Genomic DNA, 71,068 nt, shown 5'->3' with positions numbered 1-71,068 from the left:
ACTCAGACTTTCAACTAGTCATAAATTAATGCCAAGGAAACTTTCAAATTAAAGACCAAAATTTGGCAAAGTATGAAACCCAAATTAAGAAGTTATTGCAGAAATTCAATTGGCAAATGGGGAAGTAACAGTTCTTCAAATCCCTCGGCAGGAGAATAATAAGGCTGATGTCTTAGCCAAATTGGTAGCAGTAGGAGAACAACACCTGAACTGCCCAATTTCTTTGAGGAAATCAAAAGCCCAACAATTGATAAGGAAGAAAGCCTCCCCATTGAAATTGGAGACACCTGGATGAGCCCAATTTTTTATTACTTGGGTGATGGAATATTACCGGAAGGTCTATTGTGTAATACCCTGAATTTTTAAATAATTATTTTATATGTAAATATTAATATTTTATTTTATTAAATATTTTGGAAATTTATTTGAAATTTTCTGAATTTTTAATAACGGGTTTGATGTTTAAAAAATAATAAATTTGTCAATTTTTAAAAATTAATTTAAAAACTATGTGGCAAAATCAAAAATATATTTGAACTCCAAAAACTTTTTTGAGTTTTTTTGGAATTTCGGTCCTCATTTTGAGTCTCAGAGTAGAGTAAAAATTCAATTTCGGATACTCTAAATCGAATCGATCAAATTGAATCAGATCGAATTGGACTGATTGAATCGGATTGGTCCTCTTTTTTCTTTCCTTCCTTTCTTCCCCGTGCTTGACCCTCTTCCCTTCCCTCTCCATTTTCTCTCTCCTCTCTCCTCCCCTTGCTGGCTGACTGCCAACCCTCCCTTCCCCAGTCACCGGCACACCACTAGCAGCCTTCCCTACCGTCGACTGACGCCCCAGCTAGCAGGAAAATTGTGCCAAATCTCTTCCCTCGTGTAGCCCGACTCTTGAGCTTCTTTGCCAAAATCTGGCCTATTTGGCCACCAATTTGACTGAGTCTTGTCCCAAATATCATCTACAACTCGAGAGCTTTCCATAGACACCAAGATCACAAATTTTCATTGAGCGGTTTGTTCAATTTTAGCCTGGGAAGTTTTAGCCTATTCAATTTTTGAGCTAAATTTCTCTCAAATCCAGAACCCCACAGAGATTCAAAACGTATTGGTGTGCTCTACTCGACGAGAGCTTCGGGCAATATAAATTTCAAAATTTTTTGACACTGGAAATTTGGTGGGTCCTACGGACTTCGTAGTGATTTTTCGAGCATTAAATGAGCTTATTTAATTTCATAAATATTTTATTCTAACTTCTAGTATTGTGGGCTTCACGTGGGTATCTTCATTTTACGAAAATTTAACTAGTGCCCAAATCTACATTTTCAGGCCGAGCAGACAGGCTGCCAAAGTAGTTTCAGAATTGGGTCAAAATTGCAGTTCTCCCCACCATTTTCAGATGCTCGAGAAGTATTCCAAGCGTCAGAATCTACATAGGTCAACTCAAACTCTAAGTTTCCTTATTTACTTAGTACTGGGATTAAAATAAAAATCCGTAAAATATTTATGGGTGCTTAGAAAATTATAATTCCTTTTGTAATAACCTTAAGGACCGCAGGGTAAAATTTTAGAATTTTTAGAGCTAGTTTGAATGACTTTTGCAAAATATCTATTTTAAGCCTTGTAATTGAGTTGTTTGTCTGTGTGAGACTTGCCTGGTTTGAAGGGCCCAGGAGGGGCCATGTGTTGTTGTTGAGTTGTGGATGTGAGATTATGACCTTTAGAAGTGTTATTTGAATCACTTGGCGTGTTGGGTATATCCTAGGTACAAGGGAGACTCTACCAGATTTTCAGCATAAATTAGGGCATCTTTTATCTCTTTAAAGTTTTGTTATGAATTAGTACTGATAAAATTTATAATATAAATGTTTAGGTGATCAGAGTCAGCCATCCTCCTTCACCCAACTGCCACAATAGTCTTCGGTGATCAGTGAGCAGATATTGATTTTATTTATAATTTCAATATTATTATATATTCAAGGCATGCTCATGCATCACATATAAATATATGTATGTAGCTAAATATTAGGCACGCCTTGTATTGCATTTTAAATTGATGAAATTGCTGTGGGTGTCACCTTAGGGTAATTTAGAACTGTGTGCGTGTGTCAGCATGTGTGTGGTATGGTGTAACGGATATGGGTAGGACGGGTAATTCAGCTTGAGCTAGTCTCGCTTGGGGACCAATCCTTTTCATGAAAGTCGAGGTGAGTACGGCTTTGAGTTGATCTTGCTGACCCCCGCATTTGGATTATTAAGCGAAAGTCTGACTCGAATTGATCTCGCTGGCAGGCATTGGATTAAGAGGGTTGTATAAGGGATCAGCTCCCATATATATATATATATATATATATATATATATATATATATATATATATATATATGATATATGATATAAGGGTGTGTGAGTACTCCAAATTATTCTTGGTATGAGGGTTGTTTAAATTTGGCTGAATATGATGATCTGTGTTGCATTTCATCCTTAGGGATGTATTAGTACTAGATAGTTATAGAAATTATACTTAAAATCAATATCTTACTCTAAGAGTCGAATGTTCACTCCTGTTCACCTTATTTTTTCAGGCTACAAGAGGAATTCTTTTTCAGAATAACCTGCTTCCTTCCTCACAAGTTTATTAGTAGTTATTTATTTGAATTATTATTTTCTAAAATTATAATCTAGAACTCTGCATGTATTAGTAGTAGTATAATTTTGTCAGGTACTATATAAATTTAAGTTTTGGTGTTTTAATAAATGCAGAATTTTTGTGATATTTAAAATGTTTGCAAATGGTGGTATCAAGGTTGAGCTGAGCTCCCCTGACTTTGGTTTTTTTATGGTTATCGGGTTGGGTTGACCCGAATAAAAATGTAATATTCTAGTTTATTTTATTCATATGTTGGGCCTCAGTTTTTGGCCCTAGTTATGATGGATTTGGGAACAGTAAACTACAGGCCTCGGGACCTTTATGCTGGCCCAGGTCCTAGTGCCAGTTTTGCTCGGGAGATCGGGTCATGACAAAGTTGGTATTAGAGCTTAGGCTCTAGATTCATAGGAAGTACGTGTCTAAGGCTTAAGAAGAGTCTTGTTAGGGGTTCACACGTGAAGTATAGGATCTTGTTTTGTCTTATTCTGTAATGCTTTATTTCTAGATTATGCGTTATTCCTTGGGTAATTAAGAGTGCTTCAGTTTAGTGTCGTAGTTTTTATGGAGTACATGGTGATGTGAACTAGAGTTAGTAGATGTGTTAAGGTCTGTTATAGGGATACGTACTTCAAGAAATGTTATGTTTCAGTCACTATGGGTTTAAGTGGTGTTCCTATCTAGTTCAAGACACGAGGACATAAAGGTGACTTTTGGCAGTATAGCTACTCTAGATAGGAGTGAGGGTATCACTGCTTATAGTCGTCAGTGGATAGCCCAATCAGAGAAAGTTATAGTATTAGTAAATCTAAAAGAGATAAAAGATTGAGAAACTAGTCTTTTGGGATGTACCGTAGTAACTATGCAATATTCTTGATATTTGTGTTGTGAGCTACAGATTATAGTATCGACATGAAATTATTATGCAGAGCTATGTCCTTCCCCGTGGTGCACCATGATGAAGGTATTTGCAAATAGCCTCTGTTTTAGTACAGTTATGTCAAGACAAAGTTCTATTTCTGCAGAGGAGTTAGAAAAACTCCTAGTTAGGGTTTAAGACCCTAGAGATAGAACATCAAAAGTCACAGTTGGGTGATAACTAAAGTCAGTGACTCAATTATCCTAACTTGAGCGTAGAGTTATAGCATAAGTGGCATGAGACTAGAGGTTTTTAGTACGATTGCAGTATAATGATGACCCCTAATTAATGGGATCATCTGGTCTCCAGTATAAGATCGTTGGTAGTGTTGGCATTACGGTGGACGTATTGCCTAAAGTCTAATGAAGATAACATCTCCTTTGTGTGACAGTGGAGCATAAGTATGGTTTTACTCCTTAAAGGAGACTGGAGATTATGAAAAATATTCATAACCTGGGAAATGGCATTCTAGGAAAGTTTACAATATAAAAAGAGAGCATATAGTCTTTTATAGTTGTGGTAATGCAGTAGAAGTAGTACCTCTCTTGCAGTTAGTTATGCTACAGAGTATAATAATGTCTTCTTGAGAGAGACAAAAAGCACCACTAATATAACGATCTGTGGAATGATATCCTAATGGGACTGCAGTGTGATAGGAAATAGTGGCTCAGATAACCCCTTAGGGAGAGTACAATTTTCATTGTAAGGATTATAAGAGATCAATTCATGATGGATGCAGAGCTTTGGAGTAGCAAGGGAAAAAGGGGATCCTGTAGATTCCCTCCTTGAGGTATTAGAGGGTTCTTTATAGTTAAGTAGAGGAAAGGATAATGACTGCAAGTTAGCATAAATAAGTCATAGAATATCAGTAGATGAAAGGAAATATAGAAATGAAAATTTGGATAGTTGGTTTCAGATGTAACAGAAGAGAAATTTGAAATGGCAGTGGAAGTGTTAATCAGAGTGGTTGAAAGACTAATTCTGAGTAGTATAAAGGTGAAGATGACCTAGTAGAGATACTAAAAATTACAGTTATCTAGCATAGCTATCAGGTCAAGAAGAAGCATAGAGTTAAGGAATAAAGTAATCAAGGTTCTATTTTGGGTAAGATAAAAGAGATGAATTAAAGAGCAAACCGAAAAGCTAAGAATAGAACAAGATTAGGAAGATCAAAGTGAGATATAAAGTACATAAAGTGCTATCTTAGGCAAGGTAAATAGGATGAACTGAAAAGAAATATTAGAAAGCTTAGAACGAAATTACATGAGTGAGGATAGTTGTCAAGATATAGATCTAGAAGTGTAGGACTTAGAACAGGTCATAGTTCAGGCAGTGTTCAGAGCCAAAATATGGAGTTTAGAGCTGCATGATATGGATCAAACTCTATCTATTCTTGTTCCCAAGATGGAGTAGGTAGCACTAGGATAAGATCCATTTAAACTTCTAATAATGAGAGGAAAGTTAGTTGAGGAATGCAATCTGAGCAAGCAAAGGTTATAGGATGTGCAATGGTGTCTTAAACTATCCTATTAGGCAAAGGAGTGAATTAATAAGTAGTAACTTAAATAAAAGTAATCCTAATGGGTCAAATAGGCATGACGAACAAAAGGATGGTGGAAAATGGTATGTAGGCTTAGGTTCTGAGTAGAGAAGTTAAGATAATAGTTATGGGGTCTGCAATCAAGGGTTAAGTAAGCATTTTTAGTATGACTAATAGGGCCACTTTATAAGAAAATATGAATGAAAATAAGTAACATAAAGAGTGAGGGTAGGCATAAAAGGTAAAAATAGAGCATAAGTAAAGATAGTAAATCTTAAGATGATATGTCAAGCGAATCAGTAGTACAACAGAATGATTGTCACAGCTGATATCTTATAGAAAGGGATGATGAAATTTCAAGCAGAAGACCAAGAGACATGGGTTAAACATTATTTTATAGACAATAGTGTGCTGATGATTGTAGGAGGAGATTTCTCTTTCTCTTCAAGTTTAGCTCGTGCTTTTGGCTGTAGAAGACTACATAAGTAAGGGAAATTGTGTTGACCCAATATTTAAGAATTTGATAGGCACCAGTCCTTATACATTCTCCTTAAAAGGAAATGATGGCAAGTGTATACCTAATGTTAAGTATGAAAGGATGATCAAAGTCGTGATAGGAGTTAAATTGAGTTAGTTAACAGGGCTTGCAACCCTCTTGAACTATAAGTTGGAGGAAGTACGATTTATGGATGAGTTTCAGTGGATGAAATTATTACTGATGGGTAAATTTTAGGCTAAAGTTTGGAGAGTCGTGGGCAGTATATGTGATTATATTAAGGAGAATGAACACGTGAAATATCTTGTCTGCAATTATAGCATAGCACACATTTCCCATAGCCATGTTAGTTCAGGTGGAACTTATAGTTTCAAGGGCTCCTATCTAACCATGATGAGCGATTTCCTACAAAGGGTAGTAGGGAATGATAATGTTCTAATGGTCAAGTTGGAAAAGGTGATACAAGAAGAATTTTCTATGGTCAATTACAAGTGTTACATAATGTGAAGGATGTGCTGGTAGGAGCCAATCGTAAGGTTAGAAGTCCAAAAGTAATGAAACTAGTAATCAAGATAGGACTAAGAAATAAAAAGAAGATTAAAGTTGATCATGGGATGGACATCCTTGAAGGAAAAAGGTATAAGGGTGAGAAAGGACAAAGGTTAAAGAATAAGTACAGTAGGTTGAAAAGATATCAACAATAGCAAAACCAGGAAAAGGAAATGGATAAGATCCAATGGACAGGAAGAAAGCTCGGTAGATTTGGTTACAATGATGAGAATAAAGTGGAATAAGTATGCTAGGGACACACTAAGGGATGTTTAAAAGAAGTTATGGTAAAATGATATATTAAAGAAGTAGTGGAGCCTCGATCTAAGTGCTAATGTGTCAAAAAGTATGTCACATAATAAGAAGCTTTAGGAAGAAGTCAAGATACTTCCATTCTAGAAAAGGAGCGGGAAATGATAAGGTCACGTTAACTGGGTTGTCAGTGAATACAAACACTTTTGTCATATAGGAGAAAAGACCTAATTCACTTTCTAATGTTGATAGATGGTGTAGGGTACACTTGACACTTGAATGGAACTCTACATGACTAGTTACATAAGATTGATAGGAGTTGGTCTAAAGACCTTAGTAATGACACAAAGTAGATTGGAAATTCGAAGTATCATGGGGGATGAGAAGATACATAGGTGCTAACAATTGAGGTCATAGGACAAGTAAAGATTTCAAACGAGATGCATATGATGGGTGCTACTGGAAAGCATCTCATAGGATACTATAAGATAAGGAACATAAGTCATGTCTTTGGGGGGCAGAGATTATTGAAATTGAGGAATGAGGATTGAAATCACTAAGAGACATGTTAGGGCATAATGAAAGTGAGGTAAGTGCCAAAGTTGATTAAAGTTATGAGATATCAAGTCAAGCGCAATGGAGTTATAGTGAGTACTAGAGATGTCAGAAAAAAAGTAAACGAGTCATCAGATGTAATGGTTTAGTCTCAGAAGGAGGATGATAGCTGGCATACTATAACAGGGGTAGTTAGATGTAAGACGTTTTTAACCATCCATGCAGATCTCTATGGTTAAGATTTTGTGGAAGAGCCGGTCAGTGGAAGAATGTACCTCGGAGTCAGAGCGGGATATACACAGCAAGTACCCATACTTATTCAATATGTAATCCTATATTTTTATTTTGCCTTGTATAAAATTTGAGGATGAATTTTCTATAAGTGAAAAAGAATACAACACCCCGAATTTTTAAATAATTATTTTATATGTAAATATTAATATTTTATTTTATCAAATATTTTGGGAATTTATTTGAAATTTTCTGAATTTTAATATTGGATTTATTTTTCAAAAATAATAAAATTTGTCAATTTTTAAAAATTAATTTAAAGACCATGAGGCAAAACCAAAAATATATTTGAATTCCAAAAATTTTTTTAAGTTTTTTAGAATTTTTTTGAAATTTTCGGGCCTCGTTTTGGGTCCCAGGGTAGAGTAAAAATTTAATTTTGGGTACTCCAAATAGAACCGATCTAATCAAACTAGACCGAATAGGACTGATTAGACCAGTCCTCTTTTTTCTTCCTTTCCTTTCCTCCCTTCGCGTGACCCACTTCCCTTCCCTCTTCATTTTCTCTCTCATCGCCTTCCCTTCCCTTCCCTTCCCTCCCCTTGCTAGTTGACCGCCGCCTCTCCCTTCCCTAGTCGCTGGCCGATGCCCTAGCTAGCTGGAAAACCGTGCCAAATCTCCTCCCTTATGCAGCGTGACTCTTAAGCTTTCCAGCCAAAATCTAGCTGATTCGACCACTAATCAGATAGGGTCTCATCCCAAATATTATCTACACATTGAGAGCTTTCCATAGACACCAAGATCATAAATTTTCATGGAGCAATTTGTTAAATTTTAGCCCTAGAAATTTTAGCCCATTTATACTTTTGGACTAAATTTCTCCCAAACCGGGAACCCCACAGAGATTCAAAGAGTACTGGTATGCTCCACTCGACGAGAGTTTTACGGCAATATAAATTTCAAAATTTTTCAACACTGGAAATTCAATGGGTCCCATGGACTTTGCAGTGATTTTTTTAACTTTAAATGAGCTTATTCAATTTCATAAATATTTTATTCTAACTCCTAGTGTTGTGGGCTTCACATAGGTATCTTCATTTAGCAAAAATTTCACAAGTGACTAGATTTGCATTTTCGGGCTAGACAGACAGGCTGCTAAAACCATTTCCAAATCGGGTGGAAATTGCGGTCCTCCCCACCATTTTCAGATGCTCTAGACGTGTTCCAACCGTCAAAATTGGCATAGGTAAACCCAAACCCTAGGTTTCCTTATTTACTTAGTACCAGGATTAGAATAAAAATCCGTAAAATATTCATAGGTGCTTAGAAAATTATCATTCCTTTTGCAACAGCCTTAAGGACCGCAGGGCAAAATTTTAAAATTTTTAGAACTAGTTTGAATGACTTTTGCAAAATATCCATTTTAAGCCCTATAATTGAGTTATCGGTCTGTGTGAGACTTGCATGGTTTGGAGGGGCCATGTGTTGTTGTTGAGTTGTGGATGTGAGATTATGACCTTTAGAAGTGTTATTTGAATCACTTGGAAGGTTGGCTAGGTCCTAGGTACAAAGGAGACTCTGCCAAATTTTTAACATAAATTAAGGCATCTTTTGCCTCTTTAAAGTTTTGTTTTGAATTAGTATTGATAAAATTTATAATATAAATATTTAGGTGATCAAGGTTAGCCATCCTTCTTCATCCAGCCGCTACAGTAGTCTCCGATGATTAGTGAGTAGATATTGATTTTATTTATAATTTCAATATTATTATATATTCAAGGCATGCTCATGCATCACATATAAATATATGTATGTAGCTAAATATTAGGCACGCATTGTGTTGCATTTTAAATTGATGAAATTGCTGTGGGTGTCACCTTAGGGTAATTTAGAGCTGTGTGTGTGTGTCGGCGTGTGTGTGGTGTGGTGTAATGGATATGGGTAGGATGGTCAAATTAGCTTGAGCTAGTCTCACTTGGGGCCCAGTCCTTTTTATGAATGTCGAGGTGAGTACGGCTTTAAGTTGATTTCACTGACCCCGTATTTGGATTATTAAGCAAAAGTCCAATTTGAGTTGATCTTGCTGGCAGGCATTGGATTAAGAGAGCTGTATAAGGGATCAGCTCGCATATGTACATATATCTGATCTGATGTATGAGTGTGTGAGTGCTCTAAATTATTCTTTATGCGAGTGTTGTTTGAATTTGACTGAATATGATGATCTGTATTGCATTTCATCCTTAGGATACATTAGTGCTAGATAGTTATAGAAATTATACTTAAAATCAATATCTTACTCTATGAGTGGAACGCTCACTCCTATTTACCCTATTTTTTTAGGCTACAAAAGGATTTCTTTTTCAGAATAACCTGCTTCCTTCCTCATAGGTTTATTAGTAGTTATTTATTTGTAGTATTATTTTTAAAAATTATAATATAGAGCTACACATGTGTTAGCAGTAGTGATAATTTTGTTAGGTGCTATGTAAATTTAAGTTTTGGGGTTTTAATAAATGCAAAATTTTTATGATATTTAAAATGTTTGCAAATGATGGTATCAGAGTTAAGCTGGGCTACCCTAACTTTAGTTTTTTATGGTTACTAGGTTGGGTTGACCCGAATAAAAATTTAATATTCTATGTTATTTTATTTACATGTTAGGCCTCAGTTTTTAGCCTGGTTATGGATTTGGGAACAGTAAGGCTTGCTACGGGCCTTGGGGGCTTTATGCTGGCTCAGGACCTAATACTAGTTCAACCCATGGAATCGGGTCATGACACATTAGAGGCAACCAAATTGGTTCGCAAAGTGTTAGGGTACAGACTCATTGATGGATGGCTCTATAGAAGATCATACTTACAACCTTGGCTAAAGTGTATTACCCAACAAGAGGGGGTAAGCATCCTAATGGACATTCACACAAGTATATGTGGAAGCCATTAAGGAGCAAGAACAATTACCAATAAAGCATTCCACTAAGGGTATTTCTAGCCCAATGCGTTGAAAGATGCACGGGGAATAGTAAAAGCTTACATCAAGTGCTAGGAGCATGATTTCATTCCCTATGTCCCAACTAAAAAACAAGTAGCCATTGGGAGCCCTTGGTGTTAGTAATATGCCCTAAAGTATATCATATAGTATGTATTTTCTACATGTTTTTATTAATAAAAGGCATTTTCACTTTTCCATTTACATAATATATTTATGTGTAATAGAAAAGGTTCATTGATATTTTGTTAGAAATTCTATTCTTAAATTGTTAAGAATATAAGTGATAGTATTTCTAGCATAAAGTATCATAAATTGGTTTATAATCGAGGATACTTCACAATAAGAACATGACTTATCTAGAAAGATTATAATCATGTTTATTCCTAAGTTATTTATATGAGATGTAAATAAGATGGAATGGTGAGTCTCATGCCATATGACAAACATGATAGGCACTTATGCATGATAAGTAGGCCAAACCAGTGACATTTATGACAAGCACATGGAGTTTACTCTTGTCAATATATTGTCATAAATCATATCAGTGCATATAATCTTTAGATCTAAGATAGCACAATTATCTTGTATATAGGTGGTTTGAGTTTGATACTGCTTTTATACTAGTACTATGTATGGGCATATGGGCATGTGTTGGCTCCTACTAGTTATATATGGAGGTAGGTATTGATCAAGATGGAATCTGTTCCTCTAAGTAAATAGGGATAAAATCCTATGTTCATTTAATTGTTCTTAATATTTCAAGTTCCTGGCCAGGACAGATAGATTTAATCAGAAAAGAGCTTCTGATGAGAAAATCTTTTTAATCAAGAACTGGAATTAAAAGAGAACATAATATTCATAGCAAATAGGGTTTGACATAAACCATGACTCCAGCTCGAATTGAGATTTTGTAACAGAGAGATTCTAGTGCATGGTAACATATGATTATAGGTTCATTTAAGTAAACCTTATTACTAATTGGGTGGCCATGGCATGCTATGCTAGGTGTTAACCATGGTCTATGAGGTACATAAAATGATTTAGAGAAATCATTTATGGTAAGAAAGAATTCTGATGATATTAAGAGTTGATATCATGTCTTATTGCCAATTAGTGATGAGCCTAGTAAGTCATACACATACACAAGTAATCACCAAATTAAATATGATTTAATTAATCAATTAAAGAGTTTAATTGATTAATTAAATATGTTTGGTTTGCAATTAGATTGCAAAGTCCCTAGCATGGCTTGAAACCAAATCTAGGTTATTGGATGTATAGTATAAGTTAAATTTATATTTAAAGTGTTTAAATATGAATTTAATTAATGAGAAATTAATTAATAGAGATTAATTAATTAATTTATATCTGATATAAATTGATTAGAAGAGAAATAATTATTTTGGGTTGAGAACCCAAAATTAAGACACAGGGGTATTTTGGTCATTTCACCATGAGATGGTGACACAGGGCACTACACATAAGCTTACCATATGTCTTTTAATCATGTAAGATGATCAAAGTAAAAATTAAATATAGGTTTGACACTTGGCACAATGTGATTGGGTCAATTAAACCTAGAGCTAATCAAAAGGTGACATGTGACAAGGGTTTTAAGTGGTGACCTAGCTATATAATGTGTTGTTATGAAAAGAAAAAATAACAAGCTGCTCACTCTCTTTGGTGCCACCACCCTTGGCTGCCTCTTCCTTCTCTTATTCTTCATCTCTCATCAATTCAAAGAGATTAGCAAATAATCTCTTGAATTAAAAATACTAGAAATCGTTTCTAGTGTCCTGTTTACATCTGTAATCTCTCAAAAGGAAAAATTTGATTTTCTAATTCATAGAAAAAGCTTTAGAAGTTATTCAAGGGCTGCCATTGGTGATCTTGGTGTGGACAAGCTAGAGGGACAACATCTGGTATCCTAGACGCATCCCAAAGGTGCCAAACACACTGCAGTGCAACAAAATGTTAGTGCACTTGTTCTTGATCTAATCTAGGGTTCTAATAATTAATCTGTTAATTGTAAAATCTTAAATGGAAAATGTAGATCCAAAAATATGTTAAAAGAGTTTTAATATGCTGCTTATCATTGAAATCAAAAAAATAAAAATAAATCTTGCATGATGCATGTGACCCTAGATGAAAAATTTTGAATTTGAATGATCTAAACTTATGTTTTTCATGCTTTCGCTCCTTCAATTGGTATCAGAGCTACTATATTTTCCATTTAGATTGTTGATTATATGATTTAATTGTGTGATTTGATCATGAGATGATTAAATCATTGCTGGTTGCAATGAATAAAGGTGGCGGCATGCTTGGAAGCACCATGGTGCGCATGGTAAGTGATGGGTATTATGTGTGCAAGCGTTATATGATCTGCCCATTTTATGTCCAATTAAATTATTTAATTAGAGTTTTAATCACACAATTAAATTTTGATTCAAATCTGAAAATTTTAAATTTGTTTGAATGTGATTCAAATTTGAATTTTTGAAATTGTTTGAATGAGATTCAAATCTGATTTTTTAAATTTGTTTGAATCATATTCAAATCTGGATTTTTAAGTTAAATATGAGATATTCAATTTAATTTAAGTATGTATGTTTTATTTAAATTGTTAAATAGTGATATGCATGATGGAAGATCATGGACTAAAAAAGACCAATGTGATTAGATTTATTTCTTTTATATTTCTTTGGGATTGAAAATTAATTAATTTATTTTAATTTATTTTGGACATGTATTATAAAGGTTATAATAATTTTGGGTTGTAATTTTATTTATTTAGTTCTTGTAAATTAACCTCGGTATGCCAAGGATTACTATATAATTGGATTGCAAGAAGATTAAGCAGGTCAAAAGCATTGGTGGGACCGGTGGGAGGAATTCAAGATCAAGTGTTGATTATGTACTCTTTCAGTAACTCTTATAAAATGAATGAATAAAATGCACCTATGAATGCCCTGATTCAATTCTTGGTGGCTCAGAATTGAATCCCTTAGAAAGTCCATGATCATACCACATTTACTGTTTATCCATGAATGCATGAGATGTATGGGAATGTATGCAAGTATATGATATATGCATGCTAAATGGATAATGTGCAAAGTGAGACCTTAATAGTAATTAGGACAACCACAAAATCTTCCAAACAAATGATTTAGTTGGAAATTGTATAATTAAAGTAATTATAACATGGGCCCTCCATTAAGGCAATTATTTTAAGAAATTTTAAATACTTGTATAAGATGCAATAATTTAAGAGATTTTCCTAAGAATAATTGTTAAGCATTAGATGTTGTAAATATGTAGATGGTTTGATGGCCAATATTGGATGTACCTGAGGACATTAAAATTATTTACATAATTACTGGCTCAATAGGATCAACTTAACTAATGCATGATAAGTCAATAATGGATGTACCTGAGACTTTGAGCATTAGGGGCTAGGTAAAGGATTGAACCTCACATGAAATGTGATGGGCAAGAAGTTGCTCACTTATAGTTTATTGTAATTCCAATAATGGATGTACCTGAGGATGATCAATAGAATTATAAGAATTCAATTACCCACTAGAAATCCATCCAACTAGGATTTCCGTTTTCTACTTTGGAAGTGTAGGATTCGCTAAGTTAGTAGGAGGACCAATTTGATTAAAAGACCATAATCATTTTGGTTAATTATATGATACATTTACTAATTAATCTGGTTATTTTCTACAGTTAATTTTCTGATAATAATGAGCGCAGAACAACCACCACCATTCAATATCCTTGCAAGCATACTTGATCGCAATAGGTTGACAGGACCTAATCTATCTGATTGGCTAAGAAATTTGAAACTTGTCCTAAACCTTGAACATATTAGATATGTTCTAGACTCACAGGTTCCTGGTCGCTTACCTCCAGAAGCCACACAAGAGGGACATAAAACTTTGGACAAGTAGAAAGAGCATGATATGAGAGCCAAGTGTTACATGCTTGCTTCTATGAGTAATGAGTTACCGAAGCAGCATGAGAACATGCAGAGTGCGAGTGAGATCATCCTTCACCTACAAGAGTTGTTTGGTGAGCACAGCAGGAATGCTAAGTATGAGATATCTAGGCAGCTGTTCTATATGAGGATGTCTGAGGGACAGAATATTGGGGATCATGTTCACAAAATGATTCGACTGATTGAGCAGTTGGAACATCTTGACTTTAACATGGATTTCCAACTGCAAACGGATTTGATCCTTCAGTCCCTTCCTAAGTCTTTTGGGAATTTTGAAACAAATTTTCATATGACTAAATAGGAATGCACCTTAGCTAGTTTACTCAACATGCTGGTTATTGCCCAAAAGAATATACCGGGCAATAAAGGAAAAGAGATAGCTTTGATTGCATCTTCTTCTGCTAGAAAGTCCAACAAGAAGAAGGGCAATAAGAAAAAGAAACCTCAGATTCCTGGTCCTTCCAAGAAAATGGCTAAACAGAAAGGGAAGACTAAAGCTAATGGAGGCAAAGGAAAGTGTTTTCACTGCCAGCAGGATGGGCACTGGAAAAGAAACTGCCATACTATCTTGCTTCTCTGAAGGGCAAGAAGGATACGGCTTCTGAAGGTATGTCCATATCTTATTATTTAGATTCTGATGATACTCATAGTTCATCTACAGCTTGGGTTTTAGATACTGGTGCCAGCTCTCACATTTCTTATGATATGCAGGAACTAGCAAATAGTAGCAGCTTGCGTTCTCGAGATGTTAGAGTCTGGATTGGCAATGGCTCAACTATTGAAGCTTTAGCCATAGGATCTAAATCTTTTTACATGTTTGGACATGTTATGTGTTTGGATAATATTTTATATGTAACTGATGCTTTTAAGAACATCATTTCTATATCTAGTTTAACTAGAAATGGCTATGAATTTCAGTTCACAGATGATGTTTGCAATATTTATTTTCGAAATAAATATGTTGGTTCGGGTTATATGAATGGTGGTCTTTATTATTTGGATAATAATGACAAACACAAAATGAATGCAAGTGATCTAAATGAATGTAATGCCATGGTGGAAATCAACTCTAGTTCAAAATATATTTGTCACTTAAGGTTAGGTCATGTTGCAGAAGATAGAATTGCAAAACTGGAGAAAATGGAGATTTTATCCTCATTGCGTTCTAAACCTACTCTAACCTGTGAATCCTGCCTTGAGGGCAAAATGACTAGATCACCCTTTGTTGGATAAGGACTAAGAGCTGGAAATATTTTGGAGCTAATACATAGTGAGGTATGTGGTCCATTTAAAGAAATGGGTATTTGTATTTGATGAAATACAAACATGAGTCCTTTGAAAAGTTAAAAGAATTTAAATCTGAAGTAGAAAATCAAACAGGAAAAAGTATTAAAGCTCTTCGATCAGATCGTGGAGGTGAATACTTTAATACTAAATTTGATGAATACTTGAGAGAGCATGGCATTGTTTCCCAGCTGACTCCTCCAGGAACACCACAGTTGAATGGTGTATCTAAAAGGAGAAATCATACCCTATTGGATATGGTACGTAGTATAATGAGCTATACTGATATGACAATCTCTTTTTGGGGATTTGCATTAGAATCAGCTTTGTATATTCTGAATAGGATTCCATCAAAATCAGTATCTTCCACACCTTATGAGATATGGCATGGAAGAAAACCAAGTCTTATGCATGTTAAGATTTGGGATTGTCCAGCTCATGTCAAAAAGCTGAACACTGATAAATTGGAAACCAGATCAGAAAAGGGTCGATTTGTTGGATATCCAAAAGATAGTTTTGGATATTATTTTTATTTGCCTACATCACAAAAGGTTGTGATAAATAGAGATGCCACATTTCTTGAACAACATTTTGTTCAAGAAGGAGGCAAAGGAAGGCAAATAGAGTTGAAATTGGAGAATTCTGACCAACCAACAGATCAGATGGATATAGATCCATCTAGTCAACCTACACCTATTGATGAAACATCTACAGCTATGCCTCATAGAACAACCAGGGTATCTCACCCACCAGTGAGATATGGTTTCCTTCATGAAGAAGAACAAGAGTTGTCTACTCATGAAGAAGTAGATCATGGAGATGATCCACTTACCTATGAAGAAGCTATATCAGATATAGCCTCTTCAAAATGGATTGATGCTATGAAATCCAAGATTGATTCCATGTATAAGAATCAAGTTTGGGATCTTGTTGACCCACCTGAAGGTATTGTACCTATAGGGAACAAATGGGTTTTCAAGAAGAAAATTGGGTCTGATGGAAAGGTAGAGACCTATAAGGCAAGGCTAGTAGCAAAAGGGTTTTGCCAAAGGCAAGGAAATGACTATGAGGAGACTTTCTCACTTGTAGCCATGCTTAAATCAATTAGGATTCTATTAGCAATAGCTACATACTATGATTATGAGATTTGGCAGATGGATGTCAAAACAGCTTTTCTCAATTGATACATTGAAGAAAATATTTTCATGGAACAACCTAGGGGTTTTGAATCCCAAGATGGTTCCAAGGTATGCAAGCTAAAGCGATCCATTTATGGGTTGAAACAAGCTTCGAGGAGTTGGAACATCCGTTTTGATGAAGCCATTAAGTCATTTGGTTTTATCAAAAACAAGGATGAGCCATGTGTATATAAGAAGGTTAGTGATAGTATTATCACTTTCCTTGTCTTATATGTGAATGACATTTTGTTGATGGGTAATGACACAGGTATGTTGACAACTGTAAAGGTATGGTTGTCAAATACATTCTCCATGAAAGACTTAGGGGAGGCAACCTATATTCTTGAGATTCGCATCTATAGAGATAGAGTGAAAAGAATAATTGGTTTATCCCAAAGTCTATACTTGGAAAAGGTGTTAAAGAGGTTTAACATGCTTGATTCCAAGAGAGGACTTTTACTAGTGAGACATGGTATCCACCTTTCTAAAGAGATGTCTCCAAAGACACCTAAAGAAAGAGATAAAATGGCCAGGATTCCATATGCTTCGGCCATTGGAAGTTTGATATATGCAATATTGTGTACTAGGCCGGATATCGCATATATTGTTAGTTTGACTAGCAGGTATCAATCTAATCCAGGTTTGGAACACTGGATAGCTATCAAGAATATCCTTAAGTACTTGAGAAGAACTAAGGATTTATTCTTGATATATGGAGTTGGAGACTTGAAATTGGATAGTTATACTGATTCTGATTTCCAATTAGATATCGATGATAGAAAGTATACCTCTGGGTATGCATTCATTTGTAATGGAGGTGCAGTCAGTTGGAAGAGTTCCAAACAGAGCATGACTGTAGATTCCACTACCGAGGCTGAGTATATTGTTGCATCAGATGCTGCAAAGGAAGCTGTTTAGATAAGGAAGTTTGTGACAGAACTTGCAATAGTTCTTTCCATTGAGTCAGTAGTTCCACTTCACTGTGACAACAATGGAGCAGTCATACAGGCTAAGGAACCCCAGTCTCACCAGAAATCCAAACACATAGAAAGGTGCTACCACATTATCAGAGAAATAGTTAGGCGAGGTGATGTAGCCATGCAGAAAATAGCATCAGCTGAAAATCCAGCTTATGCACTTACTAAGCCTATGTCACAAACTTAGCTAGATCGACATCTTGAGAAGATGGGTTTAAGATATTGTAATGAATGGCTCTAGTGCTAGTGGGAGATTATTAGTAGTATGCCCTATAACATATCATTTAGTATGTATTTTGTACATGTTTTTATTAATAAAAGGCATTTTCACTTTTCCGTTTACATAATATATTTATGTGTAATAGAAAAGGTCCATTAATATTTTGTTAGAAATTCTATTCTTAAGTTATTAAGAATATGAGTGACAGTATTTCTAGCATAAAGTATCATAAATTGGTTCACAATCGAGGATACTTCACAATAAGGACATGACTTATCTAGAAAGATTGTAATCATGTTTGTTCCCAAGTTATTTATATGAGATGTAAATAAGATGGAATGGTGAGTCTCATGCCATATGACAAACATGATAGGCACTTATACATTATAAGTAGGTCGAACTAGTGACATTTATGACAAACACATAGAGTTTACTCTTGTCAATGTATTGTCATAAATCATATCAGTGCATATAATCTTTAGACTTGAGATAGCACAGTTATCTTGTATATAGGTGGTTTGAGTTTGATACTGCTTTCATACTTGTACTGTGTATGGGTATATGGGCATGTGTTGGCTCCTACTAGTTATATATGGAGGTAAGTGTTGATCAAGATGGAATCTATTCCTCTAAGTAAATAGGGACAAAATCCTATGTTCATTTAATTGTTCTTGATGTTTCAAGTTTCTAGCCAGGACAGATAGATTTAATCAGAAAAGAGCTTCTGATGAGAAAATCTTTTTAATCAAGAACTGGAATTAAAAGAGAACATAATATTCATAGCAAATAGGGTTTGACATAAACCATGACTCCAGCTCGAATTGAGATTTTGTAACAGAGAGATTCTAGTGCATGGTAACATATGATTATAGGTTCATTTAAGTAAACCTTATTACTAATTGGGTGGCCATGGCATGCTATGCTAGGTGTTAACCATGGTCTATGAGGTGCATAAAATGATTTAGAGAAATCATTTATGGTAAGAAAGAGTTCTGATGATATTAAGAGTTGATATCATGTCTCATTGCCAATTAGTGATGAGTCTAATAAGTCACACACATACACAAGTAATCACCAAATTAAATATGATTTAATTAATTAATTAAAGAGTTTAATTGATTAATTAAATAGGTTTGGTTTGCAATTAGATTGCAAATGTAACACCCCAAAATTTCAAATTTTATTATTTTACGATCATTATTGGTATTTTAATTTTATTTAAATTTTAGGAATTTTTTTTTGAGATTATTCGGATTTTAAAAATCGGGTTTGATTTTTCGAAAATATAAACTTTAATGATTTTTAAAAATTTATTTAAAGACCACGTGGCAAAACTAAAAATATATTTGGAGTCTACGTATTTTTCTAAGTTTTCTGAAATTTTTTCAGAATTTTTGGACCTCGTTTTCGGTTCCGAGGCAGAGTAAAAATTCAAAATTTTGTATCCTGAAGCGGACAGGCCGAATCAAACCGGATCGGATCGGACCAGTCGAATCGGACCGGCCTTTTCTTTTTCTCCCTTCTTCCTCCCGCGCGCGTCTGACCCCTCTCCCTTCTCTCTCTCTTTTCTCTCTCCTCCCTCCTCCCCTTGCCGCGCCGCCGCCTCCCCTGCCTTCCCACCTCGCCGGCGCCCCACCTCGGTCCTCCCCCACGGCCGGCCGCCGCCTGGAACGCCAGAAAACGGCCTCAGAAAGGACGCGCAGCGCGCGCGCGACGCCTGGACTTCCCGGCCAAAATCCGGCCGATCCGGCCACCAATTGGACCGGGTCTTGTGTCTAAAATCATCTACTCGGCGAGAGCTTTCCATAGACACCAAGAACGCCGAAATCCATCGAGCGGTTTGTCCAATTTTTGCCCGGGAAGTTTTAGCCCATTTTGACTTTCGGGCTAGATTTCTCACAAACCGTGAATCCCACGAGAAAACCGAGAGTACCAGAGCGCTCCACTCGTCGAGAGCTTCGCGGCGACATAAATTTCGAATTTTTTCGACACCGTTTTTCGGTGGGTCCCATGGAACTTCGCAGTGTTTTTCTGAGCATTAAATGAGCTTAGAAAATTCTGAAAAATTTATGTACTAACCCCCGTGTTGTGGGCTTCGTGTAGGTATCCTCAATTCGCGGAAATTCGACAGTTGACCGGGTCTGTGAATTTCCGGCCAGACAGACCTGTTACCGGAAAAGTCTCCGAATTGGACCGAAGTTTTGGCTACCCCCCCATTGTCAGACGTCCCGAGCGCGTTCCCGAAGTCGGAATCGGCAAAGGTAAACCCGAACCTTGCTTTTTCGTAATTTTCTAGTGCTTAAATAGGATTAAAAATCCATAAAATATTCCTGGTAGTTCAGAAAATTATGATTCTTTTTGCAATAGCCTAGTAATATTGCTAAGGACCGCGGGGCAAAGTTTTAGAATTTTTAGAGCTTGTTTGGGTAGTTTTTGCAAAAATGATCAATTATAAGGACTAAATTGAAATTTTACATATTGTGATGGATGACTGATTTGATGGGCCCAGGAGGGGCTGTGTGATATGATTGAGCTGTGGATATATGAATTGTGAATATAGAAGTGTGTTTTGAGCCATTTTGCAGGTTGGGTAGGTCCTAGGTATAGGGGAGACTCTGCCGGATTTTCGGCACGACTTAGGACGTATTTGGTCTTTTCTTGATTGTATTGAGTCATTTGTATTAAATAATTGTAATGTAATTGTCAGGTGAGCCGGGACAGCCTTCTTCCTCCGCTCAGCTGCCACAGTAACCGTTGTTAAGTCTGTGAGTAAAATATTAATTTTAATTGTAATTTCACTATTATTATATGTTCAAGCATGCCCATGCATCACTTATATGCATATATTTATTTAGTTAAACCCTAGGCACGATTTATGTTGCATTGATAACTGTTAAAGTGCCATGGATGTTGTTGTGGTAATTTGGAGCAGTGTGCGTGCGTTGGCGTGCGTGTGATGTGGTGTGGATTATGGATAGGACGGGTAGTCACGGCAGAGTTCTTCGGGACCCGATCCTTCGCGGGTAGTCACGGCTTGAGTTCTTCATTGGGACCCCGATTTGGTTTATTAAGCGAAAGTCCGCTTGAGTTCTTCACCGCACGAGTTGGATTTAAGAGAGCTGTATAGGGGATCAGCTCCCATATATTATGATTGATACTACAGGGTGTGTGAGTGCTCCAAATTACCTTTTTGATGTTATGATGTGAAAATGTTGTTGATGTTGCATTTCACTCTACAGGGTGCATTAGTTTTAGATAGTTATAGAGATTATGGTTAAAATTGATATTTTACTCTCTGAGTCGAACGCTCACTCCTGTTCAATATTTTTCCAGGCCACAGGAGAATATTTTTGAGGTTAACCTGCTTCCTTTCCTCGCAGGTTGTTTATCAATGTATGCGAACCTGGCCATGATGTCTGATCAGTCTTTTGATGTGGTGGTTGATCGAACCAGACAGATTGAGATTAGCTATGCTGTGGATGACAGCGGAAGAGCAAAGAAAAACATAGCAGAGGGTTCTACCGGTGTTCCCCAAATGGGTACTCCAGACAGTGGTGGCCAGAGTAATTACAAAGGAAAAAGTAGGAACAAGAAGAGTGGTTTTAGACACAAACCTCGAGGGTTCAGACCTGGATACGGATCCAGCAGTGGTCACAGTTCAGGGTACAGCAGTTCTGGGTCTGGTTCAGGATCTTCCTTAGCACCTTGTGCACAGTGTGGAAGAGGACATTCAGGACCTTGTTTGATGGGTTCAGGAGTATGCTTCAGGTGTAGCCAACCAGGTCACTTTGCTAGAGAATGCCCCGTGTTCAGTGAGCCACAGATGGGGTCACAGGGTTCTGTTGCAAATGTTCCTCGCCGATGTATCCGGTGCTTCGGCATGGCGGCAATCGATTCGGTGGACAACAGGGCCGAGGACAAGGGGGAAGTGGATTTGGAGGCGGTCGCAGGTAGAAGTCGATCGTGGTTCGCCACTCAGGGTAGGGGTCAAGCTTGGGTTTTCACCCTGACCCACCAGGATGCTCAAGCTTCAAATGCAGTTGTTGCAGGTATTCTTTTGGTCTGTTCCTATGAGGCTCGTGTTTTGATAGATCTGGGTGCTACGCACTCATTTGTCTCCCCTGTGTTTGCCATATGGGTAGAAACCCTACAACCCTAGAATGCCCTTAGTTGGTAGCTACCCCACTTAGTGACAACATAGATGTAGATATGGTTTTTCCGGGTAGCCCAGTAGTGGTGGATGGAAAGATCCTCCCAGCAGACTTGGTTCCTCTACCAGTGATTGATTTTGATGTAATTTTGGGAATGGACTGGTTGGCAACTCATTATGCCACCTTAGACTGCAGGAACAAAAAGGTGTATTTCCACATACCTGGTGTGGAAGAGTTTAGCTTTGATGGTGACAGGAGCGTGGCTCCATATAATTTGGTGTCAGCGATTAGCGCTAGAAAAATGTTGAGGCGTGGATGCCAAGGGTATTTGGCATTGGTGAGAGATACATCTGTAGAAGGTGTCAGCATAGAAAATGTTCATGTTGTCAGGGAATTTATGGATGTCTTCCCTGAAGAGCTTCCAGGGCTGCCACCAGAAAGGGAAATAGAGTTCTGCATTGATGTTGTTCCGGGTACAAATCCCATATCAATGCCACCTTATAGGATGGCCCCAGCAGAATTGAAAGAGTTAAAGGAGCAACTACAGGAGCTGTTGGACAAAGGTTTCATACGTCCGAGCACTTCACCCTGGGGCGCTCCTGTGCTATTTGTAAGAAAGAAAGATGGGTCATTGAGGTTGTGTATTGACTACAGACAGCTGAACAAGGTGACTGTGAAGAACAAGTATCCACTTCCTCGGATCGATGATCTGTTTGATCAGCTCCAAGGGGCTAGATTCTTTTCCAAGATAGACCTGCGATCAGGCTACCATCAGTTGAGAATCAGGAATGAGGATGTGTCCAAAACGGCATTCAGGACAAGGTATGGTCATTATGAGTTCTTGGTGATGTCTTTTGGACTCACTAATGCACCAGCAGCCTTCATGGACTTGATGAACAGGGTGTTCAAGCCATTTTTGGACCGTTTTGTCATCGTATTCATAGATGACATTTTGGTATACTCTCAGACCGAGGAAGAACACGTGTGGCACTTGAGGATGGTGTTGCAGACTTTGAGGGAGCACCAGCTATATGCCAAATTTTCAAAATGTGAATTTTGGCTAGAAAGCATCTCATTCTTGGGACTCGTGGTTTCAAGAGAAGGTATTCAAGTGGATCCCAAGAAAATTGAAGCTGTAACTGATTGGCTTAGGCTTACAACAGTCACTGAGGTGCGAAGTTTTCTGGGTCTAGCTGGCTACTATAGGCTTTTTGTACAGGATTTTTCCAGGATAGCAGCTCCCCTAACTAAGTTAACCCGGAAGAATGTTCCATTCATTTGGATAGATGATTGTGAGAAGAGCTTCCAGAAGCTTAAGGAGTGTCTAACCACCACCCCTGTGTTGACACTACCTATGAGTGGTGAAGGATACACCGTGTACTGTGACGCCTCCAGAGTTGGCCTAGGATGTGTTTTGATGCAGAATGGAAAAGTAGTGGCTTATGCTTCAAGACAGCTGAAGAGGCATGAGCAGAACTACCCCACCCATGATTTGGAAATAGCGGCTGTAATCTTTGCACTAAAAATCTGGAGACACTACCTGTATAGTGAAGTGTGCGAGATATACACCGACCACAAGAGCTTAAAGTACATCTTCCAACAGAGGGACTTAAACTTGAGACAGAGGAGATGGATGAAGCTTCTGAAAGACTATGATTGCACCATCCAGTACCACCCTGAGAAAGGCAATGTAGTAGCAGATGCTTTGAGCAGAAAATCTTCTGGCAGTTTGGTGCACATTTCAGCAGAGAAGAGACCATTGATTCAGGAATTACATGAGTTGATGGATCAAGATTTAATACTAGATCTTTCAGATGATGGGGTATTGCTGGCTCATTTTTCAGTGAGGCCAGACTTAAGAGACAGAGTTAGAGTTTCCCAGCACAGAGACCAACAATTGATGAAAATCATAGAAAGAGTACAGCAAGGTGAAGGTGGTGAGTTTGGATTTGCCAATGATGGCGCCTTAGTGCAAGGTTCTAGGATATGTGTGCCCGATGTGGACAATCTCAGAAATGAAATCATGCAAGAGGCACACTATACACTGTACAGTATCCACCCAGGTTCCACCAAGATGTACCATGATGTGAAAGATAGCTATTAGTGGAATGGCATGAAGAGAGACATAGCAGACTTTGTGTCCAAGTGCTTGACTTGTCAGAAGGTGAAGTTTGAATACCAGAGACCGTCAGGGAAGCTGCAAGAGCTCCCTATCCCAGAATGGAAGTGGGAGATGATCACTATGGATTTTGTGACTGGGTTGCCTCGTACCACGCGAGGATATGATTCGATATGGGTAATTGTGGACCGTCTAACCAAATCAGCTCACTTTTTGCCTGTGAAGACTACATATTCTGTGGCACAGTACGCCCGACTCTACATTCAAGAAATAGTTAGATTGCGTGGAGTTTCGGCTTCCATAATATCTGACAGAGGGCCCCAGTTCACTTCTCGATTTTGGAGAAAGTTGCAGGAGGCACTTGGCACACAGTTGAACTTTAGTACGGCTTTCCACCCTCAGACAGACGGACAGTCCGAAAGGACAATCCAAACACTGGAAGACATGCTTCGCATGAGTGTTTTGGATTTTGGAGGTCAATGGGATGATCAGCTAGCTTTGGTGGAGTTTGCCTACAACAACAGTTACCATTCCAGATAGGAATGGCACCCTATGAGGCACTATATGGAAGAAAGTGTAGGTCTCCTCTGTGTTGGACAGAAATGGGGGAAGCGAAGGTGCATGATGTAGACCTAGTGCAGTACACATCAGAGATGGTTCCCTTAATCAGGGAACGATTGAAAACAGCTTTCAGTAGGCAGAAGAGTTATGCAGACCCCAGACGGAGGGATGTGGAGTTTGCAGTAGGCGACTATGTATTTTTGAAGGTTTCTCCAATGAAGGGAGTCATGAGATTTGGAAAGAAGGGCAAGTTGGCACCTCGGTATATTGGACCTTTTGAGGTTACGGATAGAGTTGGAGCAGTTGCCTACCGGTTGGAGCTACCACCCAACCTTTCTCACGTTCATCCCGTATTTCACATCTCCATGCTCAGGAAATACATTCCAGATCCTTCTCATGTACTACAGCCGGAGGTAATAGAGCTAAAGGAGAATTTGACATTTGAGGAGCAACCTGTAGCCATAGTGGACTACCAAGTGAGACAGCTAAGATCAAAACAGATCCCTATGGTTAAGGTCTTGTGGAGGAGTCAGTCAGTGGAAGAGTGCACCTGGGAGTCAGAACGGGACATGCGTAGCAAGTACCCTTATCTGTTCAATGTGTAATCATGTGCTTTATTCTGCCTTGTGTAAAATTCGAGGTCGAATTTTTTGTAAGGGGGGAAGAATGTAACACCCCAAAATTTCAAATTTTATTATTTTACGATCATTATTGGTATTTTAATTTTATTTAAATTTTAGGAATTTTTTTTTTGAGATTATTCGGATTTTAAAAATCGGGTTCGATTTTCTGAAAATATAAACTTTAATGATTTTTAAAATTTTATTTAAAGACCACGTGGCAAAACTAAAAATATATTTGGAGTCTATGTATTTTTCTGAGTTTTCTGAAATTTTTTCGGAATTTTTGGACCTCGTTTTTGGTCCCGAGGCAGAGTAAAAATTCAAAATTTTGTATCCTGAATCGGACCAGCCGAATTGAACCGGACCGGATCGGATCAGTCGAATCGGACGGGCCTTTTCTTTTTCTCCCTTCTTCCTCCTGCGCGCGTCTGACCCCTCTCCCTTCTCTCTCTCTTTTCTCTCTCCTCCCTCCTCCCCTTGCATCGCAGCCGCCTCCCCTGCCTTCCCACCTCGCCGGCGCCCCACCTCGGTCCTCCCCCACGGCCGGCCGCCGCCTGGAATGTCGAAAAACGGCCTCAGAAAGGACGCGCAGTGCGCGAACGATGCCTGGACTTCCTGGCCAAAATCCGGCCGATCCGGCCACCAATTGGACCGGGTCTTGTGTCTAAAATCATCTACTCGGCAAGAGCTTTCCATAGACACCAAGAACGCCAAAATCCATCGAGCGGTTTGTCCAATTTTTGCCTGGGAAGTTTTAGTCCATTTTGACTTTCGGGCTAGATTTCTCGCAAACCGTGAATCCCACGAGAAAACCGAGAGTACCAGAGCGCTCCACTCGTCGAAAGCTTCGTGGCGACATAAATTTCGAATTTTTCCGACACCGTTTTTCGGTGGGTCCCACGAAACTTCGCAGTGTTTTTCCGAGCATTAAATGAGCTTAGAAAATTCTGAAAAATTTATGTACTATCCCCCGTGTTGTGGGCTTCCTGTAGGTATCCTCAATTCGCGGAAATTCGACAGTTGACCGTTCGTGAATTTTCGCCGATGCACTGCACGGAAAAGTCTCCGAATTGGACCAAGTTTTGGTTGCCCCCATTGTCGACGTCCCAGCGTTCTAAGTCGGAATCGGCAAAGGTAAACCCGAACCTTGCTTTTTTCGTAATTTTCTAGTGCTTAAATAGGATTAAAAATCCATAAAATATTCGTGGTAGCTCAGAAAATTATGATTCTTTTTGCAATGGCCTAGTAATATTGCTAAGGACCGCGGGGCAAAGTTTTAGAATTTTTAGAGCTTGTTTGGGTAGTTTTTGCAAAAATGATCAATTATAAGGACTAAATTGAAATTTTACATATTGTGATGGATGACTGATTTGATGGGCCCAGGAGGGGCTGTGTGATATGATTGAGCTGTGGATATATGAATTGTGAATATAGAAGTGTGTTTTGAGCCATTTTGCAGGTTGGGTAGGTCCTAGGTATAGGAGACTCTGCCGGATTGATAATACAGGGTGTGTGAGTGCTCCAAATTACCTTTTTGATGTTATGATGTGAAAATGTTGTTGATGTTGCATTTCACTCTACAGGGTGCATTAGTTTTAGATAGTTATAGAGATTATGGTTAAAATTGATATTTTACTCTCTGAGTCGAATGCTCTCTCCTGTTCAATATTTTTCCAGGCCACAGGAGGATATTTTTGAGGTTAACCTGCTTCCTTTCCTCGCAAGTTGTTTATCAATGTTTGTGTAATTTTATTAACTCCTAGAATTTTCGCATGTGTTAGAAGTATTTATTTGATTTTGGTCTGTAATATTATTATCATGTTGGACCTGTAAACATATAATGATATGCCTGTTTGATGGATTGGATAAGGGAGCTGAGCTCTCATTTATTTTTATGCTGATGAGTATGCGGAGGGTGAGCTGAGCTCCCCAATTGATGATGTATTTTGTTTACAGGTCGGGTGAGCCAAAAACTCCCCGTTGAAAGGTCCACTTTATGGCCGGACTCCGTCCGGTTGATTTCTTGATATTGGGCCCAAATGGGCCTTAGAGTTAGATTAATGAATAGTTAGGCTTACTACGGGCCTCGGGGGCTTTAGGCTGGCCCAGGTCCTAGTGCCGGTCCGGCCCATAGGTGGGGTCGTGACAGCAAAGTCCCTAGCATGGCTTAAAACCAAATCTAGGTTATTAGATGTATAGTATAAGTTAAATTTATATTTAAAGTGTTTAAATATGAATTTAATTAATGAGAAATTAATTAATAGAGATTAATTAATTAATTTATATTTGATATAAATTGAATGTAAGAAGAGAAATAATTATTTGGGTTGAGAACTCAAAATTAAGACACAGGGGTATTTTGGTCATTTCACAGGGTGACATGTGGCACCATGAGATGGTGACACAGGGCACTACACATAAGCTTGCCATATGTCTTTTAATCATGTAAGATGATCAAAGTAAAAATTAAATATAGGTTTGACACTTAGCACAATGTGATTGGGTCAATTAAACCTAGAGCTAATCAAAAGGTGACATGTGGCAAGGGTTTTAAGTGGTGACCTAGCTATATAATGTGTTGTTATAAAAAGAAAAAATAACAAGCTGCTCACTCTCTTTGGTGCCGCCATCCTTGGCTGCCTCTTCCTTCTCTTATTCTTCATCTCTCATCAATTCAAAGAGATTAGCAAACAATCTCTTGAATTAAAAATACTAGAAATTATTTCTAGTGTCCTGTTTACATCTGTAATCTCTCAAAAGGCAAAACTTGATTTTCTAATTCATAGAAAAGCTTTAGAAGTTATTCAAGGGCTGCCATTGGTGATCTTGGTGTGGACAAGCTAGAGGGGCAACATATGGTATCCTAGACGCATCCCAAAGGTGCCAAACACACTGCAGTGCATCAAAAGGTTAGTGCACTTGTTCTTGATCTAATCTAGGGTTCTAATGAATTAATCTGTTAATTCTAAAATCTTAAATGGAAAATATAGATCCAAAAATATGTTAAAAGAGTTTTAATATGCTGTTTATCATTGAAATCAAATAGATAAAAATAAATCTTGCATGATGCATGTGACCCTAGATGAAAAATTTTGAATTTTAATGATCTAAACTTATGTTTTTCATGCTTTCGCTCCTCCACTTGGCCCTTCCATTAATGGCATATCGACATCATCAGTCCTTTCCCAAAAGCAGTAAGGCGGAAGAGGTATGTGATTGTAACAACTCCCGATCCAGCAGCATAACAGTTGAACCGGGAGCATTACCTGTAATTTCCATAACCTGTAATAAGATCTATATCTCAATTTATATCTGATTATTCATACTCATCACATAAAAAAAATTTTCAAAGTTGATTTAAGCAAAATAAAAACTTTACATAATATGTCATCCACTTAGATACAACTTTACATCAGTAATTACTTACATAACTTATACAAAAAAAAAAAAAAAGAATCATTTACAAGTGAAGAAACCAACCCTAATTAGACTCTGGACAAAATTCTGCTCCTCGGATGCAAACTTTAATGATCTACTCTTTGTGAACCCTCAGCTTCAGTACCTGCATGAGGTAAAAACCAATCGTGCTAAACATATAGCTTAGTGGTGCATATTTAGCTCAAGACGACTAATTAATAGTTGTCTATAACTAAACATACTATAATCATTTAATCAAACAATTAAAATATTTTCAAGCAAATAACATTTCATAAGAACTTTGCAAAAATAAGTAAAGCATTCCACAGTAACTATTTAATTGTAATTAACTGATCTTACTCATGAAATATGCATATAGAATAAGTTATTCATCAAAGGTAAGATCCAAATTTACAAAAAAATGAACAGCTTATCTGGCATGAATATTGATCATTTTATTGTTTCCTTTTAAAAGCCCAATTCCTTCCTAATATAACTTTCTTTATACTGGCTACTGAGATTTTGATGCGACACCTTCTTTCAGATGTCGTCTTATATTTTCTCTTTACTACTGTAGCATTTTCTTTCGGATATTGTCTTACATGTCCTTTTCACCACCACAACACCTTCTCTCAGGTGTCATCTTACATGCCCTTTTTAGAATCAGTATGTATATTGTGACACCATCTTTTAGATGCCATCTTTAAATCATAAAAAATATAGGTCCAGTCCATTTTGCTGATCTACCAACTTACTTACCTAGTTGGCATGCCAAACTATCCAGTTTCAAACTTTAAGCTAGATGGAATTTTGGGCCTCAATAGTCTTATAACATGATCTTAGATAATTCAACCATTCTTACATCCACAAAGGATTGTCATTCATCAATTTTAACATCATTTGTCATCATCACATAATTGTGTATATATTCAGAATAAGGACATGTAAGAAAAGTAGTGACTCTCATAACATCAATTCTTATCATCACATAACATTTGCATATTCCCAACAAGAACATAATTATATAACTTATCATTTCATTTGGCAAAATAGTAGCATCTTATTCCATAGCATTTAGAATCAATCACATCACTCTCCAATAAGGCAGATTTCCCAACTCATTTTGCAATCACAATTAAACCTAGAGAAAGGCATTTTCAAGATCAATTTCTTTCATAAAACATATCAATTTATGTCTTAACTTTCATTAGGAATCAATTTGATCAGCATTTAGATATGTAGAAATTCATTTATAACCCTTTATTCACAAAGTGTTCAAAAAGGTGAGTTATCATTTCATGAGGGACCCCTATTTGGTACCTTGTATTCTATCAATTCTTTGGGCACCCTAAAGACAGAATTTCCTCCTATGGTCTTCATACAATTTGTAGCCTGGTGTCTTACCTTTCATTTAAATCAAAAATCACTCCATTTCAAGGTCTAGATCTCAAGTTATGCTTATTTTTCTACACACTGTCTAGTTTCTACCTAACTAGATCTGGCTACAATCATAATTCATGGTTCCTGTTCATAGGCTAATTTGACCATTCTAAAGACAGATTCCATCAAAGTAGTCTTCATAAGAAATGTTCCTATATGTTTTAAGTTTCCAATGGTTTAAGATCACCTAATTTGGAGGCCTATATCGTGAGTTATAGCTAAATTATCAACTACTATTCATGGATACATTATCCTAAGAATTCCAGATTTCTGATTCAAGTTTGCACTCAACATTCAAACACTTTACACCTAGAATTTGTACAGGTCTCTAAAGCAAAATTTTAGGCCTATGTCTTAAGTTGCCAAAGCTAAAGTAAAATTTTAGGCCGATGTCTTAAGTTTTCAAAGCATCTTGTAGCACCTCAATTGGAGATGTACAAAAAGAGATATGTCTTTTTTACTACACGAAGGTCCTAGGGCTGAATTGCTGAATTCCAGGAAATTCCATATTTGCAATACCAAATTTCACTAAAATTTCAACCACTTTACCCTAAGAATTTGGTCTGAATCAAAACATAGAAATTGTAGGTCTATATCTTAAGAAAATTTCGGTTGAGGTTACATCTCAATTAGAGCTCTATAACTCAACTTATAACCAAATTAGTACAGACTGCTCACTGGATTCACTGATCCTGGCAGTCACCATTCAAGGATGCATAAAGTAATAATGTTGTTAATAAGCTTAGACAAGCACTTACCTCAACTTAGTTCCAGAAATTTACTCCCAATTGTAACCAATTTTCATCAAAAATCCCCAAGCCAATTCATTGTTTAGCCTTGGTTTTCCAACCTAACAATTCTGCCTCTTGAATTAGCTCATAATTTATTGATTTCCTCCTTCTCTTTCACCTTGATTTTATATTTTGATCATCAATTCCTTCAATTTCATCACAAAACATCATCTTAGATTGTTGAATTAGGGTTTGTATGTGAGCTTGGATGAGAGAAAATGGAGGAAAAGAGAGAGAGAGGGTCGGCTGAATGGAGAAAGGAAGAAGACACTAATTTTTTTTTATGTGCTCTTGATATTTATCCATTTATTAACATGTGTTTCCTTGCCATTGATCCCCTTTAATTAGTGATTAATTAACTTAATTAATCAGACTTAATGATCTTAATTAAACTCATTTAGATGCTAAGTTGAAAAATTTTAATTTTCCCCCCAAACTTCATTAATTTTGCAACAAAGTCCATATATATTTTTAAAAATTTTTAATTTAACCCCTCATTTAGTCTAATTTACATACCATATTTAATATTTGGTTTCTCACTGAAATATACTGAATACGATCTAAAAATTCGGGGTATTACAGTGATCGTGGCAATAGACCACTTTACCAAATGGGCAGAGGCTAAAGTAACACCCAAAATAATGGCCATTAGAGCAATCAACTTTTGCAAAAAGAGCATCTTTGTCATATTTAAGATCCCCAACACAATAATCACTGATAGCGGCAAATAGTTTGACTGTAAGAAGTTTCAAGAATTATGTTCATCCTGGAAGATCAACCTATGCTTTAGCTTAGTCTACCTCTCCAGACAAATGGTATGATTGAAGTAACTAACAGAACAATACAGGACCTCAAAAAAAGACTGGATAATGCAAAAGGAAGATGGCTAGAAAAACTGCCTAGCATGTTATGGGCTTACAAAATAACTCTCAACTCAGCCACTAGGGAGACCCCTTTCTCTTTAACTTATGGGGTAAAAGTAGTCATCGCAACCAAATTCCAAGTATTAAGTGCTAGAATAGCAGAGCTGATGCAAATAGCCACCCCTAAGGACCTTAGATTTGCTCTTGACCAATTGGAAAGTTTGAGAGACAAAGCATTCATCCAGATGGCCAAGTACAGATAAAAGTTGGTCTGAGCATTCAATGCCAAAGTTAAGGGATGCACATTCATTGTGGGAGATTTAGTCCTCAGAAGAGCTGATCTGGCTAAGGGAAAAGCAGTACCCAGAAAGCTTCAGAAAAATTAGGAAAGTCCATATCTTATCTCTAAAATCATTAGCCCTGGAGCATACAAGCTTACAATGCTCAATTGCAAAATAGTACCACAATCTTGGAACATCAATAATTTGAAAAAGTTCTACCACTAATCAGATTAAAGGCATCACTAGCCCATAGTTTTTTATTTTGTAACTTGGCAATTATAGTCTATGTATGCTCATTCTAATAAAAGAATCTTATATGGTTCCCTAGTGGAATTTGAAGAAAATAACTAAGGTGTTTATCCACTTGCTTACGAGACCGATTTTACTCGCCTACCCTAACAAAAGCGTTTATCTCCCTGCCTGCTAGGCTGACTTTACTCGCTCACCCTAACTAAGGCATTTATCAACCTGCCTGCTAGACTAACTTTACGCGCTTGCCCTAACTAAGGTGTTTATCCACCTGCCTAACAGGCCAATCTCACTCGCTGCCCTAACTAAGATGCTTATCTGCCTAACAAAATCGTTGCCTCTACCATCACCTCAAATCCAAACCATAGCTCATCACTCGGATGCATAGTAACTTAACAAAATAATTGTTCTAAGAGCAATAGATAAATAAAAGATAGCATAATAAAGCTAAAACATTGAAAAGAAATTTATCATTAAGATGAATATTCACAAGTATAAAAGGTGAGTGAAATCCCAGAATACAAAAGGGTGGGTAAGCACCCGAAGTACAAGTTTACTGAGCATCCCCAGTATCATCATTGGTGGCCTTGTTGTCATCGTCGCCCAAGCCAGCAAAATCTGCACCCCCAGGAAGCAAGTCCTTCAACTAACTAAAGTACTCGCCTAAATGCTTTTCGGACAGACCGGCCATGACTACTGTTTGTAGCTCCAAATATGTATTGACCAATTTATCCATAGTCGCCTCTTCTTGGTCCTTCATCTGAGCGTTCAACTATTTAGCCTCCTAAGCATGCGTTGCCTTTATAGAGGCAAGCTCAACCTCTAACTCACCCATTCCCCCCTCTGCAACTTTAAGAAGCCTCTTGAGTTCTAGGTTCTGGTGGTTAACATCTTCCATCACCATTTTGATAAAGTTATGTTGAGACTGCATCTGTCCATAACTCCCTTTCAATAGCTTGAACTTTTAGAGGATTATCTAGGAGGCAGAAAATGCTTCAAGGTTGTAACTCCCCATCTTTAGGATGAGGTCATAATCATCCTTTTGGTTAAAACAGTGGCAATCATTAGGAAGAAGTAATTTCTTGGCCAGAAGACTATTCAATGTGTAGTTATCTTTTATAGTCCTGAATTTTGCTAAGTCAGCGTTTAAGCCTTATGGATAAGAGGGGATCAAGAAGGAAGGCAGCAAAGGCATCCGTGGGTGAGTGAGACAAACATCACTGGGAAAAACATCACCCATGTTAGTGGTTTAGGGCATGCCGGGTTCCCCTGGTGATTGACCTTCGTCCCTCGCCCATTGAGAAGGGGGTTTGGCTAGTAAAGCTCCTATCCTGGCCTTCCTTTTCCTTGAAACATGGGTGGCCAAGGCACTTCTTTCTTCTTCACTTAACTTGGCCATACCTGTAACATCCTCACTTTAGCTAGTCCGTACGTTCTACTGTTCTGGTGACCAATGTCGATCCAGACAGCTAGAATATTTAGAATCATAATTAGACTAAATTAAGGAGTTATAAATAAACCAAATAATGATAAGAAAAATTAAGGAAAATTTTTAGAAATGAAATGCACTAAGGTTAAATGAGCCGTAGTCCCAGAGATGAGTGACCCTAACGGGAAGTGACGGTGAAGGCCGTTAGCAACCCTAGGCCTGGGGAGAACTATATGAAATAATTTTTGGGACTCCAGTAAAGGGTTATTGAGGGTTCGATGACAATAAATTACTAAGAAAAGCCAAGGAAAATTAAATCAATCGGTACGCACAATTTTAGATTGTTAAGCCAAACGGAGGGCATATTTTTCATTTCGTCTTCAGAGATGATTTTTGACCAACTTGTCCAATTAAGTACATAAATTGTATGACATAAAATATGAATTAATGTTGATGAAAAATTAATTTGAAGTGAGTAGAAATGAAAGAAAAAAAATGAATAAAATGCCTAATTATGACATTATAATGATGTCATTTAAAACCTCCCACTAATCACCATTTAGCAAGTCTTCTTAAAACAAATAAAAGAGATAAGAATTAAGGAAAAAAACTCAAGAATTGTCTTTCTTCTTCAGCTGGCTGAACCAGCTCCATGGTGTTTCACCATTGCCATCTCAATAAAGCTTCAAATCCCACCTTAAATCACCATAAAACCCTACCTTGTCTTCACTAAAATTTGATCTTTATACCTTTTATAAACTTGAGGTAGCAAAAAGGAAAGGAAACAAAGAGGTTTTGCAAGTGTGAGAAACTCTTCAACTAAGGTTAGTGCCCAATTTATTCTCTCTCTCACTCAATTCATGTTTAAGGACATGATATAAGTTGAAATTATAAGTTTAACGCATAAATTAAACTTTGAGAACTTGGAGACTTGAGCAAAATTAGGGTTTGCTCATGTAATGATATCTGAACATTGTAATGGTCAATTAGTGACCATTTGGCTATATTTGATGAGGAATTGAAGTGTTTTATGACAATGGAATTGAGGTTAGGTATGCTGCCCTAGGTAACTTGCAGGGCTGGGTGTGAGTTCAGCAAGTTGGGGTAGCTGTAACTTGAAAGGTGTAGGTTCAATTGGTGCAAGACCAATTGTACATGAAGCTAGACCCATAATGGCACAACTTTGGTGAAGAAATCCTACCTAGAAAACCAACCCAAGTTGATCAAAAAACTACCCTAATCCGGGTGACCAACATGCTATCCCTGAAAAATGACCAAATGAACAGTTTTTGTTCAAATGGTCATAACTCAGTGTAGAAAAGTCCAATTGACCTGAACTTTATATCAATGAAAAGCTTAGATAATTTAGAATAACTTTTATGAAGAACACCAAATCAAATTCTGACCATAACCCATCTGAATTGCTAACCAAAGTCAGGGTATCAAAACTGCCAGAACCATTTCTGCCCAGAAATTCTGGGTAGATGCCAATCCAGCCAGTCCTAAAGAAATTAGCATAACTTGAGCTAGAAAACTCCAAATGGAGTGATTCAAAAAGAGAATTAAAGAAGACACATAAAGGAACAACTTTGATTAAGAATATTTGACAAAATTCTCATTGTAGAATTGCCTAATGGCATAGTGAACTCTAGCACCCAAAATTGAAATTTTTGATTTGTTTCCTATTGGTTTTAAGTATTGATTGACAATTAATGTCAACACTTTTGTGAACCAAAATATGGTATCTTAGTGAAATTAGGTTTAAAAAATCTATTATAAATTAAAAAGTCCACCTTTGAGTACAAATAGTCAAATGAATAGTGACCTCTACATTACAAAAAAATAAATAATCAAATCATTAATTGTGTAAAATGCCCTAGTATGCTTAGAATGATTGGTTTGGATAGGTTGGCATGCCAATAGGGTTCTGTTAGCAATACTGCATATGGCTTTAAGCCATTCTGTGTTTTATGGCGTTACGTGTCATTCTGTGACATAATAATCTTTGGCTATTTTGATTGAGTTTACTATATTTGGGTTTCATGCCTAATAAATATTGCAGCTTATTAGCTGTTCTGTTACACACCGAGAGACACAATGTGACCGATGGTGTGATGGCCTGAGGTACTTGGTACCCAGTGCCAGTTTACCCGTTTATCCAGCCAGTCAACTAGTATAGGTTACTTGGGCAATTGAAATAAAATTTACCAAATTTAAATCAAATAATACTACAATAATTACCAGAAACTTGGTCTACATAAAATGTCAGCATATATTCTGCACATACATTTTATTTTACCTATTTTATTTTATATTGGCACCACTAAGCAGTATTGCTTAGTGTGTTGCTTTTGCCACGCGCAAGTACTGGAGACATAGCTGGGGAGCCCAGCAAACCTCAGACCAAGTGATTAGTCAGATCTGCGCAGAGTCCAGAGTCACCTCTTCTCTGCAGTGCACTTGGCAAGATATTAGGATTTTGGATTATATTTTATACTTTGCATTTTGTGCTAGTTTTTTATTGTAATTACAAACTCATGAAATCATATGACAATGTAAATATATGAAATTTCATGTTACTGTAATTATCAGTATATTTTGTTGAAAAATAAAATGATGGGGAGTTATTCATGAAATTGATTCGAGTTGTGATATGAACAAAAATTTTGAAAATTGTGTTGAGATTTGGATATTGAGTTGATATGTATGTATATTGGAGTTATGGATCTGAAAACCATATTGGAAGTGTTTTTTTAACAGGTTCAGAAGAATTGTTTTTTCAATTTACAGCCGGCACTCTGCCAGATTTTCTACAAAAATTTACGGAAAATTCAGATTAATCAAATTTATAAATAAATGGCATAATTAGTAAAACTTTGCACTTGGTGATAAATAAATAAATGAATTAAGAAGGGTAAATTGTTATGGAATAAGATATGGCACTCCGGCACACTGTGTGGCATATCTTGCTCGGCTACACTGTAGACGGGTAAGGGGTGTCACATTTAGTGGTATCAGAGCATCGGTTTAGGCGTTTCTGGGCCTAGATAGAGTGCATACCATTGCATTGCATTTATAAGTGTTGAGGTGACACTGATGCAGATCCGTTTGTTTTCTTATTTTGATTAGGATATGGATCCTGCTTCTCAAAGAGCAGTTGATAAAGAGGTGGAGAGTCATGCTCCACCAAGGGCTGAATCAGGAGACAAGGGAAAATCTGCTCCACCAGTAGCTGAGGTACCTGCCCAACCTCAGTTTGCGTTATTCTAGCAAATGATTGAATTTTATCGACAAATGATGAGGGCAATTCCACAACCACAACCACAACCATAACCTCCGCCGCCACCACAGAAGTCCCATATGGAAAAACCACGAAAACATGGGGCTGTAGATTTCTTTGGGAAGAAGGAGGATGACCCCATGACAGCTGAAAATTAGTTTGATAGAACTGGAAGAGTGTTGAAACAGCTTCATTGCACCCCCCTAGCAGAACCTGGAGGTTGCTGTGTCCCTACTTTAAGATGACGCATACCAGTGGTGGGACACAGTATCCAGTGAGGTACAGCCAGATCAGATTACCTGAGATTTCTTCCTCACAGAGTTTAGGAACAAGTATGTCAGTAAAGTGTATCTAGAAGAGAGAAGAAGAGAATTTATCATTTTGAGATAGAGGCAACTATCAATGGTACAATATGAGCGTGAATTTGTCAGACTGAGCCGGTATGAGAGGGAGATAGTCCCTACAGAGGCTGAGAGGTGCAGAAGGTTTGAAGAAGGGCTAAATGGCAATATTAAGGTCATGATAACAGCATTGGAGATTATAGATTTTGCCAAATTAGTCGATGCTACATTGAAAGTAGAAAGAGTCAGAATAAATGAGCAAAACAAAAGGGAAAGACAGCAGAAGAGGGGTCCAGGTCAGTCCAGTTCATTCTCTGCTCCCAGTAAAAAGTTTAAGGGTCCTCCTGCTCAGAGTTCGGGTCAACCACAAGGTCAGGGTCAGACCCAGGAGCCTAGACCACAGTTCACACCTAGGAGAGGCCAGTCCACCCCATCTGTGGGCAGCTCTCCAGGGACGGTGTTCAGGGGACCAGCCCCAGCATCTTCTGCCTGTCCATACTGCCAGAAGTGGCATAAGGGGGAGTGTTGGCGAGTGACTGGTGCTTGCTTACGATGCGGGTCTACAGAACATCAGATTAGAAACTGTCCGAAGAGGACTGCTACAGCTGCCCCAACACAAGCAGATAGGCCTGCCCCTGTACCTCAAAGGGTAGGAAGTCCGATAAATCTGAGGTAGCTGGTCCATCACAGAGGCCTGCATCTGAGTCAGCTGAGAGGCTAGAGGCCAGAGTACCTGCCAGAGCTTATGCTATGAGAGCCCAGGAGGAGCAAGATGCCCCAGATGTCATCAGGGGTACGTTCTTCCTCTACACTTTGCCTGTGCATGCATTGGTGGATCCAGGATCTACCCATTCATATATCTGCATCAAGCTACCTGTAGAGAGGGGAGTCCCAGTAGAGGAGAGTGACTAAGACATTATGGTCACAAATCCACTAGGCCACAGTGTGATAGTGAATAAGGTGCGTAAAGGTTGCCCATTGAGGATTCAGGGATATGAATTCTCAGCAGACCTAATTGAATTGCCCTTCCATGAGTTTCATGTGATTTTGGGAATGGACTGGTTATCACGTCATCAGGCAATAGTTAATTGTAAACTGAAAAGGATTTCTCTGAAAACTCCTGAGGGTAATGAGATTTCAGTTGTGGGTGAAAGGACAGATTTGCTGTCCAATGTCATCTCAGCCATAGTTGCAAGAAGATTGATGAGAAAAGGCTGTGAAGCCTACCTAGCACACGGGGTTGATACTAGGCAGGCAACGCCAAACCTGTGTGATATACCCACAGTAAGAGACTTCCCAGAATTATTTCCTGAATAACTGCCTGATTTACCACTAGAAAGAGAAGTCGAATTTGCTATTGAGGTAATGCCGGGTACAGCACCAATTTCTATTGCTCCTTATAGGATGGCACCCACTAAATTGAAGAAGCTGAAAATCCAGTTGCAGGAGTTACTGGATAAGGGGTTCATACGCCGCAGTGTGTCACCATGGGGAGCTCCGGTGCTGTTTATGAAGAAGAAGGATGGAACCTTAAGATTGTGCATTGATTATCGGTAGTTGAACAAAGTAACTGTGAAGAATAAATATCCGTTGCCCAGAATTGACGATCTGTTTGATCAGTTGAAGGAAGCCAGTGTATTTTCAAAAATTGATCTCAGATCAGGGTATCATCAGCTGAGGGTAAAGGATGCAGATGTGTCTAAAACTGCATTCGGAACCCGGTATGGGCATTATGAATTCCTAGTGATGCCGTTTGGATTAACAAATGCACCAGCAGCATTCATGGACCTTATGAACCGTATCTTCCATTCATATCTAGATCGATTTGTAGTGGTCTTCATTGATGACATCCTAGTGTATTCCAATACTAGGGAAGAACACGATGAACATTTGAGGATTGTTCTGCAAACCCTGTGAGAAAAGAAGCTATATACTAAGCTATCCAAGTATGACTTCTGGATGAGTGAGATCTCCTTCCTTGGACACATAGTATCAGCTGAGAGGATTAGAGTGGATCCCAAGAAGATAGAAGCAGTGATGGAATGTAAACCTTCCAGAAATACAACTGAGGTCAAAAGTTTCTTGGGGCTAGCTGGGTATTACAGAAGATTTGTGAAGGGGTTCTCTCTCATAACTGCTCTAATAACTAAGTTGTTACACAAGAATGTGAAATTTGGCTGGAACGACAAGTGCCAAGCCAGTTTTGAGAGACTGAAGGCTATGTTGACAGACGCACCAGTGTTAACATAGCCAGTAATGGGAAAGGACTTTGTAGTCTATAGTAATGCCTCGCATAATGGGTTAGGGTGTATATTGATGCAAGAGGGAAAAGTGGTCACCTATGCTTCCAGGCAGTTAAGGCCATATGAACAGAACTACCCTACTCATGATCTGGAGCTAGCAACAATTATCTTCGCACTGAAGATATGGAGGCATTATTTGTATGGTGAAAAGTGCTACATCCATACAGACCACAAAAATCTAAAATACTTGCCAACCAGAAGGAGCTCAACCTTAGACAGAGGCGATGGATTGAGTTCCTAAAGGACTATGATTGTGTGATAGAGTACCATCCAGGGAAGGCACATGTAGTTGCTGATGCCTTGAGCAGAAAGTCCATCACAGCTTTAAGATCACTAAATGCCCATCTGTTTTTAGCTTAAGATGGAGCTATTTTGGCCGAGTTACAAGTGACGCCAAACCTACTACAGCAGATACAAGATGGGCAGAAGGCAGATGAAAAATTAATGGCTATTATGGGAAAAATCTCAGAAGGGAAGGAAACTGATTATGAGGTGAAAGCAGATGGGTTTCTATACTACAAAGGAAGAGTGTGTGTACCAGATGATGGGGAATTGAAGACTAGTATTCTAAAAGAAGCACACACCAGTGTTTATGCTATGCACCCAAAAAGCACAAAAATGCATAATGATCTGAAGCCTCATTATTGGTGGCCTGGTATGAAAAAGGATATAGCTGACTATGTTACTAGGTGCTTGACATGTCAGCAAGTTAAAGCAGAACATCAAGTTCCATCAGGATTGCTACAGCTTATAAGTATACCTGAATGGAAATGGGACCGGGTCACTATAGATTTTGTCAGTGGTCTACCTTTCACCCAGAAGAAGCATGATGCAGTGTGGGTGATAGTGGATAGATTGATGAAGTTAGCACATTTTTTTCCTGTTAGGACTGACTACTCATTGGAGAAGCTAGCAGAGTTGTATATCAGTGAGATAGTTAGACTGCATGGAATCCCACTTTCCATCATATCTGATCGAGACCCAAGGTTTATATCGGGATTTTGGAAGAAGTTGCATGAAGCCTTGGGCACACAACTCCACTTTAGCACGGCTTTTCATCCTCAGACGGATGGACAGTCGGAATGAGTAATCCAGGTCCTTAAGGATATGTTGAGGAGTTCTGTCATTGAGTTTGAGGGGAGTTGGGATAGATACCTTCCACTGGTAGAATTCGCGTATAACAATAGCTACCAAGCTAGCATCCAAATGGCCCTGTATGAAGCACTGTATGGGAGGAAGTGTAGAACCCCAGGGTGTTGGACTGAATTTGGTGAAGATAAGCTTGTAGGACCAGACCTGGTGAAACAGACTGAGGAGAAAGTAAAATTAATCAAAGCTAATTTGAAGGTTGCCTCAGATAGACAGAAATCTTATGCCGACTTGAAGAGAAAGTGTTTCTCAAAGTGTTTCTCAAAGTCTCACGATGGAAGAAGGTACTGAGGTTTGGAAGAAAGGGTAAGTTAAGTCCTAGGTTCATTGGCCCATATGAAGTCATTGAACATATGGGACCAGTGGCCTATCGGTTAGCTTTACCACCAGAACTAGATAAGATCCACAATGTGTTTCATGTGTCGATGCTAAGAAGATACTGCTCAGACCCTTCACATGTCATCTCCATGGAAGAGATTGAAATTCAACTAGACTTGACATATGCAGAAGAACCCATACGGATCCTAGCTCGGGAAGTGAAGGAACTAAGAAATAAATAAATTTCACTGGTGAAAGTGCTTTGGAGGCACCATAATACCGAGGAGGTAACTTGGGAAAGTGAAGAGATGATGAGGCAGCAGTTCCCTCAACTATTTACATCAGGTAAATTTTGAGGATGAAATTTTTATCAGAGGGGAAGAGCTGTAACATCCTCACTTTAGCTAGTCCGTACGTTCTACTGTTCTGATGACCAATATCGGTCTGGGCAGCTAGAATATTTAGCATCATAATTAGACTAGAGTGAGGAGTTATAAATAAACCAAATAATGATAAGAAAAATTAAGGAAAATTTTTAGAAATGAAATGCACTAAGGTTAAATGAGTCGTAGTCCCAGCGATGAGTGACTCTAATGGAAGTGACGGTGAAGGCCGTTAGCAACCCTAGACCTAGGGAAAACTCCATGAAATAATTTTTAAGACTCCAGTAAAGGGTTATTGAGGGTTTGATGATAATAAATTACTAAGAAAAGCCAAGGAAAATTAAATCAATTGGTACACACAATTTTAGCTCGTTAAGCCAAACGGAGGGCATTTTGGTCATTTCATCTTCAGAGATGATTTTTGACCAACTTGTCCAATTAAGTACGTAAATTATATGACATAAAGTATGAATTAATGTTGATGAAAAATTAATTTGAAGTGAGTAGAAATGAAAGAAAAAAAATGACTAAAATGCCTAATTATGACATTATAATGATGTCATTTAAAACCTCCCACCAATCACCATTTAGTAAGTCTTCTTAAAACAAATAAAAGAGATAAGAATTAAGAAAAAAAACTCCAGAATTGTCTTTCTTCTTCTGCTGGCCGAACCAGCTCCATGGTGTTCCACCATTGCCATCTCAACAAAGCTTCAAATCCCACCTTAAATCACCATAAAACCCTACCTTGTTTTCACTAAATTTGATCTTTATACCTTTTGTAGACTTGAGGCAGCAAAAAGGAAAGGAAACAAAGAGGTTTTGCAAGTGTGAGAAACTCTTCAACTAAGGTTAGTGCCCAATTTATTCTCTCTCTCACTCAATTCATGTTTAAGGACATGATATAAGTTGAAATTATAAGTTTAATGCATAAATTGAACTTTGAGAACTTGGAGACTTGACCAAATTTAGGGTTTTCTCATGTACTGGTATATGAATATTGTAATGGTCAATTAGTGACCATTTGGCTATATTTGATGAGGAATTGAAGTGTTTTATAACATTGGAATTGAGGTTAGGTATGCTAGCCTAGGTGACCTGCAGGGCTGGGTGTGAGTCCAGCAAGTTGGGGCAGCTGTAACTTGAAAGGTGTAGGTTTAATTGGTGTAAGGCCAATTGTATATGAAACTAGACACATAATAGCACAACTTTGGTGAAGAAACCCTACCCAGAAAACCAACCCAAGTTGACTAAAAAACTATCCTAATTCGGGTGACCAACATGCTATCCCTGAAAAATGATCAAATGAATAGTATTTGTTCAAATGGTCATAATTCAGTGTAGAAAAGTCCAATTGACCTAAACTTTATATCAATGAAAAGCTTAGACAATTTAGAACAACTTTCATGAAGAACACCAAATCAAATTCTGACCATAACCCATCTGAATTGCTAACCAAAGTCAGGATATCAAAACTACCAAAACCATTTCTGCCCAGAAATTCTGGGTAAATGCCAATCCGGCCAGTCTTAAAGAAAGTAGTATAACTTGAGCTAGAAAACTCCAAATGGAGTGATTCAAAAAGGGAATTAAAAAAGATACATAAAGGAACAACTTTAATTAAGAACATTTGGCAAAATTCTCATTGTAGAATTACCTAATGGAACAGTGAACTCTAGCACCTAAAACTGAAATTTTTGATTTATTTCCTATTAGTTTTAAGTATTGATTAGCAACTAAAGTCAACACTTTTGTGAACCAAAATGTGGTATCTTGGTGAACTTAGGTTCAATAAATCTATTATAAATTAAAAAGTCCACCTTTGAGTGGAAATAATCAAGTGAATAGTGACCTCTACATTACAAAAAAATAAATAATCAAATCATTAACTGTGTAAAATGCCCTAATATGCCTAGAATGATTGGTTTGGATAGGTTGGCATGCCAATAGGGTTCTGTTAGTAGTATTGCAAATGGCTTTACGTGCCATTCTATGATATAATAGTCTTTGGCTATTTTGATTGAGTTTACTATATTTGGGTTTCATGCCTAATAAATATTACAGCTTATTAGCTGTTCTGTTGCACACCGAGAGACACAATGTGACCGATGGTGTGATGGCCTGAGGTACTTGGTACCCAGTGCCAATTTACCCGTTTATCCAGTTCAGTCGACTAGTGTAGGTTACTTGGCCAATTGAAATAAATCTTACCAAATTTTAATCAAATAATACTCTAATAATTGCCAGAAACTTAGTCTACATAAAATGTCAGCATACATTCGGACATTTATTTTATTTTAGCTATTTTATTTTATATTGGCACCACTAAGCAGTATTGCTTAGCGCGTCGCTTTTGCCACGTGCAGGTACTGGAGACATAGCTGGTGAGCCCAGCAGGCCTCAAACTGGGTGATTAGTCAGATCTGCGCAGAGTCCAGAGTCACCTTTTATCTGTAGTGTACTTGATAGGATATTAGGATTTTGGATTGTATTTTGTACTTTGTATTTTGTACTAATTTTTTATTGTAATTACAAACTCATGAAATCATATGATAATATAAATATATGAAATTTTATGTTACTGTAATTATCAGTATATTTTGTTGAAAAATAAAATGATGGAGAGTTATTCATGAAATTGATTCGAGTTGTGATATGAACAAAAATTTTGAAAATTGTGTTGAGATTTGGATATTGAGTTGATATATATGTATATTGGAGTTCTAGATCTGAAAACCATATTGGAAGTGTTTTTTTAACAGGTACAGAAGAATTATTTTTCCAATTTACAACCGGCACTCTGCCAGATTTTCTATAAAAATTTGCGAAAAATTCATATTAATCAAATTTGTAAATAAATGATATAATTGGTAAAACTTTGCACTTGGTGATAAATAAATAAATGAGTTAAGAACGGTAAATTGTTATGGAATAAGATATGGCGCTCCGGCACACTGTGTGGCATATCTTACTCAGCTATACTGTAGACAGGTAAGGGGTGTCACAATACCTGTATAAACAAAAGACAATTAGTAAGTTTACTAGTCGCACAAGGCTAGTTTAGAAAAATACCCTCATGACCAGGCCCTCAGGGCTCTTCCCTAACGGGCACGTCCCCAACCATCAGACCAATGACAAGGATCCCACTCTCTACTATACCTCAATATATGTTCACCTCTCAGGTGATGAAAGGGGACACTGGGAAACGGAGCCCCTCGACCAAACTCTTAAGCTCAACAACTGCAACATGTTCATTCTTTGTCAGTCTGATCTCCCCTTTCCTGGATTTCACATTCAATGACCAAATCAAGGGGAAATTCCCCTAGCTAACTCCTATGGCCTGTCCCAGGAGAAAAAAGCTTATTCTTCCATCTTTTCACTGAAGAAGGGAGACCCATAAAAAAGATGACAACCCTTTTTCGTTTGAAAGTAATTAAACTAATGTCCTAGGCGATCAAGCAGTTGGAAGAAGCTAGCAAAAATTTAGCCTTGCACTCAATGTTGTACTGACGGTATAAACCCCTAAGAGCCACCATGGTCCTCCAGTTGTTGGGCGCTAGTTAGGTGACATAGATATTGTAAAACTCTAACACCTATGCATAAAAATGGTCTAGAGGGAGTCAGAAGCCATCCTTGAATGTTTCTCCATAAATCATGAAGAAATTGGGCTAAACGATAGAGTCATACACCTTAAAGTCCTCTTGTACATGATGGAACATGTAGCCGTTCAACACATCATATTTCTACAAGATTGAATGAATAAAGGTTTTCCTAAATTTTGACTTGATTAATGCAATAGGACCACTGTCATTATTTGCCTTAGCCAGAGTAGCCCCACCCAAACCGCTTGCCTGCTCTGGGTGTCTAACCTCATTCTCACCTCCTACGGCTAAATTAGCCTCTTGTATGCCCACCTCGGGAAGACTACCTTTGCTCATACCATTCGCTCGCTCGGAAGTACCTGTAACCACTTCAGGATCATTGCTATAACTGTTGTCCGAGGGGATGAGCGCGTATGCACTGTTGGGCATCTCTTGGGAGTCACGGGGTGATTCCACAACTTAGAGAGTGGAAGATTCTGATGAAATCCAAAGAACCAATAAAGAATCAATAGAAAGATTTTAAACTCAAACTCAAAAGGAAAAACATAATGAGAAGGGGATAACCCCCCAAAGCATATATAGAGAAGTCATTTAATGACCTCAGGTATCAAAAAGGTATTTTGGGAAGACTAAAGGACAAGAAATATTGGCCAACCAAAGGTAACATTTATGTGTGCGAAACCGACTAGACCAGATGATGTGGCAAGATTGCAGCCATACATTGCAAAATTAGAACACTCAAACTTAAAGATTCAGAGACATTTTAAGGGGGGACTAATGATGCTACTATAAACATGTTCGCCTGAAGGACGTTCACCCATAAGTCATTCACCCAACAAGTATAAGGGCATTTGCCAATAGGTTGTTCGCCCAACAGGTATAGGGACATTTGCCCAATTGCCCATGGTTCGTTCTCGCCCAACTGGTATATAGGTCATTCCAATGTGGAAGATCTCCCTCTCCTAAGACAAGATTTCAAAATACTCACATGATGAGTTAGAATCCTAATAAGAAGATGAGTCCTATACCAATAAAAACTTTAGCAATTGGATAGTCTCAGATATTCGGGGATTAATCCTTATCACGACTCAACACTCCTAATGCTAATGGGAGTCTAACTGATGTATATATATATATATATATATATAGAGAGAGAGAGAGAGAGAGAGAGAGAGAGAGAGAGAGAGAGAGAGAGAGAGAGAGAGGATCCAATCCTTATTCTCTCAACTCTATTCTCATTGTCCAAAACTCCAATATTGACTTAGGTATTGGAGTGGTGATCAACTACATAGAGAACTCTATTCTCATTGTCCAAAACTCCAATACTGACTTAGGTATTGGAGTAGGTATTGGAGTGGTGATCAACTAGATGTGGTGGTCAACTAACTCACCCATTGTTTTCCTATTTTGCAAGTCCATAACCGTGAAGATTCTTGTGACAGCATCATATATAATTTTTCAACTCATCATATCGTAAATCGTACCAAGATTTGATAAAAAAAATAAAAAAAAACGCTACAAATTTAATTAGCAATAGATCAAAATTGTGAGACCGTTGCTAATACTTAGTGATGAAAGTTTCAGGTGTATTTCATTGCTAAAACTATTTCATTGCTAAAACTCAATTTTGTGATTTCTACAAATTTATTATGATTATAGCCGAAAAGTAAAAATCTTACTACTAACAGATCTAAGTAATGAATTAACTATGGAATAAGGTTTAAATTGCCCCTTTACTTATTTGGGAGGTTTAATTTAGTCTATTTTTAACTTTTGATCCAATTTAATCTATAAGTTTTGATTTATGCTCAAATTAGTCCAATTAACAAAAAATGAAATTATTTAATTATTTAATTATTTTTTAATATTAAATTATTATTTTTATATTGTATATTTAATTAATAAAAATAAAAATATTATTTTTATTATTCAATATTATTAATTAAACCGAAAATATAAAAAAAATATTTTTATATTTTCATATAATTAATTAAAATTAAAAATTATTACTATTCCAATAAAAATATTTTTTTATATTTTCGGTTTAATTAATAATATTGAATAATAAAAATAATATTTTTATTTAATTAATTATATAATAGAAAAATAATATTTTAATATTAAATAATTTATTTAAATCAATTATTTGATATATAAACAAATTAATTAATTAATTATACAATATAAAAATAATATTTTAATATTAACAAAAGTCATTTTTTAATATTATTTAAACAAAATAATTAAATATTTTAAAAATGATATTAAAATATTATTTTTATATTGTATAATTTGTATAATTAAAATATTAAATAAATTATTTTTATATTATATTTTAATATTAAAAAATAATATTTTGTTAATTAGACTAATTTGAACATAAATCAAAACTTATGAGTTAAATTAGACTAAAAGTTAAAAATAGGTTAAATTAGACCTCTTCAATAAATACAGAAATTAAATTAAACCTTATTCCAATTAACTACAGATCTGTCACTAACTTACATTGTTAATGACAAATCTGTGAATCATCTCTAAAAGATTTTTTAGTGAAGGTGGTAATTAACATAAATGAAAAAAAAATAATAAATTTTAATAAGTTTTATTTTAAAAAATAAATTATGAGATAATAATAATAATAATAATAATAATAATAATAATAATAATAATAATAATATAAACAAAACTATATATATATATATATATATATATATATTTAAATAAAGACCAGAATAGATGCCATATACAAATGTTAAGAGATAAATTAAAATTTTTTGCTAACATTTATAAATAAAAAATTAATAAATATATCGATTAGGGAATAACACATTTTTCATATTGTTAAATGTTCAGTCGCAAAGTTTATCAAGGACACTGTCGCCTGAGTTTTTAGTCTTCGTCGTATTGTGCAGAGGGAAGCATGAATTATATTATATGAGACACAATAAACATAATTGTAAAATTGTGATGAATAATGAATGTCACGTGCAAGAAAAAATAATGAAAAGAAAAATCCTTTTAAATAAAACAAGAAATTCATAATCTTTTGATATATACACTGATATTTATCAGCAGCTGAAATATTATCTTCCCTATAAATAAACCATCAGCAACCTTCAATCCTCCAAACTCCATTACTGCATATTGCTTTTATATATGAAAGCTGAGGGCATATATATAAACTTTGTAGCATTATTGTGTTTGTAAAAATGGCAATAACTATGGAAGGTGTGGGTTCATTCATGGTGATGGACAAACATCGTTCTTTCCCCTCTTTTATTCAACAAAACAAAGTTTCTGCTTTCACCGCCTTTTTATTTCCGTCCTTGGTTAATAATAAGAGAAATCATCAGAAAATGATGAAAAAGCCGAGAACTACTACTGTGGCTGCTCTTATTTTTTATAATCCCATTGTGGAAGCAGTAGCAGAAAAGCCTGTGAAGCTCAAGATCACAGCAGAGGTGACTCTGAGGAATTGCGAGACGGAATATTGGGAGAAAATGCTTCATTTCTTAGATAACACTTACCCTAGCCAGGGAGGTGTTGTCTTCCAGCTCGTTAGCACCCACATTGATCCAAGTATTAAACGTTTATTTTCATCTTCCTTCAAAGAACTCTTCTTCTTCTTCTTTTTTTTTTTTTTTTTTTTGGCTAGTTACATTTGCCCATTCATTTCCATTCATTTGATGATTTTGTTTGTCTTATGAAGGGATAATGCAGGCAAACCTAAGCAGCGAAGCTACATTAAAATGGTCCAAAAGCAATAAAACTGAGGCCAAACAAGTCACTTACGAAGTAGAATTTCAGGTAGATTCAAACTTTGGGATTCCAGGAGCTATCACAGTGATTAATAAATATCACAAGGAGTTCTATCTTGAAAGCGTCAACATTGAAGGAGTTATCCACTTTGCTTGCAATTCTTGGGTTCAACCAGACAAGATTCATCCTGAGAAAAGGATCTTTTTCTTTAACAAGGTAAAATTTTTAATTAATTCTTTCCCTCAAACTAGGCTAAATTAATTAATCATGCAAAGTTCTTCAAAAATCTACTTACACTTTTCTTTTAAATTCTTGGATTTGGCAGGCATATTTACCCTGTCAAACACCATTAGGGCTAAAAGAGTTTAGAGAAAGTGAACTTGAGCAGTTAAGAGGTGATGGAAAGGGAGTCAGAAAATTATCAGATAGAATATATGATTATGATGTATACAATGATTTAGGAAATCCTGACAGAGGAATGGAATATTCAAGACCAACTTTAGGAGGTGAGAATTGCCCATATCCAAGACGGTGTCGTACTGGACGTCACCCAAGCAACACAGGCTAGTCTTGATAGATAATTTTATTATCATTTGAGTAGTGAATAAAGGTTGAGTTAATTAATAATAAACTGATAAAAAATTGCATTAACGAATGTTGCAGATGTGAGCACAGAATCCCCAGTGAATGAACAAACGCCAATGTATGTGCCACGAGACGAAGCGCTTGACGATTCTAAAACTAAAGCTGTGGCTGCAGGAAAGTTGAAAGGATTGCTCAAAAATTTAATTCCTACACTAAGAAATGCCTCCATGAACAGTTATTCTATCAAGGATTTTTCTGAAATTAATTCTCTGTATAAAAGGAGGACTCCCTTGGGAGTACAGTTACCAATTGAGAATTGGAGCAGGCTTCCACTGCCATCTATGCTCACCAAGATCCTGCAGTCCATAAAAGAAATATACAAATTTGACCCTCCAAATGGCATATCTCGTAAGTAACTAATTAATTTAAGCTTTTTGTAAGCAGATGAACTAGGAAGATTTGATGATCGAATATGCTAATTTTTTTCTTAAATGTATTAATAAAATTCATTTGCTTTAAAAAAAAAAAAAAAAAACTAATTTAAGCTTTTCTTTTTTAATAAATGAGGCTATGTGAGCATTCAATCAGAATCCAAAATCTTCTCTTTGAAGAATTTTCTTCATAATTTGTTGGAAAAATTAATTCCACGGGACTAACTACATATGATTCTTTTATACTTGTTTTCTGTTTCAGGGGGAGCGTCTTGCTGCTTGCGAGATGATGAGTTTGGTCGTTTAACACTTAGAGGTTTAAACCCTTTAAGCATCGAAAGGCTTAAGGTTAGCTCATTGAATTCTTCAAATGAGGAAAAGCTTAATAAACAAATAAATAAAAGCATACGTTTTCATTTTTCGTCATGTTACTTCACATTTCCATACAATAACACATTAAATTCCAGCAATAATGAGCTTTTATGTCTAGATTTTTCCTCCTGTAAGCAAACTGAATCCCTCCATCTATGGTCCACAAGAATCTTCGCTCAAAGAAGAGCATATCTCAGGCTACCTTAATGGAATGACCGTACAGCAGGTATGATGTTGCTTGATGGGCTCGTTACTTGAGAGAGTTACCTTTTATTCACTACTACATAATGCAACTGTAATCATAAGTTAATGGTAGTGATTTGAGAACCATTGCATTTCCCTCCGTCGTTATAACATAAAGTAGTTGTTTGATAACCGTTGCAAAATAGCCGTTGCCTTAAATCTAGCATGCAATAGTGATTTTTGCTTGCTTTCAGTGCTATTCTGTGTTGTTTTGCTTAATCTCTTGTTTTTCTTGTACAAGCACACCATTTCCCCAAACTTTACATTGTTAAATTCCATACTTATCAGGCATTAGAAGAGAAAAAGTTGTTCATTCTGGACTACCATGATATCTACCTTCCATTTCTGAATCGCATAAATGCTCTTGGTGAAAGGAAAGCTCATGCAACCCGTAAAATATTTTTCTTGACTCCATTGGGAACATTGAAACCCATTGCCATTGAACTCAGCCTTCCACCTATGGATATGAATTCACCATCTAGGCAGGTTGTTACCCCTCCTGTGGATGATACCACTTATTGGCTCTGGCAACTAGCCAAAGCCCATGTTTCCTCCAATGATGCTGGTGCCCATCAACTAATTCATCACTGGTATGCAAAACCCAATTCCTTTAAACAGAAATGTTGTAATTATCAATTAATTTATGATAATTAAACTGCAGGTTGCGAGTTCATACATGCATGGAACCATTTATAATAGCTGCACACCGGCAATTAAGTGTGATGCACCCTGTTTACAAGCTTCTTAAGCCTCACATGCGAGATACATTGGCTATAAATGCACAGGCTCGTGAAGTTCTGGTCAATGCAAAAGGAATCATCGAGTGCTACTTCACTCCAGAAAAATACTGCATGGAGATTACTCAATCTGCCTATAGAGATTGGTGGAGATTCGACTTGGAGGGCCTTCCTGCTGACCTTATTAGAAGGTAAATTTTTCAATATTCTATATAAGCTGGACTATAAAAGCTACAAAACTAAAGAACCTTGGACCTTTATGACTTGCTGAAAGCTAATGCTACCTCGGTTGCATTTCCTTTTAGAGGACTGGCAGAGCCTGACCCAACCCGGAAACATGGGTTGAGATTGCTTATCGAAGATTATCCATATGCCAACGATGGACTTCTTATATGGTCGGCCATTGAGACATTGGTTAGAACCTATGTGAACTATTATTATCCAGAGGCAAGTTTAGTCCAATATGATACTGAGCTTCAAGCCTGCTATAATGAGTTCATCAACGTGGGTCATGCTGATGTTTCTCATGCCGATTGGTGGCCCAAACTCTCAACTCCAGAGGACCTCACCTCTTTCCTTACTACCATCCTATGGATTGTAACAGCACAGCACGCAGCATTAAATTTTGGGCAATATCATTATGGTGGGTACATCCCAGTTAGGCCACCCTATATGCGAAGGCTGTTGCCTAATCAAGGAAATGCAAATTTTCTTGCAGACCCACAAGGGCATTTCTTATCTTCACTGCCAAGTCTTCCTGAAACGACATATTTCATGTCTGTGCTTGATATACTTTCCACGCATGCAACGGATGAGCAATATATTGGTGGTAGGAAAGACCTTTCAGCATGGGGAGGTGACACTGAGATCATTGAAGCATTCTACAAATTCTCAATGGAGATAAAGAAGATTGAAAAAGAGATTGAAAGGAGAAACGCTGATCCGAAACTTAGCAACCGTTGTGGGCCTGGAATTGCACCTTATGAATTGCTCGTACCAAGCTCAGGTCCTGGCGTTACGGGCAGAGGGGTACCCAACAGTATATCAATGTGAATAATAGAACTTATCTAGAGGAGAAATTATATATATATATATATATATATATATACACACACATACATGGGTGAAATCTAGAAAATTATAATTATTAAATAGTTTATTTAAAAAAATCAAGAATTATAATTTGATATATATTTATTGGCTTGTGATTCATGTAGAATATTTAGATAGAATAATCACTTTGTTGCATGATTTCTCTATGTGAAGTCTTAATTAACCCTAAAATTAAAGAAATTATACTGTGAATCGACTATTTCAATTAAGAATCTAGTTAGAATGACAACCCAATAAATATCGTCCTATACAAAAAAAAAAAATAAAAGGAAAAAAAAAAAAGTGGTAGCGTGTTTCTTAAATACTAAACGAACGTGAAAGATTCTCACATGATTATTCAATCCATTATTGCAATTTTATAAATGTGAAAAAAAGCAAATATGTGTCATGTGTCACTTTATGTTCAACATTTTTAGTCAAGTTATATATATATATATATATATATATATATATATATATATATATATATATATAATGGTTTAAATATGTTCTTATAATCTAAATGGAAATTATTAAAAAAAAAATTATCGTCTAACATTTTAATTTTATTTTTTATATTAAAAATAATTTAATTTTTTAAAAGAAATTTAAATCATAAGCAGCTATATTTTATAAAATGATTATAAACAAAATTAATATATTTAGAACGTTAAGAAATACTTTAATTAATATAAATGATTAATTTTCAATTAGAGTTTGATTTTGTTATGGCACTAGAGAATTATTTATCTTAAATGCATCATTTCAATGTAGGAAATGCTCCATTAATATTACCCGATGAGAGTACATAAGAATGTTCTGACTATAAGTACTAAAAAAGATAATTAAATGAACTTGTAAACAACCCGCTAATTAGCCTATTTAATGACTTTAATCACGAGCATATTAAATAAGCTAGCTCACAAGTCCATATAACAAGTTTGTTTATTGCAAGCCTTAGTAATCTGACTCATTTATTAAAAAAGTTTAAAAATAAGGCTCAAACTCAATTGTTTTCAGAAAATGAGTCGAGTTAAGCTTTTATTAAATTAAGTCTCAAATAATTTATGAGTGGCTCAACTCATTTGCAATCTTTTCTATCACGACCCAACCTATGGGCCGGACCGGCACTAGGACCTGGGCCAGCTTAAAGCCCCCGAGGCCCGTAGTAAGCCTAACTATTCCTCAAATCCATAACTTGGCCCACAATTTAGGCTCAATATGCATATAAAATAATTTAAATCAAACTGTTATAATTTCATTTCGGGCCAACTTAGCCTGAAATTTTCAGAACTAAAATCGGGAGCCCACTCAACCTCAATTACCTCATTTACAAACTGTTTATATACCATACAAATCTTCATTTATTAATCTTAAAAATTTAAGTTCACACAACCTCTACCAAGGTCCACACTATTTCTAACACATGCGGAGTTCTAGATTTTTAATTTAGAAAAGATAGTAAAACAATTAAATAGTTGACGTTAAACCTGCGAGGAAGAAAACAGGTTGCTCTGTAAAATAACTCCTCCTGTGGCCTGGAAAAATATTGAACAGGAGTGAGCGTTCGACTCAAAGAGTAAAATATCAATTTTAACCATAATCTCTATAACTATCTAAAGCTAATGCACCCTGTAGAGTGAAATTCAACACCAGCAATAATTTCACATCATAACATCAAAAAGGTAAAGTTGGAGCACTCACGCACCCTGTAACATCAATCATAATATATGGGAGCTGATCCCTATCTGACTCTCTTAAATCCAACTGGTGCCGAAGAACTCATTTCGGACTTCCACTTAATAACCAAATCGAGGGTCCCAGTGAAGAACTCAAGCGTGACTACCCCTCGAAGGATCGGGTCCGTGAAGAACTCAAGCGTGACTACCCGTCCTATCCATAGTCCATACCACATCACGCACGCCAACGTCGCTGCTGCTCCAAATTACCGCAACAACATTCATGGCACTTTATGATTATCAATGCATCATAAATCGTGCCTAGAGTTTAACTACATAAATATATGCATATAAGTGATGCATGGGCATGCTGAACATATAATAATATCGAAATTACAATTAAAATTAATATTTTACTCACAGTACACCGATGACTAATTTGGCTGCTGGACGCAGAAAAATAGCTGATCTCGATCACCTAATAATTAAATTATAAATTTATTAGTACTAAGTTAGAATAAAACTCTAAAGAGGCAACAGACAGCTTAATTTATGCCGGAAATCCGGCAGAGTTTCCCCTGTACCTAGGACCTACCCAACCTGCAAAAAGGCTTAAACAACACTTCTAATTTCTCAATTCCTACAATCACATCTCATCAATATTACATGGCCCCTCCTGGGCCCTCCAAACCAGACAATACTCAAAATCTTAAAAATTACATTTTAGTCCCTATAATTGACATTTTTCAAAAATCCACTCAAACAAGCTCTAAAAATTCTAAAATTTTGCCCGCGGTCCTTAATAATATTATAAGGCTATTGCAAAATGAATTGTAATTTTCTAGTCACCCATGAATATTTTATTCAAGAATTTTACTCAATTCCATAAGTTTCCAACAGCTAACATATTCTTAATTCAACCTAATTTAATATTCACATATTTAAACCTCCATCCTCAAGCTTCAACCAATTATATAAAATTTAAACATCTTAATTTCAAACAATCTTATATGCCTATATGCTAAAAATCTAACTAAAATCCATCCATTTTTCTCAAAAATATTCTACGATCACCCAAAAATTCAACTAACACCATAGAATATCTCCAAATAATTTTACTTTCATCATATATTTTTCTTAGAATTTTTCTCCAATTTTTCCTGTTTAAGAAACACTGTATTTATGCTCCACAGACAGAGAAATAATAAAAATTGTCTTACCTGAAGTTTATTTGTGTCTCAAAAATTTCAAAAATTTATGAGGAAGCCTCTGGAAGTTGAACCATCTCCATAGCTCACCGGAGCCACCGCCGGCACCACCGCGCCGCGGTGGCGGCCGTCACCGGCGACATTTGCCGGATCTGATCATACCACCATGTTCCTCTCCTCTTCCTCAGTCCATATGTGGTCTCGGATCGTCGATCCAATGGTCGGATCGTCGTAGATCGCGAAAAAGCTTGAAAAACCTGAAACTTCTCTCCTCCATATCTCACTCATCCGACCTCCATTTGCTTCAAAATTGGTGTCAAAAGAAAGCTCTCGGAACAAGCTTTCCAACGCCACCGGAATCGCCTCGATCGGACGTCGAATGAAGCCGGAATCTCGCCGGAAAGCCGCTGCCCACTGTGCGCGCATTTTCTCTCTCCTCTCCCTCTCTTGCCGCCGTTTCTGGTGGTCCTTGTGGTCGCCGGAGGGTCGCCGGCCGGTGGGGAGCTGCTTGGGACGTCGCCGGCCGGTCACCGGAAAAAGAAAGAAGAAGAAGGGAGGGAAGGAGAGGGAGAGAAGAGAAATGGGGGGGTTTCCTCCCGTTTTTCTTTTGAAATTTTTTTTTTTTTTTAAATAATAAGTGTGTTTTTTATGTTGAAAACCCACTGTCACACGCAAATCCCATTCTTTAAAATTTTTTTTTTTTTTTAATTTTAAGTTGTTACATTCTTCCTCTAAGAAAAATTCCCTTAAGAATTTTCGAATAAACAAGAGATATGGAAAAGAATATTATCGAAATAAGTGCAATCATTACTCCTCCAGCTATGCAGATATTGGTAAAACATTTATTCTTCGAACTCTTCGTATATTATATATGACATTCTAATGTTCTCTGATTCTACTATAGTGTCCTATTTGTCATCATCTCTTTCTAGAGATGCTCTTATCTCTTGGCTATTCATTGACCATTCTTCTGACATCTCAGGTATTCATTATAACTCCATTACTCTCGACTTGATATCTGATAACTTTAATTAACTTTGGCGCTTACCTCACTTTTATTACGCCCTAACGTGTCTCTTGATGATTTCAGTCCTCATTCCTTTGTTTCAATGATCTCTGTTTTCCCTAATGACATAACTTATGTTCCTTGTTCCATGGTATCTTATGAGTAGCTTTCCTGTAGCACCTAATCTAGGCATCTTGTTCGAGATCTTTACTCTTCCTATGACTTCAGTGGTCAATACCTATAAATCTTCTCCTCCCATGATACTTCAAATTTTTAATCTCTTTTGTGTCATTACTAAGGTACTTAGACCAACCTCTATCGATCTTATGTAACTAGTCAGGTAGAGTCTCCTCCAAGGGCCAAGTGTATCATTTATCAATATTGGAAAGTAAACTGGGTCTCTCCTTCTAGGTAACAAAAGTGTTTATATTCTCTGACAACTCAACCCATGCGACTTATCAATTCTCACTCCTTCTCTGGAATATAAATATCTAGACTTCTTCCTATAGCTTCTTAGTATGTGGCCTACTTCTGACACATTAGCACTCAGATCGAGGCTCTACTACTCCTTTAATCTATCATCTCATAATAACTTGTTTTAAACATCTCTTGGTGTATTCCTAGCATACCTATCCCTTCTTATCCTCATCATTATAACTAGCTCTACCGAGCTTTCTTCTTGTCCTTTGGATCTTATCCACTTCCTTTTTCCTATTTCTAGTATTGTTGATATCTTTTCAACCTGCTGTACTTATTCATTAATCTTAGTCCTATTTCACCCTTACACCTTTTCCTTTAAGGATGTCCATCCCATCATCAACTTTAACTTTCATTTTATTTCTTAGTCTTATCTTGATTACTAGTTCTATTTCTTCGGGAATTCTAACCTTACGATTTACTGCTACCAGCACAGTCTTCACCTTTTGTAACACTTGTAATTAACCATAGAAAATTTTTCTTGTATCCCCTTTTTCCAACTTAACTATCAAAACATTATCATTCCCTACCAGCCTTAGTAGGAAATTGCTCATCCTGAATGGATAGGAGCTCCAGAAACTATAAGTTCCATCTGAACTAACACGGCTGTGGGAAATGTGTGCCATGCCTTAATTCTAAACAAAATACTTCATGTATTCATTCTCCTTAATATAATCACATATACTGCCTATAGCTTTCTAAACTTCAACCTCAAATTACCCATCAGCAACAATTTCATCTATTAAAACTCATCCACAATTAGTATTTCCTCTAGCTCATAGTTTAAAACAATTGCAAGCCTTGGTAGCTAACTCCATTTGACTCCTGTCACTATTCTGATCATCCTTTCATACTTAACACTAGGTGTGCACTTACTGTCATTCTCATATCAGGAAATTGTATATGAATTGGTGCCTACCAAACTCTCAAATAACTAGGTCTCCTTGACTCAGTCTCTGTTCCTTATATAACCTTCTAAAACCAAAAGCACAAGCTAAACTTGAAAAGAAAGAAAAATATCCTCTTATATTCAACTACGCCAATTGTCCATATAATAATGTTTAATCTATGTTTCTTGGTCTTTCTCTTCAAATTTCATCATCTCTTAGCACAATTGTGCTCTACCTATAAGATATCATTTGCATGAACACTTTACCGTACCATTGTCCTTCCTGACATAATGTTTTATAATCTATTAACTTTACTTATACTCGACCAATGATTCATATCTATCATCGTTTATATTGTGCCCTTAACTTTTGTTGATTCCTGAAAGATTTCTCTCACTAATAAATTCTTCCAACACTAATTCCACCCTTATCTATGGTCATTAATTTGATCCTTGAACTTTCTAGTGATTTATAACCACCCAGACTTGTCATTTCATTTTTTTTTCTACCCCTCATTTGTCACATCGTTATTGCTTCACTACAAAGTGATTCTGTTGATCACACTAACAATGTTTGCCTGACATTCATAACGAACCTCTAACTACCTTCTCACTATCTCAAAAGTCTAAACTAAGCATATGTATCATTATCTATCATTCTTTTCCTATCATCATACCTATTTGATCCCTTAGATTGACCTTTATTCAACTTACTACTTACTAACTTCGTTTTCTCTACCTAATTAGGTAGTCCGCAATACCCTCGCACACCTTCTAGCATTTACTCATTATTATGTTATCCCATACCTCCATCACTATTCTCACTAATGTGGTCCCATTTTGGGTTTTCCATCCTTATCATTCACCTTGCCAAGAATAACACTTAGCCTACCCTATATCTTAACTTTGTTCCTTTTATTATGCGCTCCTCAGGTTGTCCTTCCGTTTATCTCCTTTGTCTTACCCAAAATAGAACTTGACTATTCTATCCCTGGTTCCATTCTTCTTCCTAACATGACAGCTGTACTTACAAACTATATCTTTCAGAGTCTCTACCACGTTATCACATGTCTATGCTACTCAGATTTGGTCCTTTGACCACTCTAGCTAGTACTTCCACTAGCATTTAGATTATATTGCATCTGATATCAATTGTCCAAACTTTCATTCTGCACTTTCTCTATCCATTGGCCTTCTATAATTTATCTTTGCTAATTTATTACTCTTAACACTATTATAATTAGATTATACTATTGTTTTGAACGATATGAAGTTAGAAAGGAACTCAGGAAATTGCAGTCATACCTTTATCGTATGATTTCTATTCTTATCCTTTAGTTTACATAATACCCTTACTACCTCGAGAACTGATTCTGCAGTAATTTTATTTATTTGTTGTTGTTATTATTATTATTATTATTATTATTATTATTATTATTATTATTATTATTATTATTATTATTATTATTTTCCATGTTTACTCAATTAGCCAAAACTTAAGATTCCGGGCACCCAAACCCATCATACAATTCAAAGGATTTACATCCATCATGATCTGATTATATATGGTTCCTATAATGGAACTTGTACCCTCTGCAGGATACCCGAGCCAACTACTCTCTACCACACTTTACAGTCCCATCTAGAACACTATTCCATAAGTCATCATTATCAATAATAACCTTCGATCCCTTCTGAAAAGATAGGACTATACCCTAACTTGCAGCAACAAAGGTACTACATTTACCACATTGCCAGAATCATGTCAACTTAATGACTCTTTTATCATATCATAGCTCTAAAAATCATCAATTCATAGTTTCGACCTTCTCTAGGTAGTAGGGTTGTACTTTATTCCATACTGATACACAAAATGTATACTATTCTCACTCTATAAGTGTCACATTTACTTTGCAACTAATCCGAAACCTCTGGTCTGATGGCAACTCTTGATGTAACTCTAGCTCATGCTAGGTTAACTGAGTCACTGACTCTAGTTACCACCCAACTGTGACCTTTCGATATTATAGCTCTAGACTCTTAACCAGGAGTTCCCAACTCCTCTGCAGATATAGAACTCTGTTCTGGTATTGCTGTACCAAAACAGAGGCCATCAGTAAACACCCTCATTATGGAGCACCACGGGGATGCACGCAGCTCTACACAATAATCTCATGTCGGTACTGTAATCTGCAGCTTACAGAGCAGACATTGAGAACATTGTATAGTTACTACGATACGTCCTGACAGACTAGGTCTCCTAATCTCTTATCTCTCCTGAATATTCTATTATCACAAACTTATTCTAACTGGGTCATCCACTGATGATCGCCAGATGGTATCCTCATCCTTATCTAGGGCAATTGTACTTTCAAGACTCACTTTTATGTACTCGTGCCTTGCACGAAATGGGCACACCATTTAAACCCATACTGACAAAAATATAGTATTTATTGGAGTACGTATCCTCATGGACCTCACATGTCTACTAACTCTATTTCACCTTTCTATGCACTCCACGAAAATCAAGACACTAACTGAGGCACTTTTATAGTTCCTGAGGTATAACGCAGAATCTAGAAACAAAGAATTACAGAAAAAGACAAAACAGAATCCTATACTCCGCATGCAACATCCTAACAAGACTCCTTTTACACTCTCAATTATATTATTTCCCATGAATCTAGAGCCTAAGCTCTAATACCAACTTTGTCACGACACAACCTATGGGCCGGACCGGCACTAGGACCTGGGCCAGCTTAAAGCCCCCGAGGCCCGTAGTAAGCCTAACTATTCCTCAAATCCATAACTTGGCCCACAATTTAGGCCCAATATGCATATAAAATAATTTAAATCAAACTGTTATAATTTCATTTCGGGCCAACTTAGCCCAGAAATTTTCAGAAACTAAAATCAGGGGAGCCCAGCTCAACCCTGTTACCTCATTTACAAACTGTTTATATACCATACAAATCTTCATTTATTAATCTTAAAAATTTAAGTTCACACAACCTCTACCAAGGTCCACACTATTTCTAACACATGCGGAGTTCTAGATTTTTAATTTAGAAAAGATAGTAAAACAATTAAATAGTTGACGTTAAACCTGCGAGGAAGAAAACAGGTTGCTCTGTAAAATAACTCCTCCTGTGGCCTGGAAAAATATTGAACAGGAGTGAGCGTTCGACTCAGAGAGTAAAATATCAATTTTAACCATAATCTCTATAACTATCTAAAGCTAATGCACCCTGTAGAGTGAAATGCAACACCAGCAATAATTTCACATCATAACATCAAAAAGGTAAATTTGGAGCACTCACGCACCCTGTAACATCAATCATAATATATGGGAGCTGATCCCCTATACAGCTCTCTTAAATCCAACCTGGTGCCAGCGAAGAACTCAGCTCGGACTTCCACTTAATAACCAAATCGAGGGTCCCAGCGAAGAACTCAAGCCGTGACTACCCGTCCTATCCATAGTCCATACCACATCACACGCACGCCAACGCACGCACACTGCTCCAAATTACCGCAACAACATTCATGGCACTTTAACAGTTATCAATGCAACATAAATCGTGCCTAGAGTTTAACTACATAAATATATGCATATAAGTGATGCATGGGCATGCTGAACATATAATAATATCGAAATTACAATTAAAATTAATATTTTACTCACAGTACACCGATGACTAATTTGGTCTTTGAGAAAAATAGCTGATCTCGATCACCTACTAATTAAATTATAAATTTATTAGTACTAAGTTAGAATAAAACTCTAAAGAGGCAACAGACAGCTTAATTTATGCCGGAAATCCGGCAGAGTTTCCCCTGTACCTAGGACCTACCCAACCTGCAAAAAGGCTTAAACAACACTTCTAATTTCTCAATTCCTACAATCACATCTCATCAATATCACATGGCCCCTCCTGGGCCCTCCAAATCAGACAATACTCAAAATCTTAAAAATTACATTTTAGTCCCTATAATTGACATTTTTCAAAAATCCACTCAAACAAGCTCTAAAAATTCTAAAATTTTGCCCCGCGGTCCTTAATAATATTATAAGGCTATTGCAAAATGAATTGTAATTTTCTAGTCACCCATGAATATTTTATTCAAGAATTTTACTCAATTCCATAAGTTTCCAACAGCTAACATATTCTTAATTCAACCTAATTTAATATTCACATATTTAAACCTCCATCCTCAAGCTTCAACCAATTATATAAAATTTAAACATCTTAATTTCAAACAATCTTATATGCCTATATGCTAAAAATCTAACTAAAATCCATCCATTTTTCTCAAAAATATTCTACGATCACCCAAAAATTCAACTAACACCATAGAATATCTCCAAATAATTTTACTTTCATCATATATTTTTCTTAGAATTTTTCTCCAATTTTTCCTGTTTAAGAAACACTGTATTTATGCTCCACAGACAGAGAAATAATAAAAATTGTCTTACTTGAAGTTTATCTGTGTCTCAAAAATTCCAAAAATTTATGAGGAAGCCTCTGGAAGTTGAACCATCTCCATAGCTCACCGAAGCCACCGCCGGCACCACTGCGCACGGTGGCCGGCCGTCGGTCACCGGCGACATTTGCCGGATCTGATCATACCACCATGTTCCTCTCCTCTTCTTCAGTCCATATGTGGTCTCGGATTGTCGATCCAACGGTCGGATCGTCGTAGTTCTGACGAAAAATCTTGAAAAACCCGAAACTTCTCTCCTCCATATCTCACTCATCCGACCTCCATTTGCTTCAAAATTGGTGTCAAAAGAAAGCTCTCGGAACAAGCTTTCCAACGCCACCGGAATCGCCTCGATCGGACGTCGGACGAAGCCGGAATCGCGCCGGAAAGCCGCGCCTTTGTCGCGCGTTTTCTCTCTCCTCTCCCTCTCTTGCCGCCGTTTCTGGTGGTCCTGGTGGTCGCCGGAGGGTCGCCGGCCAGTGGGGAGCTGCTTGGGACGTCGCCGGCCGGTCACCGGAAAAAGAAAGAAGAAGAAGGGAGGGAAGGAGAGGGAGAAAAGAGAAATGGGGGGTTTCCTCCCGTTTTTCTTTTGAAATTTTTTTTTTTTTTAATAAAAAGGCTGCTGTGACAGTGGGAAACCCACTGTCACACGCCAATCCCATTCTTCAAAATAATTTTTTTTTTTTTTTAATTTTTTGGGTTGTTACATTTTTCTTAAAAATAAAATGTTTAAGAATAAACATATTAATTATTTTGCACATAAAGTATATTATTTTAAAGGCTTAATCACATAAAAAAATTAAATTTTTGCTTTCTTTTACCATTTAATCCAATCATTTCAATTTTAATATAAAAATACCAAACCTTCAAAGATTGAAGAGGTTTTATTCAATTTTGAAATTAAATTAAAGGGAAGTGTGCTCCTGCTAATGTGGCATGATATATAATATTTTTTATTATTAAATGGTGCCACATCAATATTTCAAAAGGGGTTCTTAGTTAATTTATTCTATGCTATTATGTGGTCGATTTGATTGGTTATAAAAAGATGAAGACATTTCAACCTTGGACCTCTGCTCTCTAATTCTTCGCCAACACTCTGGAGTTATCAGCGTCCTTGCCTGAATTATGCAGGTCCGCCTCCTCTATTTTTGAAGAGTCAGATTCTAAGCATGAAACGTCATGGGTCTTGCATCCAGATTCTGCAACTTGGCAATTCGCTTCAACCGTTAATTTTATCATTGAAAGGTTGAAAGATCTGCCCCTTGTTATTTTTGTCACATCCTTTGAGAGGCAAACTCCATTGCTGATGCCCTGATGCACTGGCCAGGCAGAGACTGAGCAATGAAGAAGTTTGGTCTTGTCAGCTTTTTATTTTTTTTGGTTTTGCTTGCCATGTGCGTCCTCTGCGTGGCTTTGTAGTGATCATGCTTGCCCTTTCACTCTGCTATTTTATCCTCTTTTCTGATTGGTTATGGCTGCATTCTTTTGGTGTATTGGAGCTGGACCTGTTGGTCCTGGGGCCTTTTCTTGGTGGTTTTTCACCTCCTTTTTATTGAATATAATTTATTTTCTTATTAAAAAATAAAATAAAATAAAATCCAAAGAAAAAAAAAATGGTTCAAGGCATTACCATCTAGTCCTTATAATGAGCTATCACTTCAGTATGGTTGGGGAACAAGTTTAATTCCCAACACCTATTTAAGACCTATCTTCAATCAACTTTCTTGCCCTCATTGAGTTCCAGAAGGGTGGCAAATACTGTTATTGTGGCTCTCAAGATCTAAAAGCCTCCATGTGCCCACGGAACCTGAATCCTATTAAGAGCTGGGGGAAGCAAGTTCTTTCTTAATAGAGTGAAAATTAAGAGTTAAGAAACAGCTTTCTTAAAAGCAAACAATATACCGGAACAAGATTACCTCTTCCGGAACAAGATTACCTCTTTAATCATGGCCAACACATACCATGTGCATAGGCTGGATGGTCTGTTCTAGCCGTTCTATTGTCACATGCAATGCAATGGCCAGAGCAATAAAAGGATATGATTTGCCTTCCTTTGCAGGCCAAGAGTAATACTTTCTGTTTATGCCTGCAATAATTACAAAAAATTCCTGATGGTTGGAGTTTTACATCAACTCTGTAGAGGAACGAAAATTTCCTTCCTTCCAACACGTTTTTCCATGCTTTTTTCTGTCTTTTTATTTTTGCCATGACTCCCATATCAAAAAAATTTATCAATCCAAAAGAAGGGGGCGCGGGTGGTGATGTTGGTTGTGCTGCATGGTGTGGAATTGTGCAAGGGTATAATGCATGGCGGATTACTGAAGATCAATTAAGACAAGCTTTCTAAATAATCCACCATGAAAAGATGCTAGAAGTTCAAAGGGCAATCAGTAATTTTCATTAAATTTATTCATTCTTAATGAAGAAGAGACATAAATATTGCTATTAAATAACTTAGTTCCAATACAACCTTGTTATAATAACGAACAAAATGCGTTACTACATTTCTGGACTTTGGTGGAAACCCATATCATATTTATTGGAAATTATCATATATATACAACAAAAAATGAATAAAAAAGAGAATTCAAAACTAGGAAAAGAAAAAGATAAAGAATGAGAGAAGTGTTCTCTGTGGTAACAGAACTACAACACTCATCTTGCACAAATCTTCCGTCCCCAATGAATGATTTTTAAGAGGGAAAGAAAAAGAATGATTACTTTCCTGAACAAAACTTTAACTCGAATCAATGTCCCTGCCACCAGCAACAACTTTGCGATGACGCCTAGAGCCAGACTTCCTTCCTCGCCTTGCTCTTCGAACCGGAATACTTGCAACCCTTTCGGCTGAAGTTTCAAGTGCTGTCTTTGGTGGTTCATACACCAAAACAAGGGGTGGCGGCGGTGGATAAACAGTAGGAGGCAGAGGAGTCATGTGCCCTAAAACATCTCTATGGTACTTCTGCAGATGGTAACAGAAAGATGGAGGTTACAAACAAGTATGAGAGAGAGATGGAGTGCTGTAGAGCGAGGAGGAAAATGAAATGCTACTAAACCAATAAGAAATATTGGCAAAATAGATACCAAGAACTATGCCCAGTGAGAAAGTATGTTAAGGAATAACAATCACTATTAAAAGGCTTGGGAATAACTTCAAATGAAGATTTTACATTTTCTACTTCTAATGATATTTAGAAACATTTGATTGCAATCTTTTAAACTACATTATAAAAAAATTGATTTTTTTTTAATTAATGAAGGCAGTTTTTTCAGTTCTTACAATGCTCCTTTCCCAAAAACTGCCTTAATCACAGTATTTTAATTTGAACAAACATGATCAACAAAGCATAAAATGATTACCTGAACCACAAAGTTGCGTCTTTCACAGTCCAAGAACATGTTCACAGTCCAGTTTGTTTTGGCCTGAATCTTATCCCTTACTGTCGAAAAGCTGATTTGGTCCCTCGAAGTAAAGCGGTCAACTTCATTGAACCAAAGACATGTAAAGAGGTTGCTAATAGGAACATGCTCCCTTATTATAACACATCCTTCAGGAACATCTGCAGAGTCAGCCATCAACAGAAACCTCATATCAACGACACAGAAGCACAAGAGAAAACAAAGTAAAGAGGTATGACAAAATAAAAAGAAAGAAAACAAGGATATTAAACCTACCACTTATAATAGGAAGCTTGGCCTCAGAATATGATGTCAAACCCTCCTTTTTATAAAAATCAATCTGAAAGTCAATGGAGGCATTGTCATACTTCCCAGCTGCTTTATTTGCCTCAGCTTCCACAAAAACATCAAAACGCTTGTAATGTCTAGATATTGCAAGAGTGGCATTTTTTCTCCACAAGTGCCTGAAGATTTGCCTCAAAATAATTAAAATAATAATAATTAACTGACTCTAGCCACACCCAAAAAAAAAAAGGGGCAAAAAAAAGTAAAAGTTAGTTGAGCTTTTTATACAATGAACTACTGCAAGATGGCATTCCTTTGGAAAAACTATCTAAGTTGACAATCCTGGTGTATTGAAAATCTCACAGCCACTCTAGAGACGAATATTTACTACTTTATATGATCATTGGATAATCCAATGAAACCACCATCTTGTTGACTTGTTATCCAGGCCTAAGTATGTGACTTGTCCATAAACTAGTTATACAGGAAATTCTTTGACCCGATAAGCCTAAATAATTAAACTATTACTAGGGAATGTTGTAGCAATAAAGAATTAAATATTTGTACTTCAGAGAACCAATGTTTTTTCTTCAACTTGTGGTACCATGAGATTTGAAACCAAGACGTAGCATACCCAACCAGTATCATACCACACTAGTGAGGAACCTTGACTGAGAGGCAACAGCAGGGCGTGGATTTTGAGAGATTCATTGCACAAAGATGGTATAACAGAAGATGACACTAGAGCTAAGAATGAGATTCACAGAAATGGTTAGAATCTTCTTATGCATGCCATGGGCCCTGAGTTGTAAGTTATAAAACCACATCTCACAGATCTCCATATCAAACCAAAGAGTATATTTTCAGGGTTGGAAAGGAAGATACATTTCAAATGCGTGGAAAAACAAGGAAAAAAATTTGTACATATATGGTCTATGATGTCTTTAGACAATTGAGTTCCAAAGGTTAGTAATTAAGTAAGCATTAAGAAAGAACAGAAGTAAGAGCCAACCATTAAGATGACATGTAAACCTTATATACAGCAATAAAAAGAAACAGTACAATGTAAAAATGATATTATAACTAATAGAAAGAATTAATCAACTAAAACCAATTTTCCTTAAAAAAAAAAAAAGGCGTGAACTGGAAACAGGTTTAGCAATTAGCAGGCAACCAACCATAGGTACAGGTTATCATAAATGATCACACTTGGGAACATGTAACGTCCAATTTGAGAAAACTAGACTAATCAAATAGTATCTTATGTCAGACCTAGCTAGCTTGGTAGCTGTAATGATTGATACTTGAAAGCATACCAAACTCATGAAAATTATTGGACAAAGGTTGTAGATGGATCCAGAAATTTAGAAGACAGGAAAGAGCATAAATCAGATTTACCTTTCAAGAATTTGATATGGATCCACAACTAGTTCAAGCTTCCCATCAATCCATAAAGAAAAGCGGGCATTTGGAAACATCCTATGTGCTAGAAGCTTTGGAACCTGTCATTGGCATAAACTGGGTCAAAAGGCATATTTAAGTGCTTTCTTGCTTCACTAAGACAGTTTTTTAGTCTCAAAATCCCATCAATCCTTTTTGAATATTAAATTTAAAATGATTCCAGGACATCCACATGAAATCAGTTTATTGAAGAAAATGCCATCTTAATGTTTCTCAAGGTTGCTACACGCGCACACACAAATATATTTATAATAGAAACTATAAAGAATCAAGTTCAATCAACTATATGAATCTTCCCATCCATTCATGTTATAGAGCATCAATCAAGATAATGGAATGCTAACAGTTAAAGGTATTGCATCACATTCTGAACAATTAGAGAAACGACAGGCTATAGTCAGATCAAAATTTTTATAAAATAAATGCTGACTAAAATCTAGAACATTTACCTTTCCGTTGCGTCTTCCATCTTTGTAAGGAAGATTATGAACGACAACAATTCTCCATATCCCAATCTTCCTGCTGCTGTCTAGACCATTTTTCTTCCTCAAATATGCTTCTGTTTCTTCATCAACAAACATGAAGAAGCATACAGTCCTCTTAGAGTATTCACTAATATTACTTGGCTGTTGGATGTTGTCAAAGGCTCCTGAAAGAATAGAAGATCATTTCATAAGATGCTAAATGCTAACCCACTCAGGCAGAGGAAAAGATTAGTTGAAATTCCATTATGCAGGAATACCAAATATTGCTGAAGCAACAACCACCCCTTGACACTGCTCCATTGCAGCCAGGTCAATTTCATCCATGTCAAATCCTGTATTGCGGCCAGGTTTTTTCCCTCTGACAAATCTGATTAATTCACATACACACCAACCAAAAACGCACAATGAACAGATATGAGTCAACAACCAGGGTAAGATCTCAAAGAATATATTATTAGCATTATTATTCTAAAAGATGTAAAATGGATCTGGCAAAATTCTGAAGAAAGTAAACTCAAGTACTTTTAAATATGCATAGACGAATCAAAAGGGAGAAAGAGAGCATACCCACAATGCATACTCATCGACTCTCTAATATCATAAGATTCACTTCTCTGCTTTAGAGTAGGGTACCCACCAAATTCTGAGCCTCCAAATTCTCCATCTCTACTTAGTGGATCCTCATATAGATATGTCAAGTTATTAACTATAGGAGAAAATGAGGGGAACTTTGGCATCAAAGCAATTGCTTCTTCCACAGGAAGGTAACACACAGCACATGCTGAAATGTAATTACCAAGGGATCTCAGAAAAATCAATGGGATAATGTTATTCACATGCTAAATGGAAACACATTATCCCTGCTAGCTTTAAGTATCTACATATCAATAACACAAAGTGGAGTGTCGAGCAGCATCGACTATTAAACCCCAAACAGAAAGGGAGAAAACAAATAAAAAAAGTCGAGAAAACATAGAGAGGGTGAAAGAGAACTTACGCCTTGGTCCAGTTCTTTTTTTATCAGCTGGTGGGGGAGGTAAGGTGAAGCTATTACATGGATGCCCTGGAGGAAGAGTGTAGCCTGTAAAATAGTTACGAGGAGGAGGAGGAGGGGGAGGGGGTGGCAAAGCGAACTCTTCAAATGTATGAGTATCATTCTCTGGATTGCTAAAGGGCTCGGTGCTATTAAGGCTAAAGTTTGGAACCTGATCACCTTCCTGTGAATCTTCACCTGAAACAAGCAGTAGTGCAAACATCACTTCTCTATCCATGGGGAAAAAGGAATCAGATTACAACACAATCATCCACTCTGAAGAAGGAAGAGAAGGGGTATCCAAAAATGACCAAAAAAGTGACTATAAATGAAATATTACAAAACTAGAATGCTGTCTTGGTACATATCAACGTTACTCATTCAGACCGTTTGCAATCAGAATCTCCTTAACAAGAAAGAGAGCAACTATCCCTGCTCAATTTGTCATCTACAACAGTACAAAGGACAAGTTAACTGAAACAGGCATGACAAGTATACCCCTAAGAACCCATTTCCCAATTCAAACAACCAACTCAAAACAATTAAAATAATAATAATAATAATTGCAAGAACTAAAACACAAGCAATCTGAGCATGGTCATAACCGATCAAGCATCAATCCAATTGAATAACAGCAATGAATTTGAGCATTTCTCCCAAACTAGGAAACGCAACCGATGACCACTATAATTCCATAAGCTATCATTTAAACCATTAATAACGAACAAAAACAGAAGGAGGGGTATAGATGGATGCAGAATCAGACCTTTTCCTACATACAAAACCCAGACGAAAACGGCAGCGGAGATGATACAGAGGAACAGCATTCCAACCTTTTTGCGGCCCGCGAACTTGCAGATCCAATGAAAGAGTCTCTCCTTGTCCTTGAGCATCTTGGCAGGTTTCGTCCGGCTAGTCGTTTGGATAGGCAAGTGAACACCACCACCGTTCTGCTGATGTTGCTGAAAATGCTTCTCCAATGATCCATAACTTCCAGAGCGAATCCCCAATGACCCTCCAGTCATTGTCTCTCCTTAAACCTCACACTAAACAATACCCCTCTCATCTCATCTCCTTCTCACAAAACAATCGCAGTGGTTCTTCGATATTACTATCAAACAGTATTACGAATCCACCAAGTAATAATGGGTTATAAGAGACAAATGATGAAGACCCAATTCGCCAAATTGGCAAAGCACTCGTTTTCGTGGATAAACTGTCGAAATGATAATCCAAAATCACCCACCAAAAAAGGGGCAAAAGAGGGAAATAGTTCAGACCCAGTTCACCAAATTGGCCCCAAACTACTGGGGCATCCTTAGTTTTCAGTGAAATCAAAGCTCTGGGCAACCAAATTGAACTCAACCATCCCAGAAACAGAAAACAAAAGTGGGCAATAAACAAAGCAAAATCAGCACAATCTCTTTTCAAAAAACAAGTGACAATTTAGTGTAGGAGCCGAAATTCGAATCTATAAACTCACAGATCAAAATGAGTATTAAAAAATAAAAAAGTTAAACAGACCAAAAAAAAACGAATTTTGAAGAGAATAAATCTAGGGTTTGTGATTGGCGGATAGGGTTTTGAGCCAAAACGAGGGATGGTGAAATCGAGATTTTCTTTGTATTTTATCAAATCTGGGAATTTAAGTAAAACTTTGTTCCATTTCTCCAAATTTGCACAATAAAAAATCAGAATTTTCAATCCAATATTTATATGCTATGGAAATTTTTAACATAAACGTCAAGGAAATTAAACAATTTGATTGCCCAACCTACGCCATACGCGTTATGTCAACTGTAATCGGACGGTGATGTGTAGCCCTAAAGTTTTTACAATAAAATAATGGCTATCAAACTCATGATAAAGACATTTGTCAAAGTTTAAACATGATAATTAGTGGAATAATTGCAAACTCCAAAAAATAAAAAGAAATAGCAAATGGGGTCATATAATTGCTGTCGGCTTTAATTATTTTTTTATTTAATGTGATTTTCTTTAATTGTTTGAGATTATTTATTGGCCAAGAAATGCTAAGCCTATTAGGGCAATTTGGTTTTAAGATGGATATTTGATATTACCCACCTTCCATTAATGGATCCGCCACTACCATTCCATCAAGGATCTTTCTTCTTTAATCCAACTAACCAATATTAACCATGCACATCTTAACTAATGCCCAACTATGGACTTCTAGTTTTACTGAACTATACAAAATTTTAACTCACATTGATTATTAACGGTGTTTATATATGACTTATATAAAAATAAAAATTTTATTAAAATTATCAATATTTAT

The 71,068-nt window shown here is 36.8% G+C and overlaps 2 protein-coding genes and 1 long non-coding RNA gene across 4 annotated transcripts; 1 reads left to right on the top strand and 2 right to left on the bottom strand.

Annotated features, from left to right (window-relative positions):
• Positions 1 to 48,213: 48,213 nt before the first annotated feature.
• Positions 48,214 to 52,386, top strand: LOC110636349 (linoleate 13S-lipoxygenase 3-1, chloroplastic-like). Of its 2 annotated transcripts, none has more exons than XM_058130280.1 (9): positions 48,214 to 48,716; positions 48,847 to 49,112; positions 49,222 to 49,402; positions 49,560 to 49,889; positions 50,175 to 50,260; positions 50,403 to 50,510; positions 50,816 to 51,117; positions 51,189 to 51,455; positions 51,570 to 52,386. In XM_058130280.1, exons 1-9 carry the CDS (start codon positions 48,347 to 48,349, stop codon positions 52,315 to 52,317), a joined length of 2,658 nt encoding a protein of 885 aa, XP_057986263.1. In that variant the 5' UTR covers positions 48,214 to 48,346; the 3' UTR covers positions 52,318 to 52,386. The 2 variants fall into 2 exon arrangements, with proteins under 2 accessions (XP_057986263.1, XP_057986262.1); XM_058130279.1 differs by having other exon boundaries at positions 49,222 to 49,459.
• A 1,310-nt stretch (positions 52,387 to 53,696) lies between these two features.
• On the bottom strand, positions 53,697 to 62,491 carry LOC131170659 (uncharacterized). Its single transcript, XR_009141436.1, has 3 exons — positions 62,096 to 62,491; positions 54,457 to 54,513; positions 53,697 to 53,894 (listed from the first exon to the last, which is right to left on the bottom strand). It is a non-coding gene; the product is annotated as an uncharacterized LOC131170659 (long non-coding RNA).
• A 2,009-nt stretch (positions 62,492 to 64,500) lies between these two features.
• LOC110636371 (probable hexosyltransferase MUCI70) lies at positions 64,501 to 70,534 on the bottom strand. The gene is made up of 9 exons (XM_021786036.2): positions 69,536 to 70,534; positions 68,734 to 68,967; positions 68,304 to 68,517; positions 67,994 to 68,103; positions 67,701 to 67,900; positions 67,189 to 67,292; positions 65,782 to 65,969; positions 65,467 to 65,666; positions 64,501 to 65,068 (listed from the first exon to the last, which is right to left on the bottom strand). The coding sequence occupies exons 1-9, from the start codon at positions 69,792 to 69,794 to the stop codon at positions 64,844 to 64,846; spliced, it is 1,734 nt and encodes a 577-aa protein (XP_021641728.1). The 5' UTR covers positions 69,795 to 70,534; the 3' UTR covers positions 64,501 to 64,843.
• Between the last annotated feature and the right edge of the window lie 534 nt (positions 70,535 to 71,068).

This window comes from Hevea brasiliensis, chromosome 11, assembly GCF_030052815.1.
Source record: "Hevea brasiliensis isolate MT/VB/25A 57/8 chromosome 11, ASM3005281v1, whole genome shotgun sequence".
In the NCBI taxonomy this organism is placed as follows: domain Eukaryota; kingdom Viridiplantae; phylum Streptophyta; class Magnoliopsida; order Malpighiales; family Euphorbiaceae; genus Hevea; species Hevea brasiliensis.
The sequence above is the reverse complement of the archived record's forward strand: the minus strand, read 5'-3'. Positions and strand labels throughout refer to the sequence as shown.

Bases quoted from the DNA above. Each gene is read 5' to 3' on its own strand.
- LOC110636349 (XM_058130279.1), top strand. From the start codon at position 48,347: ATGGCAATAACTATGGAAGGTGTGGGTTCATTCATGGTGATGGACAAA. The intron at 51,118-51,188 runs GTATGCAAAACC...ATTAAACTGCAG, and splicing joins CATCAACTAATTCATCACTG to GTTGCGAGTTCATACATGCA. The intron at 51,456-51,569 runs GTAAATTTTTCA...ATTTCCTTTTAG, and splicing joins CCTGCTGACCTTATTAGAAG to AGGACTGGCAGAGCCTGACC.
- LOC110636371 (XM_021786036.2), bottom strand. From the start codon at position 69,794: ATGACTGGAGGGTCATTGGGGATTCGCTCTGGAAGTTATGGATCATTG. The intron at 68,968-69,535 runs GTCTGATTCTGC...TGCTTGTTTCAG, and splicing joins GGTTTTGTATGTAGGAAAAG to GTGAAGATTCACAGGAAGGT. The intron at 65,069-65,466 runs GTAATCATTTTA...TACCATCTGCAG, and splicing joins GACGCAACTTTGTGGTTCAG to AAGTACCATAGAGATGTTTT.